Source organism: Salvelinus alpinus, chromosome 30 (assembly GCF_045679555.1).
Source record: "Salvelinus alpinus chromosome 30, SLU_Salpinus.1, whole genome shotgun sequence".
In the NCBI taxonomy this organism is placed as follows: domain Eukaryota; kingdom Metazoa; phylum Chordata; class Actinopteri; order Salmoniformes; family Salmonidae; genus Salvelinus; species Salvelinus alpinus.
The window spans coordinates 38,040,526-38,111,190 of NC_092115.1; the positions used below are offsets into that span (position 1 = coordinate 38,040,526).

Sequence of the window (70,665 nt, forward strand, 5' to 3'; positions counted from 1 at the left end):
AATACATACCATACGAAACTTAACATATCATATTAAATGGAGTAATTTGGATTTAGGTACAGAATAATACAAAATACTCTGAGACCAGGTTGAACATATCAATCTTCTGGTAAAGAACCTGATATGACCCTGTGGATAATGCATCAATAGCCTAATGATCCAGTAAATTGTAGGCTGCCTGGCATACAGCAGAGAACAATAAAAGTCCCGTAGTCCCGTAGCCTATGCATTGTCCATAATGACCAATATCTGTAGCTATACTGTCTGTTACCCGAGTGCTTTGTCCTCTAGCTCAGGGGCACTGCGCATCACAGCGCCCCGCGTGTGTTTGTGCGCCGACTCATTTAACAGACCAACACACATAAATAATCAACGGAAACTAAACATATTAAATCAAGCCTTGCCTTTAGACCACATATCTGTGCCAAGTTTTTCCGCACAGTCCAGGAATCTCTAAGCAGGCTTAGAGGTCTTTTAGAAGTCCCCTTTTCGTTTTCAACGCGCGGATTGGTTACAGTGCAGCTCATTTGCATGCACCGCGGTATAAACCCTCCCGCCACTGCAGCCCTCTCGCGCTGGGAGAGCACACCTCGGAGCGAGCATAGCAGAGAGAGTCAGGGCTTATTACCTCGTCGTCCTAAAACGAACACTGTCGTACCCAACGAGACTTGGAAAGTGCTTTTGTCTTAATAAATAGTTGAGCCAAGGGCAGCCAGTTTAGTGGATTTTTGTTTTGTTATTTAAATAGGCAGGATGGGTATGAGAGGGTGGAATTGGTGGGTGCTGGTGTGCACCTCACTGTCTGTCCTGCCCGCTCTCGCGGAGGGAAAGACAGTGAAGTATGAGACATTTGAGGAGGACGCCCCGGCGACTGTCATCGGAAACTTGGCCAAGGACATTTCAATCAGCCCCTCCTCGGGCTCCAAGACAAATTTCAGGATGATGAAGCAGTTCAACTCGTCTTTTATCCGTTTGAGGGAGAGCGACGGACAGCTGACTATCGGAGAGAGAATTGACAGAGAGAGAATTTGCAAACACACCCTTCACTGCCTCATCGCATTTGATGTGGTCAGCTTCTCCAAAGAGCAGTTCAAACTCATCCACGTCGAGGTGGAGGTCAAGGACATCAACGACAATTCCCCCGAGTTCCCCCGGAAAGAGTCGAGTCTGGAGATCTCCGAAAACACAGCTGTGGGCACGCGGATCCCGTTAGACTTCGCTGTGGATGAGGACGTGGGTTTGAATTACATCCAGAGCTACCAGATATCCGTTAACAGTCACTTCACCATAGATGTGCTCAGCAGAGCCGACGGGGTTAAATATGCGGAGCTTGTGCTCATGAAGGAGCTGGACCGTGAGACACAGGCTTCCTATGCGCTCGAGCTGGTTGCTATGGATGGTGGCAACCCGTCCCGCACGGGAACGACTCGCATCAACGTCAAGGTGAAAGACTACAATGACAACAGCCCGGTGTTTGACAGGAACAATTTCTCAGTCGACCTCCCTGAGGACGCACCGGTAGGGTTTCTCTTACTGGACCTGAACGCAGAAGACCCGGATGAGGGGCTGAATGGGGAGGTGGTGTATGGGTTCGGTAACCAGGTGCCATCAGAGATTCGACAACTTTTCAGAGTGGACCGCAAAACGGGACGCCTCACTCTCGAGAGCCCCATTGACTTTGAAAGCAAAAAAACGTATGAATTCGACGTCCAGGCGACTGACCTGGGTCCAAACCCGAGCCCGGCTATCTGTAAGATAGTGGTGCAGGTGCAGGACGTTAACGACAACGCGCCAGAGATCTCCATCACGCCTATGACCTCCATCACGGCGGGAATCGCCTATATCACGGAGTCTGCGGCACGCGAGAGTTTTGTTGCTCTGGTCAGCACCTCGGACAGGGACTCTGGTGCTAACGGACAGGTGCACTGCACGCTCTACGGCCACGACCACTTCAGGTTGCAGCAGGCGTACGAGGACAGCTTCATGATCGTGAGCACGAGCCCGTTGGACCGGGAGAAAATCCCTGAGTATAATCTAACAGTGGTGGCAGAGGACTTGGGTTCCCCACCATTCAGAACCATCACCCAGTACACCATCCGGTTAACGGACGAGAATGACAATGCCCCTGTGTTCAGTAAGCCGGTGTATGAAGTGGCTGTGGTGGAGAATAACGCACCGGGTGCTTACATCACCACGGTGGTCGCCAGGGACATGGACTTGGGCCACAACGGTAAGGTGAGCTACAAGCTCGCTGACACCTATGTTATGGGCTCTCCGGTGTCTGCTTTTGTCTCACTGGACCCCGCGAGTGGCTCCTTTTATGCACTCAGGAGCTTCAACTATGAAGTCATGAAACAGCTCGAGCTGCGCATCACAGCCAGCGACGGTGGGTCCCCGCCCCTCACCGGAACCGCGACCGTTAACATTAGGATAGTGGACCAAAACGACAACGCACCTGTCATCAACCAGCCCGTGCTCAATAATGGGTCCGCGGAGGTTCTGCTGCCCCGGGATGCGCCCTCAGGCTACGTCATCACCCAGGTGGAGGCGCGAGATGCTGATGAGGGCGTGAACGCAGAGCTGTCCTACAGACTGGCATCTGGAGAGGCATCCGTGTTCTCCGTTAACAAAGCCACCGGAGAGGTCTACCTCAACCGCATGCTCAGTCACGGCGTGGACGAGACCCTGCGCGTGACCGTCACGGTGAGTGACAACGGGAGACCTGCGCTCACCACCTCCGCCACGCTTCACTTCCTCATCATTGCGGGCGCCCCTCCGAGCGACAGGACCGTGTACCGGGCCGGCAGCAGGGAGGCAGGGGAGCACACACAGTGGGACCTGTCAGTGGTGATTATCATCGTACTCGCGGGGAGCTGCACGCTCCTGCTGTTAGCCATCATCCTCATCGCCACCACCTGCAACCGGCGGAAACGGGACAAGACTGGAGATGACACAGACTCGTACGGGGAGAAGGAGACTCTGGAAAGAGGCAAAAACAACAGCGACAACCCGCTGCTGCCGCTCCACGGAGTCGTGGGAGGGTTTGAAGCCCACACCTTCTCGAGCCAGCCCGGTTTTGCCGGGGAACACACTGGTAGCAGTGACCTGTGCTCCGCCTCAGAAGACGGGAGCGAGGCCCCGTGCGTCTACGAACCGGACAGCAAACCCAAGGTGAGATTCTGTTCCTTCTCCCCCTTCCCCTCACTCTCTTTCTCTGTATGTGCCCTCAGCCTCACACAGTGATCTTGTAATGTGTTACTGTCCATGGTGCTGAACTGTGCTGTTTCTCTCTCTTTTCCGCAGGGCTACTCCACTCTGCCCGGCTACGGAAACGGCTACAATAACGGTAAAGAAGTGGTCAGACCAATCACCATCTGGAAGGGCAACTCCTACACCACCATCTCCGCGAGAGACCCCGCGTTCAGCGGGAAGGACAGCGGGAAAGGCGACAGTGACTTTAACGACAGCGATAGTGACATCAGTGGCACCGACCTGAAGAAGGAGGGAGTACCGGTACCCCCCATGGGCGGCCAGAGTGGTAAGAGATACTTCTATTTCTTTATCATAACCATTACAGTCATTCGAAAGAAGTCAATGTGTACGCGGTTTTTCTTTTCTGTTTGGTCGCACAAGAAGACTAACCTCTAACCCCTCCCTCCTCTATCTTTCTCTCAGGTCTATGGGCGTGTACCAGTGAGTGTAAGATTCTGGGTCACTCTGACCGCTGCTGGAGCCCTTCCACTGTACACGCTAACACCGGTCCCTCGCCCGTCCCCACCCCTACCGGCCAGACCCTCTCCTCCTTCAACAGTCTTTCCAAGACGGCCTCGCTGCCCCGAGACTCGCTCCGGCGGGACAATTATTACCAGGCGCACATCCCCAAAACAACCGGCCTGCAGAGTGTGTATGAGAAGGTTCTGCATAGAGAATATGACTATGTCCTGGTCACTCCTCCCATACCCATGAGAGTTCAGGAGATTAGTGAAATCACTATCCCAGTCTACGGTCCGACCACGACACGGTGTCCCAGCAATGAAGTCTAAAGAATAACCTAAATAACAGCATTCAAAAATGTGTTTCATTTAATTTATAAAACCATGACAATGAGAATAACATGTTGCTTACAAATGTATGAGATTATTTGTCATGTAAATTAGTTTGTATATCCTAAAGAATATTTGTGTATTTTGAATTTTTAAGTGTTTCAATGTAAAAGTCACATTTGGACTCTATATCCAATCACTGTTAAGACTTTGTTGAGCATATACTGTGTAACTTATGCAAGGATTTGTACATAAAGAGAGTTTATTTTTTATAAAAATCATAAATAAACACCGACGATGTGTACATATGAATTGTAATTATACTGATTCTAAGGCATGCCTACTATTCAAATGGCCCAGAAACCACGGTTTGATGCCGGAGACTCAATGTATCAAGTTGATAACTATGTATGAATTTATTTAAATGCAATGATGTAATAATTGTTTAGATTTTCTATCACCATATTCGAAAGAAAATAAATGTTGAAATACCGTTTTGAAACATGAATCTTGTCTCTGACTTATTTCTGTTCACTCACTCCTACATCAACCTATTTAAAACATGCTACTCTTAGTCCTGGAGGAATATGGGAGTTCAATAAAAAGTGCTTCTATGTTATTAAACAGAGGCATAATCCTTAATCAAGGCACTTTGCCCCCTTTGACAGTTAAATAATAGCCCTAATCTGTTGTACAATTGGAGCCGAGAGGTGTCGCTATTGAAAAAACTGTGCGCTCTGACAGGACAGTGGAGGAGTGAAGGATGACATTTCACCTACAACCGAATATAAACGATGAACCTCGTCTCGTCTACATTTGAATGATAATTTAGTTTGACTATTGGCAATGAAACGATCTTGCGGTCTAGTCATTCTCGCTAGAGGCAGCAGTCGGAGCCAATCAAACTCATCAATAAGATTAACATACTCATCCGTGTATATTATAATCTCCAGGGGTTTCTGCATGTCTAAAGAGTCTAATACAGTCTGTAGACCGACCTCCTCAAGGCACAGAATAATAAACAGTTGCGCACACCACTTAATTAAAACGCATATGCCCAATGGGCGCCTATGCGTAAAAGCACGTTCGGATAGAAAACTGTTTACGCATCGATTGACTATTGCCTTTAACCACAGGATGTAATTAATGTGTTTGGTAATAAAACATGTAATGATAACTCAATCAGCGCACATACAGCTGGGAACTAGATATCCCACGTCTCCATTGAGATAATCATTTTGGATGGATATTTGTTCCCATGGGGTCTTCACGGAGTGGCCCATACTGTATCGTTAGCTCGAGATAGGATGCCACACATTCCACAGGATCCACCTCGGACCTTGGGCCCGTTGGAACTGAGGGAGGAAGAGAGAGAGAGAGAGAGAGAGAGGAAGAGAGAGAGAGAGAGAGAGGGAGAGAGAGAGAGAGAGAGAGAGAGAGAGAGAGAGAGAGAGAGAGAGAGAGAGAGAGAGAGAGAGAGAGAGAGACTACTGCAAGAGCAGCTCAGATCCCCTCTGACTGAGCGTATTGTATGTATTGTATGTTCCAGGGTGATTTAAGGAAAGGCTTCCTTACAGCCTCTGCATCAGCTGTGCACGTTCACATCATTTGTGTTCCACCTACGGAACAATCCGCGTTCCCGTTTGAATAGGACTCCCAAAGAAATGTTGGAGATATACATGAATATAAACCAGACTTTCCCATTGCGCATCATATATGCCTGTCAAATGTAAATACACACATTTTGACAAAGGCTTTCTTAGGTTGTGTAGGCCCACGCTGTCTGGACGTGTTTTGCACAGAAGGTAGCGCACTTGCCCTGTTGTTGGTTCAAGATCCGAACAGTCTGTTCTCTCTCAGTCTTCCAAAGCCATAACATCGTTCTACTCTGCATTCCTTGATGGGCCCCTGTCCTGAGGCAGGGCGCCAAGCCAACATAGTGACAATTTAAAAAGATTCCCGGTGTGGCACGCCGCACGCGCATACTTTCCACCGGGTTTTGGGGGGATTTATTTCTCCAGGCAGGTAATATAACAATCATCGCGCATGAATAGGCAGTTTGGTTAGCCCTGCCCTGTCCCAGAAAGAGAGCGAGAGAGAGAGAGAGCGAGAGAGCGAGAGCGAGAGAGAGAGGATTAGTGGACACCTTTGCTCAGGCTTTCAGACCAACTCGCAGCCATGGCCGAGAGTTCAGATAAAGTGCCCATCGCTTTAGCGGGACCCGAGGACCTGCAACAGTTTATGCCACCTGTAAGTAGACTATCATATATCGTTGCTTGAGTTTCTAAATGATATACCTGTGCCAGATAGCCTAGGCTAGGGTCAGGAACTTTGTGTGGTCATTCCACGAAGACACCTGCTAATTTTTATGGAGGTGTTGATGTTGAGTTGGACTTTACGAAGGCAACGCATTATAAATGCTTTGTAAACTATTTTTACAAACAATTATAAATTTTCGAACCCAGTATAGGCGGCATTCATGTAAATTGTTGATGTGTTCATCACAGGCATACACTGCCGTGGCAGTTAAACCGGTGGCCACCGGCCGCCTGCTGAAGTCCGGGATTGTGGTTTTGATCGCCGGGGCAATACTGCTGCTGTTCGGGGCTATCGGAGCTTTTTACTTCTGGAATAATAACGACAAACATGTAAGAGCTTTAACATTAGTCCTTCTGTAATAATGGACTACAGCGAATTCAAGAGGCATTGGGCTTTGAACCAGCGACTCTTGTCTCTCCATGGTAGGCCTAATGTTAAAAGCTGATAAATCATATCATTGTGTTGAGCTATGCCATTTAGGTGTTGGAGCGCTTGGGAAAAGTCAAGAGCGTATAATGAATGGAAGCCTTGTGTTTCTGAGACTTGGGAAGGGGGGAATGGGGGGGGGGGGGGGGCTCATAGGGTCCTGTTGATGTCCCGGGGACGAGAGGTGTAATCGAGGTAAGCCTAGGCTACTGCCGAATAATAAAACAATGATGTGTATGATTTGAATACATTTGGTAGCTATAGGCCTGCATGAGTTTAAATGCATTGCCTGAACGAGAATAGGATAATAATTTGGTTGTTTTTCTCGCTGCTTCAAGGATGGAGATGGGAGAGGGGGGTGTTAACAAAGCCCACCTATTATGAAGAAGAAGAAGACCCCCCCCCCCTCCCCCCCACACACACACCACACTCCTTATAGGTGTGACAGCATTCCCTGTGTGTGTGTGTATGTGTGCGTGTGTGGCAGGTCTACAACGTCCACTACAGCATGAGTATAAATGGTAAGGTGGAGGAGGGCTCTATGGAGATTGATGCTACCAACAACATGGAGCGGTTCCGTACTGGGAGTGGAAACGAGGAGGCAGTGGAGGTCCACGACTTCCAGATTGTACGTTTGAAACGACAACAAAAATCATTCCAATTCCAATTGGTACATTGACGGCTAAATCAATTTTGTAACGTGTTAGATGCACATTGTTATTTTCTTACAAGCAATTTCCTCTCCTCCCTCTCTCCCCAGGGTATAACTGGTATCCGTTTTGCTGGAGGAGAGAAGTGTTACATTAAGACCCAGGTCAAAGCTCATCTGCCTGACGTGGAAACACTCAACAAAGACTATCTTCTGTTCGACCTGGTAGGAATGACCCCCCCCCCCCCCCCTCTGTGTGTATTTCTGGGTTACCTATGACCACGACACACCTATCTACTGTCAGACACAGTTAACATTGGTTGTGTGTTGTGGGGGGTTGAGGTAGATATAGGGACTGAGCTAATTTAAGCGATTACAGGAGAGCTGTATGATGAACTGAGTGGTTTACTGGCTGGGTTGGCTGTGTGTTTGTGTCTGTCTGTGGTTAGTTGGCTTGGATGTGTTTAGCCCAAGGGTAAGGGCTTGTACAAGTAAAGGAAGAGATTGTTGCAGATTGGTATCCAGCCCCAAACATGAGCTCTCTCTTGCTCTGATCTGGAGGATCTCTTCTGCCACAAACTATCCCCAAACAAGACCTGTGATCTGGGCTCACCTGACATACATAACTCCCCCACCCCCCATACCGCAAGTCATGTGTGATAACCCTAACTGTCATGTTGTCCATTTCTCACAAAGTGAAGTCAGTTTAGAAGTATTTGATGGGACGGTGAGCCGAGAGGACACCCACACACACACACGCACTCGCGCGTGCCGCTCAGAGAGAGGGATTGCTTTCACTCGTGAGTCATGTTTTCACACTCTCTCTCTGGCCAAACTGAAATGAGGCGGGTTGGATCAACACACTGATCTTAGCAACATCTGAACAAGCCTGTCCAGCTGTCACAGTGCTGCAAGATGTCTGTGTTTCTGTGTGCGTGTTTGTGAGTGTGCGTGTATACACAGTTAGCGCTGTGTATGCTCCATGCACACATCGTTAAACATCACGCAGGCCATCGCAGGCCATCGCACGCACACACGCACACGCCTCTCTGCCTCGTCAACAGCCATTTATTTATTCCACGGTGTGTGCTAGACAGTGTATGTTTGTGTGTATGTTGGGCTCAGATAGTGAGATGTGGTTATAATAGTAGCTGCAGGCTGGTCATCCAACAATATCTCAGTATTCAAATTTTGTCCAGGAGGTGGCATAAATGTCTGTGGGTGAAGTGAAAGTACAATACATGACCAAAAGTACTTGCACACCTGTGTGTCGAACATCTCATTACAAAATCAAGGGCATTAATATGGAGTTTTCCCCCCTTTGCTGCTATTACAGCCCCCACTCTTTTGGGAAGGCTTTCATTTCATGACGCTCCCGACGAACAGTTCTTGTGCGGTGAGCTGAGAGGACACACCTGCTTCCAGAGGCAGTTTGGAACTCGGTCAGTTTGGAACTCGGTAGTGAGTGTTGCAACTGAGGACAGACAATTTTTACGTGCTATGCGCTTCAGCACTCGGTGGTCCCGTTCTGTGAGCTTGTGCGAACTTTGCGGCTGCACCGTTGTTTCTCCTAGACGTTTTCACTTCACAATAACAGCACTTACAGTTAACCGGGGCAGCTCTAGCAGGGCAGAAATTTGACCAGATTTGACGAACTGACTTGTTGGAAAGGTGCCAGGTTGAGTGTCACTGAGCTCTTCAGTAAGGCCAATCTACTGCCAATGTTTGTCTAAGGAGATTGCATGGCTGTGTGATCGATTTTATACACCTGTCAGCAATGGGTGTGGCTGAAATAGCAGAATCCACAAATTTGAAGGGGTGTCCACATACTTTTGTATTTATAGTGTAAGTAAGGGTTAAGGTTGGTAACAGAAAACACTTGACAGTTAAGCATAAAAACTTGACGGTTAAGTTTGGGCAATAAGGTAAGGGTTAAGGTTTGTGACAGGGTGAAAACAGAAACAATTAAAACGATTGCCTAGTACTGGGATTGAACCCGCGATCCTCGCCTAGCAAGCCGCTAGAGAGTAATATGTGCTCACGTTGCTCCTATTGGACGGTAATTGAAGGCATCTCCCAAAGTCCTCGGGACGTGGACAAACGTTGAATACGGAAGTCTATCCGGTGTGATCTTGCTGGGTTATCTGTTGTGATTTAGTGATGGGAAATATGGGTACGATAACCTCTTATCAGTGGCAACACACACACAAACACAGACAAACACACACACACACACAAACACAGACAAACACAGACAGAGAGAATGGGTTAGATAAACTCATCAGTTCTGCACTGGAGAACGCTTGCTGTTGTTTGTCCCCCAAGCGAATCATTTAAAATGAAAAATAAAAGTGTGCCCATGTAGGTTAGATGATAGCATTCCCCTAAATATCTATTACCTGTTTAGTAACCAGTAACACAGGTATATTACTCTAGTAATACAATGTTATTATTCGTGTTAGCAGTGTGTGTGTGCGTGTTTGATCTACACATCAGCAGGGAGACTTTATAAAATGTAGGCCATCCTGCTTTTCTGTCAGCTTGTTGACTTGATGTGAATGATTCTTGACGTTGTTTAAGCGTCTAAACGCTGGAGAGAATCTGAGGGCTTCTCATAGACAGGAGAGCTACTGTGTCTTCGACTGAATCTCCCCCTGGGGATTAATAAAGTCTGTTTCTAACCCAGATCCAATCTGTCTGTCTAATGAACACTAGCTCAGGGACTATATATTTACAGAAGGCTCGAGGGATATCCCTTTTGTGTTATGTACTTTGCTCGGTTTCATTTAGAAAACATGCAAAGGATTAAAACAGAAAACGAGGAACGAGATAGGAAACCACATCAAAACAAACCAGGGGTCAAAAGAGTCGTAAGAATATTGCAATTATACAGGAAAATAATTACAATATCAGTCAGACAGTGTAAGCCCAGGGACATTCCTTAAAAGCTTGTCTGTCTGTCTGTCAACACTGTATAGTCGAGAGCTACTTTTTTAGTTTCTTTTTGTTTTTATTGTCAGAACCACTGGTGCAGTGAAATGGGTTGTTTTAATTGGGCTAGATTCAATCTGTAGTGCTGAAGATCTGCACGGTTGAAATTTAAACGCAATGTTCCCGCGTTCGCTGAGACTGCATTCACGCCACGGTGAACTTTATATGTCGGCTCAAATGGAAATGACCTTTAAACTTCAATCGCGCCTCGCCGCAGATTTTCAACGCTATAGCTTGAATATAGGCCTTATAGGATACACATTTGAATCTTCATCCTGTAATTACATAACCCACCCCTCTCCCTATCTCTCTCTCCAGGAGGATGAGGTGATGCCTGCTAAGTTTGAGGAGGACTCTCTGATCTGGGTGGCGGCTGACATGCCCCTCTCTGACCCCACCTTCCTCAGCTCCAAGATCCGCGATTTGTGTGGAGACCTGCCAATCTTCTGGCTCCGCCCTACCTACTCCAACGGTACCCAATTAGCACCTGTATATTCTCACACACAAGTCCTTATATGGGAGTAGTAAAGTGTGCATTTGAAGGACAACAATAAGTTGTGAAAGTGACTGGTCATCTTCAAACAACGCACATAGCAACATGATGCACTGGAGATAAGCAAAACAGTACAATTAGTATTTTCTTTTCACAATTAGTGTATAAAACATTAAAAACACCTTCCTAATATTGAGTTGCACCCCCTCCCTTTTACCTCAGAACAACCTCAATTTGTCGGGGAATGAACTCTACAAGGTGCTGAAAGCGTTTCACAGGGATGCTGGCCCATGTTGACTCCAATACTTCCCACAGTTGTGTCAAGTTGGCTGGATGTCCTTTGGGTGCTGGACCATTCTTGATACACACAGGAATCTGTTGAGCATGAAAACAGCAGCGTTGCAGTTCTTGACACAAACCGGTACTACCAAACCCACATACTACCAAACCCTGTTCAAAGGCACATCAATCTTTTGTCTTGCCCATTCACCCTCTCAATGGCACACATACACAATCCATGTCTAAATTGTTTCAAGGCTTAAAAATCCTTCTTTAACCCGTCTCCTCCCCTTCATCTACACTGATTTGAAGTGGATTGAACAAGTGACATCAATAAGGGATCGTACTGTAGCTTTCACCTGGATTCACCTGGTCAGTCTGTCATGGAAAGAGCCGGTGTTCTTAATGTTTTGTACACTCAGTGTAGGTGTGGTGGTTCCAAAGGTGGCTCCAATAATGCCCGGATGTCAACGTATGATGTGTTGGCCTAGATAGCATATTAACGGTTTCTGTGCTCTCCCCAGGTGGACAGAGGAAGAGGAGGGCAGCCCCTCGGCAGCGCCGCCAGGCACCTGGGGCAGAGGAGGAAGTGGATCCGGAAGCAGAATTTAACCCTGAGAACCCCTATCATGTGAGTGCCTTCGCCCACTCAATCAGTGTGCTGTGTAACTTCAAATTCCAGCAGCACAGCTCTAATGTTTGGCCTTCTCAGACAGTGTTTGTTGTGTCACCACAGGCCTGTTCTAACAACCAGACTACATATCCTCTTAGAGGTACAGTATAATGTTACGCTCTCACGCCCATGTCAACAGCTGAGCGTCTGACAACGGGTCAAATGGTTCCTGTCCCGTCTCTCTCCCAGCATGCACAGCTGTGTGAGCAGGAACAGATGCTGGGTTCACGGTATCACCCTGAGCGACCACGCTTTTCACCCCAACTGTGTGTGGGTGTGTGTGTGTGTGCACGCCTGTCCCTCAGAGCATGTGTGTGTGTGTGTGTGAGAGATCGCTGTCACCCTGAGTCTGTCTGTGCCTCAGAGACTCCTTTAGAATACCAAACTAAAGTTCCATTGAGGCTCTGTGTGAATAGCTCCACTATGAATCTCCCCACGCCCTGTTCCCCCACCATGTATAGGCCTCTAAACTCCCCCTAATCCCAACTGCTCCTCCTCCAGACATCCCCAGACCACCACAGACATAGAACCAGACTCAGTGTTTGCATTTCAGATAACCCATTGAATAAGAAATACATTTCTTAGTTCTTCAGAGATAAATTTCTACACAGACAATTCTACAAATGCTGTTAATACCAGTATTTAACACGACTTCTCCCCTCTCACTCAACATGTAGCGTGGTCTGGAGGGCGAGGAGGGCACAATGACCTTTGATCCCATGCTGGACCACCAGGGCGTGTGCTGTACGGAGTGCCGGAGGAGCCACACCCAGTGCCAGAGGATCTGTGAGCCCCTGGGCGGGTTCCAACCCTGGCCCTACCACTACCGCGGGTGCAGGGTGGCCTGCAGAGTCATCATGCCCTGCCGCTGGTGGGTGGGACGCATCCTGGGCATCCTCTAAACACTCCCTGCCTAGACCTGGAGTGGTAGAATCCAGAGAAAGACAGGTGGTGGAGAGAGAGAGAGGGGGAGAGAGAGAGAGAGAGGGGAAAGAAAAACAGAGAAAGGGGGGGAAGGGGGTAGAGAGGGGAGCGAGGGAGAAAGAGAGATAGGTCAACACCAAATTGAGTAATTAGCTTGGCTAGGTATAGTGCAGTTCACTTAGGATTTGGGCAAGGGAGAGAGACAAAGATTATTTTTTAAAGGGGAGCGAGCAAACAATCAATCAAGGATATTCAGTTTTCAACCATAACAGAGAAATATGTATGCTGTGACACATACGGTACGTAGGCTACAATACCATACGTTGTATATCATTATTCATACCATACTCTTAAGAGTACTTGCATACTACATACCCTGTGATGACAACCTGTCTGATCTTGTCACCTTTTTGTATATTGTATATCAATAGTTGTATCTTATTAGTGACTGACATGACGGATAGTGATGTGTAAACTTACCTTTCAGTTTTTCCCTTTGCCTTTTGATGGAAATAAATGTAAGCCATAACAAGTATTCTGTAGGCAGAAGTTAAAGTAAATGAGTTGGACTAGACTGTCAGCTGTGCGTGTCTGTAGCTATTCATCACGCCAGTGAGAAATGTTTCTGTCATCCAGACCTTTGTTACTCATTTCCCAACAGTTTCTCCAGAAGTAGAGCCTACTAACATCTACTGTACACCGTCTGGTATTCTCCTTAAAACACTGCGTATTCTCCATCAGCGTTAAATAACTATTTCAAAGTGCAAATACAATGAATAAATGGTATTTTAAGTAATCATATAAACGCATCATTTTTGCATCACTAGATCATAGTAGCGCATTAGTTCAGTAATGTACTGACCTCAAAAGAGAAGACAATTCATACTGTGCAAAGCAAATGAGTCTACTGCATGTTATGGTTCAACAGCCGAGATCAATGATACTATACATACAGTACGCGTGCAGGCACACTTACACAAGCAGCCGTATGTACATGCAAACACACACTGGAGTTTATACAAAATACAGTAGTTGATCAATAAGGTCAAAAACTGGAGCGCAGCAGAGTTTGAGAGGTCTGGGTGGCTATAATGAGACTAAAAGACTATGCAGCCGTCACGCTCTGATCTTACCCACGATGCAAAGTGCTTAGCTCCTTTTGATGTCAGGAGAGCAGCTCCAGGCAGGGGTATGGGAGGGGGCAGCGTGTGTGTGTGCGATGCAGTTATATCCGAAGCCACAAACAGTTTTTGATTGTCACGAGAGATGAAACGACGTGCAATGCATCTAACACAACTCAGCGAGGAAGGGGTGTGTGAGTGAGTATGAATTTAAAACTTAACTAGGTGTGAGAGCTGATGATGCGGATAGCAGGCAGGCAAATGCATATTAATGCTCCCGTGCTTCTTTTACGCAACGCCCACTCGTAGCAGAGAGAAGCGGAGCGTGTGAGGATGAGGTCTATGCCTTCTCTAATACAGTAGATCAAAACAGTACGATAAGCGTGTTTGGGATTGGTGATGCTAGCTTTCTTCAGGTCTCAACACTAAACACAGCAAAACTCAAAATTGTGATCCAGAAAATAAATCATTTATTTACATTGAAGTTTGAATCACATTGAGGAAAAGGAAATTAAGACTCCAGACTTCCATTTCATGACTGTATTGCTGCTGATGTGGAAAAAGAAATTATTCTACGAGTGTACAGAAGAGAAAAAAAAGGGGTTTCATTTTTCTTAAAAGCAGTGAATGAGGCGATAGAAACATTTCCAACCTCCAACCCACCCCAGAAAAACAACAGGCTTTGAAAACAAGAACCGGCCATTGCTGAGACAAGAAGAGGTGAAAAGGGTTTCCGTTTCAACTCATCACCACCTTTAACCAGGTTAACCATCAAACAGCCAGAACTGACCATGAGGATGATTCCTACTGTTTCTAGGAAAAACAGTTTGATATATCTATGACAGTCTTCATAGAGTGTGAGAATGGTCTAATGGAGGGTAAATAGTGGTTTCTGGATTGCTGCTGAGAATCACCAAAGCTCTAAAAACCAATATTGACAGACAGACTGGAAGGGGGAGGTGTTGGAAAAGGTGGGTTTTGGCGAATAAGGTGGATGTCCATCGGAGGCAGAGAGAACGAGAGAGTTGGCCGGGAGAAAGCAATATTGACAGACTGCCTGGGATGAGGAGTGTGTGTGGGGTGGGTGGGGTAGAGGAGATATGGGGCGGTCCATTTGAGCCAGAGAGGGGGAGCGTAGGACTGTGTAGTACAGAGAGAGCGAGAGAGACACCCCTCTGGTTCTTCAGTATTTCTTAAACTCCACGTCGTCTGGAGGGCTCATCTCCACCGTTCTCTTCCCCACGTCCGTCCAGTTGGTGCTCAGGACTGTACCACCTGACTCCATCTACAGGGGGAGGAGTGGAAGTCAGTGATACTGCAAAAAAATAAAACTACATCTCTCAGTTTCTCTCCGTGTGCAAGTGTGTGTGTATATATATATAAAGACACTCACAAAGGACTTGTTCATGGCCCGTTTGACCTCGTCGGTGCCGTCCCCGTAGATCTGTTGGAAGAGTTTGTTGAGCGCTGCGTCTCCCTCCAGTTTCTCCTTCTTCTCCTCCTCACTGATGTCCACCACTACCTTGTCCCAGTTACGGCTGGAGTGGGACGAAGACGGGTACTGGTCTGAACAGGAACACATGTTTAGAGGGAGAGAGGGTTACCATGGGTACTGGTCAACACAGGAGAGGGGGCTTTCAGTAGTACAAACCAAATGCTGTAAAAAAAGAAAAGAAAACATAGTTAAATGTATTTGTTTAGCGGTATGGCTGGTATATGTGTAAAGGAGAGAGAGCAGAGGAAACTGTGTGAGATACAGAGGTACTCACTGGGGGTGAAGTGTTTGACGCTGGGCTCCTGTCCTTCACCCTCCAGTTTCTCCCACCTGATCCCCTCCGTCTTCTTCATTTTGATCTCCACCTGAGAAAAAGAGAAGGGGGTTAGAGAGGGAGAAAGAGAGAGGAGGAAGAGGGCGTGGAGAGCAAGGAGAGAGAGAGAGCGAAGCCAATGTCTTTAGTTATCGTTACGTCGATATAGGGCTCAACACATGAGATCAGAAGAAGGTAGCTCAGCGCTCACCAGTCTCTTCTAATGGTGGGATCAGCTCACGGCAGAGAGAGACAGTGATATGCGGGGGCACAGCTCACTCCCAAATCTTCCTGACAGGGAGTGCTAACGAGACATCTGTCAGCTCAAGGGGCCGGAGAGTGTGTGATCAGATCAGCTCAACGTACGTTTGTTTGTGTGTGGGGGTGGGTGAGAGCTATCTGTCTGTCGACCAGTGGCAGGAACACACATTTCTGGACAGATCATTACGTCGGAGGAGAGGAGACGAGAGGACAGCCGCCACCACATGCGAGCTGCAGTGACAGGCCTCATACCAGTGGGACACTTAAGCTGCCGAGTTCTCCAGTACCCCCCCACCCCGTCATCTTTTGTGTGTGTGTGTGTGTGCGCAGAGAGAGAGAGAGAGCATGTGTGTTTAGAGACAAAGTTTGACAGAGTTACAGCGTGGGGGGGGATGCGCTGGCATGTCGACGCAATTAAAATAAAATTTCTGCTCTGTTGAGTTAAGGGATGTTTCATTCATGAACGTGTCAGGAGCAGACGCCAGAGCATCAAGAGGCTTTCACACACACACACGACTAATAGATGAGCTCAATACTAACCCAAGACTAAACACATCAAATCTTAGGACTGAATGCTCAACAATGACCCATGCTTAACTGATGTTCACATGGAGCCCTTCTTCATTGAATATTTACAACCAACATCTGTCTGCAGACACCGACCTAGTCAACCTTCGTGTACAGTGTAGGGGAAATGGGCTGGGAGACGAGGCAGAGACACACAGACCCCTTGCAGTGGCAGGGAGGTTTTTATACTCTTATGTGCACACAGAGAGTGAGTGAGTGTGGTGATAACTGATGCAGTCTGTGCCCATGCAGAGTGTGTGCTGGGGGGCTATACAACATTAATCTGCTGCCACATCTGTGTCTCTGCGTGTTAAAGGGACGTGGCAGGCGAGGGGCTGGGTCTTAAAGGGATGTGACAGCACCGTCACATACAGGACCACCACCCACAGCTCCCAGGGGCCATACTGAGCCACACACACACACACACACACACACACACACACACACACACACACACACACACACACACACACACACACACACACACACACACACACACACACACACACCTGTCAGTCTCTCAGAGGGGGAGTTGTGTCCCATGTCACCAGTCCCACGTGCTCTTACCCCCACCGAAGTCCCCCCTGTCCTACACTCACCCGCCCCGGTCTTATACAACATATGCACACACACACACACGCCCCCTCCCCTCCCCTCTGCCCTCCACATACAAATCCACATACAAAGAGTCTCCCATCTCAGCCCTTCACAAAGTAGCCCCTACTTTAGCTTACAGCAGAGAAGATTTTAAAAAGCAACTTAACAAATAAATAAATAAAAATAGGAACAGTCTGGCGAGGGAGGCTGACAGGCATGGAAATTACAGAGGGAGGCTGTATGTTATCTATTCACAGAGACGAGAGGAGTTTGGAGCAGAGCGAGTGTGCGCGCGCGTGTGTTTACCCTTCCGTTCTGATCAAACATTCTGGTGTGTAATTGGCTCCCTGTTGTCATGGCGACCCCGCGGGTTAGAATGCCTCATAGCCGACGACGGGAGGTCAGAGAGGGTAGCACTGACGAGTGCGTGTGTGCACGACACACACACAGGACCAAGCATTACCAATATCACGTGAAGACGGCACAAGAGTGTTAGGTGTGTTTCCTGTACGCGCAACTGTGCATAGTACAGCCTAGTATCCCTTCCTAAGTGTCCTCTGAAGAAAGCAGTGAAAGTAAACCACCATTGGGAAAGGGAAAAAACACAGTGAGTACTGCAGTTGGTGTCGTTAGTCTGACTAGTGCAAAGCCCTTGGACTCACACAGAGAGTAGTTAGTTAGGGACAGGTTTGGCCCGGGTCTCTTCTGGTGGGTCTCTGTGACGCTTGCTCATACCAGGATGCTGCACGGCTAAAAAGAAGTCAGAGAAGCGTCAAATAATCTCAGCACACTCCCTCGCGTGCGTGCTCTCTCTCACAATAACTGAACACAGTTCACCTGTTCAGAGATCTCTGTGTGCCTAGTGGAAAGGAATGCAACCATCGACTGATGTGTTTAGTGTGCGCATTTGTCCTTGTGTCATGTTTGAGTGTGAATACTGTGTATACATATACAGTAAGTGGTAGTGTGTTTTACATGTGTACATTCTCTATATTTCTCTGTGTGTGTGTGTGTAGGACCATGAGAGCCTGTGGAGCCCTGTGGACCAGGGAACAGACAGGGCTTTGTGGAGGGGGCCTAAACTCACTTCTCTCCCTCCCCAAACTCCATCCCCTTCTCTTCCTTTAAGACTGACTCCGTGTGTGTGTGTGTGTGTGTGTGTGTGTCGCACAAGATTAAGTTTGTGTGCATGTACGCAGTGCGTGTACGACGACAATAATAAAATTTAAAAAAGACAAGTAGTTGAATTTTGGAATGTAGTTGGAAAGAATTTGAAAATGCTCAAATCCATGGATATAACCCAGGAATTTGAAAAAAGTATTTTAAAATACTTTCAAACAGTAGGCTATTTATAGGAAATTATTTTTTAAATACTTCCAACAGAAGTAGTTGAGTCGGGCCACATTATCGGAATATACTCAAATACACATAAGTATTTAAATAACAAAATAGACATGTATTTGAACCCAGGTCCGATGACAACCTGTGTGTGTGTGTGTCTTAGGCAGTCATCTGCCCCTCTTTTCCCCTCCTTCTTCCTATTCTAAGACTGGGTCTTTGTTTGAGCTTCAACACACGTGCACCTCTGGTATGCAGTGCCTGATGTTGCCATGGCGAACTGTGAGTGAGTGTATGTATGGGAGTATGGAGAGGGGCTACGTCCTCTCGAGGGTGGAAACTAGTTTTAGCATTGGCTGGCAGGAACTCTCAGCAATAACCTCTTCTCTACCTCACTATATTCTATTCCTCCTCTCCCTCTGTGTCCCGCCATCTCCTTTACTCTCTGCTTAGCTAGAGGCTGCACATCTGTCGGACGAACAAATCATCTCTTCACTCGGGTCTCTGTCAACCCTCCCCCTGTTGTGCCGTGTGTGTGGCATGTCCCGCCGTCTCGTTAGACTGAGCACCATCTCATGCCCCAAACGAGTCCCAACAGGCTGCACCCATCCCTAGAGTCCCAACGCACACTAGATGGATGAGCTGAGTGGCTCTCTCACATGTACACACGCACAGGATGAGTCTCTCGCACACACACACACTTCGTTTCAAAACAGTCACACTCATTGCATGTGTGACACAAGCTTGAAATGGATACAGAGACCTTTTCAAGTTTGTCATTAATACACAATAACAATAGTACATTTTCACATTCTGTTTTCACATAATAAAGTGGGAGTGAGTAAGAATAAGCACGGAGAGATGCCTACGCACTAATTACTATACACTACATTCTCACTCATTTGTGTACAATAAGAAGTGCCCTTCCCATTCATTATCGGCCATAATTAGTTACAACTGCAGAGCTTGTTAATTCTCACAGGGCAGAGTTCTAGTGTGTGTGTTGACCCAGTCAGGGCTGTATTTAAGAGGTTTCTCCTCCTCCCAGTCTTTCTGCTCCACTAATGGTTAATTATCACATTCCAGTCTGGTCATTCTCTGGTTAACCTGCTGTGTTTAATCACATGTCTAAGGGTTCCTGGGGACTGCATATAACCTTGAGGACTGTGGTTTTACACACATTTCAACAGTGGGTACAATTTCTCAGTTCCTGAGGCAAATGATATGACATTTCTGATAGGCCGAGGAGTGTGGAGTATTACCTTAGTGGAGAGGACCTTGAAGGTGCTGTGTTGGGGGACGATGGGATGCAGCAGGTTCATGTTCAGGCTGAAGTCCCCCCCCGACGGAAGTTTCACCACCGCCGACAACTACAGATAGAATCACACATTACACACACACATCCTCCACTGCAGACCATTATAGAGGATTGGGGATAGGATGTTTGTTCAAATTCACCCCGAGGGTGTTTTAGTGCTGGTCTTAGATCAGTTGGGCTTTCTTTCTTCGATTGAGGATTTAGACTCGGGGAGAGTAAACTGTTCCTAGATCTGAGCTTACAGGCACCCCTGGGGGCATAGCTGGGCCCAAAGGGAGTGAGTGTGTGATACCCCTTACAGCAGTGGTTCCCAAACTTTTTAATAGTCCCATACACCTACAAACATTCAACCTCCAGCTGCGTACCCCCTCTAGCACCACGGTCAGCGCACTCTCAAATGTTGTTTTTTTGCCATCATTGTAGGCCTGCCACGCACACACACACAATACATTTATTAAACTTAAGAATGAGTGTGTTGTCACAACCCGGCTCGTGGGAAGTGACAAAGAGCTCTTATAGGACCAGGGCACAAATAATAATCAATAATTTTACATATAAAACCTTATTTGTTCATCAAATTGTGAATAACTCACCACAGGTTAATGAGAAGGGTGTGCTTGAAAGGATGCACATAACTCTGCAATGTTGGGTTGTATTGGAGAGAGTCTCAGTCTTAAATAATTTCCCACACACAGTTTGTGCCTGTATTTAGTTTTCATGCTAGTAAAGACTGAGAATCCACTCTCACATAGGTACGTGGTTGCAAAGGGCATCAGTGTCTGAACAGGGCGATTGCCAAGGCAGGATACTCTGAGCGCAGCCCAATCCAGAAATCTGGCAGTGGCTTCTGATTAAAATTACATTTTCACAGAGCTGTTTGTTACAATTTCGATGAGGCTCTCTTGTTCAGATATCGGTAAGTGGACTGGAAGCAGGGCATGAAAGGGATAACGAATCCAGTTGTTTGTGTCATCCGTTTCGGGAAAGTACCTGCGTAAATCCACACCCAACTCACTCAGGTGGTTCGCTATATCACATTTGACATTGTCCGTAAGCTTGAGTTCATTTGCACACAAAAATATCATATCAAGACCTGTGTGTTGTCCTTGTTAATACAGACAGAGAAGAGTTCCAACTTCTGAATCATAGCCTCAATTTTGTCCTGCACATTGAATATAGTTGTGGAGTCTCTGTAATCCTAGATTCAGATCATTCAGCTGAGAAAAAACATCACCCAGATAGGCCAGTCGTGTGAGAAACTCATCATCATGCAAGTGGTCAGACAAGTGAAAATTATGGTCAGTAAAGAAAACCAAGCTCGTCTCTCAATTTAAAAAAACGTATCAATATTTTGACCCTTGATAACCAGCGCACTTCGGTATGTTGTAAAATGGTCGCTGCCCATATCATTGCATAGTGCAGAAAATACACAAGTTCAGGGGCCTTGCTTTAACAAAGACAACCATTTTCACTGTAGTGAGCCATCAGTACAGATACCAACATGAGCAGCAGCTACGTTTGGCTACATACGGACCGTTAGTGGAATTCCCGTGAGAGAGTAACGGTTAATGCAATTGGATGTTAATTATTTGACTAGGCTACCTGGATTTGACATTGTGTTATTTCGCTGAACACTAGATGGTTTAATTGTATTCTTTTGCCAGTGAAACGAGGCTACTCCGATGAGAAGATAAAAAAATCTCACCCAAATGTGGGAAAATATCAAATTGACTGTTTGAAAATGTGAAGAATAATACAATTTTAAAAAGTGACATTTTTATTTGGCGTACCCCTGATGGCATCCCTGCTATAGATCCTCTGGAGGGCAAGCCCCCTAGCTATCTCATTAGCCCTAATAAACACCTCCCCTACTATTCTCAGAACAACAGAAAGAGTGGGTGAGGGCAAAGGAAGGGAACGAGATGTGGAACTGGAAATCGGGCATCTCTGTGTGTATCAGAGAGAGCTGCTCTCCTGTAGGGGGACCTCAGCAGAGAGAACAACTAGGCTTGGGCGGTACACTGGGGTATTGGAAAGCGCCACAGGATGGCTTTTCAATACTGTCAAAACTATTTTCCCAATACATTTTAATATGTAGCTACTGTTTAAGTTAATACCTGCAGTCAACTTCTGCAATACGTTAAGAGATAAAGCAGATTGCGTTCTTCATTTCACAGGTCACATTATGGAGCTTACCATAGTTCCCCTAGAACAGTTGAACCAGTCACATGTTTGTTTGTAAATAGCACAATGGGAGAAAGCGGAAGCAGGTGGGTCCATAGCGCATATATCAGCGAGTCTGTTGTGTGGCGCACAGTTGCCATTTTTTCCCCCTGTGCTTCCTACTAGTGGTTTTCCCCCTTCTGTTCTTCTCCCCTATGTTCACATGCTGCACTTCCTTCAGAAAAGCATGCATCACAACTTTGTTCATTTGCACAATTTCTCTCGATCACTTTCACTTGTAAAATGTCCACACTCACCGAAAATGACATTCACTAGCTATTCTTGTATAACTTTGAGCTGATTTGCTTGTCTTTGCAATTAGTTTACATTTTTCCCCGATTATTAGCATTTAGCATCTATGTGATTTGGCTAATATTGATAGCATTCTGGTAATAAACTTTTCTTGCCTTTTTAGCAAGAAAAGTGCTATGCCGGTAATACTGTAAATCATGGGATGAGAGAAACTCTGGATACCGCCCAAGCCTAACAACCTCCCATCGTTACTAATCTACCCCCACACCCCACCTCTGGGAAGACGACTCCCCCGCCTTTCCTCTCTGTCATTCCATAATCCTCATCAGCCTTTTTATATGCCACACCTGTCAGTTGGATGGATTATTTTAGCAATGGAGAAATGCTCACTAATTGGGATGTACTCATTAATGCACAACATTTGAGAGAAATAAGCTTTTATGTGCTTATGGAACATTTCTGGGATCTATTATTTCAGCTCATGAAACATGGAACCAAGACATTACATGTTGAGTTTATATATTTTTTTTTAAAGTCAGTGTAAATAAGATGAGAAATAGACATGTCTAGAGTTGGCTTCCCCAGTGACTACAGTACTGGGCAGCTGATACTCTGGCAGCACTTCTGACAGTTTAGAACTGTCATGCTCTCTCCTCAAGAGCTTCTTACACTGACTTCTCTGTGTGTGTGTGTGTGTGTGTGAGAGAGAGAGGGTGTGTACCTGTCTCTCGTCAAAGTTGATGTTGACCCCATCCGTAGGCACATTTTTCACCATGATGGTGACGATGACCTGAGACTCTGTCTGGTACCAGTCATGCCTGAGGACATAAACACTTAGTACAGGTTGCCCCTGAAGAGTAGGAACAAGTTATCCACCTTCCTGCACACATAGTGTGCATCCCAAATGGCACCCTACTCCCAATATAGTACACTACTTTTGACCAGGGCCATAAGTATTCCAAATGTAGTGCACTAAGTAGAGAAAATGGTGCCATTTGCGACTCAGCATTAACTGTACTTACTTAATGTGTGGCGTCGGTGTCTGCTGGGGCATCCAGTCATCCCAGGAAGAGAGAGAGAAAGTTTAAACAAACACACAAAACAAGCGAGAAAAAGAGAAAGAGTTTATGATGAGCTTAGGCCTTTAGACCAGACAGAATACGGTCTGAAATACTGAGTGTAACATTGCCCCCATGAGGCGGAGAGTGGAACTGAAAGCCAGAAGGCATGGGTGTCAACCTCTTTCCATGGAGGGCCGAGTGTCCGCGGGTTTTTGTTTTTACCTTTCAATTAAGACAGACAACCAGGTGAGGGGAGATCCTTACTAATTATCGACCTTATTTAGTCGAATTAAGTACAAGGGAGGAGCGAAAACCCTCAGACACTCAGCCCTCCCATGGAATGAGGTTGGCACATGTGGTCTAAAGGTATGTGGACATCATAAAGAATGATAGAGGCCTCTAGTGGCCAAAAAGCTGTTTTGGCATTGGGCAGCGCAATTGAGGGCTTCCACCATTTGAATGTCGTGAACTGGGTGGGACTTCCAACTTCATTGGCTGATCCCTCCTGGTGACCCTGTTGGGAGTCATGTCCAACAGGTCATCAGGAGGGATCAGCCAATCGTGAGGAAGAAAACGTACTACCTCAAAATGGAGATCGCTTGGGCCGTGCCATTGAGGCTGTCACAGATGGCATAATGGAACAGATAAAGACGAGGCCTCTTTCCATCTCTACTGTTGACATAGAATAATGGTAGGAACGTCCAAAGTGGTCATTAGCACTTACCTTGTTCTCCTTTCCATTCTGATTGGCCACTGCAAAGGAGAGGAAAAGGAATAGTATAGTCAGCCAGTTTCCACTTACTCATAGATTAACAGGCCAGAAAAAACACACACACACACACCTCCCTGTGAGATCTCAGAGGCAGTTTGTTTACCCTCTGAGGCTAAACAGGCCTGATCTGTATTTACCAGTTATGTCTGTTACATTATTCACTGCTTTCATTAGAGAGGGAGGTGGCAGAGGGAGGCCAGTAGAGGGGGAGGGAGAAAAATAAATAGCGAGAGAGGGAGAAGGAGAGAAAAGGAAAGAGGAGAGAAAAGGGAAAGAGGGCAGGGATGAGACGGAGTATTAATGTTGTCTAAATGAGGTTGCGTTTGAAAAGGGAAACGGGGAGGGGGAGCGGGGTGTGTGTGTGATATCACCATATGCACACCCCGTTTTGATGTGTGGGGGCGTCAAGCTGAAGCGCCTAGCGGTAAACACTGTCACTTCACACATGAAAGAGACGGGAGGGAACTCACAGGGTAAGGCCAGGGTATGGCAACGGAGGACTGAGGTGTGTGTTGGTGCACTTGTGCAACAATGTACGTGAATTGAATGTGCTTTTGAATCTGTTTGAATATGTATTATACATCTGTGTGCGTGCGTCTGTATTTTGGTATGCATGGGTGGTTTAGAATGCGAGCCCAACACGCAATGGATGCGTGTGTGTTTGGATGTTTACCGGGTTTGATCTGAGGCAGAGAAACCTAAATTATTAATGCGATTCAAACAGGTTCAATTTAAACCCTCAGACGATGACAACCACACACATATTCTCTAACAAAGAGTTTAGCTAGTACAGGGGTAGAGTTTAGCTAGTACAGGGGTAGAGTTTAGCTAGTACAGGGGTAGAGTTTAGCTAGTACAGGGGTAGAGTTTAGCTAGTACAGGGGTAGAGTTTAGATAGGGAGGGGAATGCATCTCCAACCTCTATTTCAACAGTGAAGCTGAAATCACCAGCATTTTGGATTTGAGATCAAATGTTTCACGAGGTGACAGTACATAACCCCCCACCCCATTATTTTTTTATACCAATACCAGGGGAGGTCAGCATTTTTGGAGGGGTATGACCTCTAACTTTCTCATTATTCACAACTCATTCATAATTATCCATAATCGAGGTAGCACCCACATTAATGAAGTGTTCAGAAACATCTATTCTCATTTACAATAAAAGTGACAATACATTTCAGTTTGTATTAGGCTAAACATAACCTTACAACGAAAACAACCTGCAAATGCATCCGACAAGGCTATAGAGTCACAGGTGTGATGTAGTCATTGCGTACTAGGAAATTGGGACCAAATACTAAATGCTTGACTACTTTAAAGCTGCAATATGTAACTTTTTGGGCGACTCAACCAAATTCATATAGAATTTTTATAGATCTGTCACTCATTGAAAGCAAGTCTAAGCAGTAGATCTATTCTATGTGCACTATTTCTATGCATCCCGTTCTTAGGTTTTGTTTTTCTTTCAGTACATTAACTTCAAACAATATTTCACAGAACTGTAGATGGTACAATGATTCTCTACACTATACTTGCTTGTTTTGTCAAACTGAAATTAGGCATAGTATGAGAATTTTAGCATCTGGGAAATGGCAGAGCAATTTCTGATGAATTTGAACTGAATTTGTCCCCCCAATTTTTTATTTTAAGTATTTAAATAGGGGCACAAGATGCATAAATAATTCTAATTTCAAAACAGTACAACATCAAAGTTTGACAATACCCTCAAATAAAAGGTGACATTCTGTAGTGTCGCCTCATGAAACATCTGATCTCAAATCCAAAATTCTGGAGTATAGAGCCAAATTCACAAATGTTTGCTTCGCTGTCTAATTGATTGATTATAATTGTCAGCTCAGAAGTTTACATACACTTAGGTTGGAGTCATTCAGTCATTTTTCAACCACTCCTCAAAATGTCGTTAACAAATTATAGTTTTGGCAAGTCGGATAGGACATCTACTTTGTGCATGACAAGTAATTTTTCCAACAATTGTTTACAGACAGATTATTTCACTGTATCACAATTCCAGTAGGTCAGAAGTGTACATACACTAAGTTGACTGTGCCTTTAAACAGCTTGGAAAATTCCAGAGAATGTCATGGCTCTAGAAGCTTCTGACAGGCTAATTGACATCATTTGAGTCAATTGGAGGTGTACCTGCGGATGGATTTCAAGGCCTACCTTCAAACTCGGTGCCTCTTTGCTTAACATCATGGGAAAATCAAAAGTAATCAGCCAAAACCTCAGAAAAATAATTGTAGACCTCCACAAGTCTGGTTCATCCTTGGGAGCAATTTCCAAAAGCCTGAAGGTACCACGTTCATCTGTACAAACAATAGTACGCAAGTATAAACACCATGGGACCACCCAGCCGTCATACCGCTCAGGAAGGAGACGCATTCTGTCTCCTAGAGACGAACGTACTTTGGTGCGAAAAGTGCAAATCAATCCCAGAACAGCAGCAAAGGACTATGTGAAGATGCTGGAGGAAACAGTTAAAAAAGTATCTATATCCACAGTAAAACGAGTCCTATATCGACATAACCTGAAAGGCCGCTCAACAAAGAAGAAGCCATTGCTCCAAAACCGCCATAAAAAAGCCAGACTACGGTTTGTAACTGCACATGGGGACAAATATCGTACTTTTTGGAGAAATGTCCTCTAGTCTGATGAAACTAAAATAGAACCTTTTGGCCATAATGACCATCGTTATGTTTGGAGGAAAAAGGGGGAGGCTTGCAAGCCGAAGAACACCATCCCAACTGTGTAGCAAGGGGGTGGCAGCATCATGTTGTGGGGGTGCTTTGCTGCAGGTGGGACTGGTGCACTTCACAAAATAGATGGCATCATGAGGCAGGAAAATGATGTGGATATATTGAAGCAACATCTCAAGACATCAGTCAGGAAGTTAAAGCCTGGTCGCAAATGGGTCTTCCAAATGGACATTGACCCCAAGCACACTTCCAAAGTTGTGACAAAATGGCTTAAGGACAACAAAGTCAAGGTATTGGAGTGGCCATCACAAATCCCTGACCTCAATCTCATAGAAAATGTGGGCAGAACTAAAAAAGTGTCGAGCAAGGAGGCCTACAAACCTGACTCAGTTACACCAGCTCTGTCAGGAGGAATGAGCCAAAATTCACCCAACTTACTGTGGGAAGATTGTGGAAGGCTACCTGAAACATTTGACCCAAGTTAAAAAAAATGTAAAGGCAATGCTACCAAATACTTACTGAGTGTATGTAAACTTCTGACCCACTGGGAATATGATGAAAGAAATAAAAGCTGAAATAAATAATTCTACCATTATACTAACATTTCACATTCTTAAAATAAAGTGGTGATCCTTTTCTGACCTAAGACAGGGAATTTTTACTAGGATTAAATGTCAGGAATTGTGTAAAACTGAGCTTAAATGTGTTTGGCTAAGGTGTATGTAAACTTCCGACTTCAACTGCATACACAGTAACGTAAACTTACGTAAACTCGTACATCGCCTTGGTCCGTACAATTGCCCTTATTTTAGCGCCACAAAAACGTAATACTTCCAGATCAACTGTAATGTCAATACCATTGTAAAGCACAATTTCTCCCCTTTCCAACATGATCAATTACATGACCTAAACGCTGCCCGTTTCTGCATAATTCAAGCAGGCAATGAGCCCCGCCAGGTCTTTTTAAAAATGGCGGGTGGGTGAAGCGAAACTAATGCGTGATAGTGGAAGGAGAGATGTTGTGTGGGAAAATTGCTTTTTTTCACTCGATCTGTCTAACTTATCACCTCTAAAATGTAAATAAAACACTATAAAGAGTTTATATAATGTGTCATTACATACCTATTTGAAGGTTTGTGTCGAATTTGAATCGGGTTTTTAGGGCGGTGCTAAAGTGATCTTAGAAGTAAACAGCGGCTTTGAGAATGATGATCGCATGCAATGATGACGCAAAAAACGACTAGGTATCCCCCCCTTACCCCCGTCACTGTCCATTTCTTGTTTTTAAACAATGAGAGAAGTGCTACACCTGGTGGAGAGAGATTGTAAGACAGAAACAGTTGCTTTATGCGTGCTGTACGTTACGACATGACACGTCACGATGTAACGGAGGGTCCGTTTTTTCTTTTCTCCAATACTATAGAGCCATTACCATGTCGATCAACGCTTGAATAGAAACCTAGTTCACACCCCCGATTTTGAAGTCAACACAGTCCCATTAGTTTTCTTTGTAACCTCGTTTGAATGTTGCGGTTGCGCACATTTATACGGAATGGGGTGAGTTTACGTTATTTAGATTATTATTTATGTTTTTATAAAACGTGACCCGGATTGCACAAAGTCAGGGACTTATTTTCATTATGGAGTTTGAGGTACGAAAGCAGACCCTACTTACTCTCCATCATCTCCTCACAGCGTTTGATCCACATTTGGAAAGTGTTATCGGAGCCTGTGGAGCATAGGGAGAACAAACTTAGGGTTCAGACAATCTCAACCAGTTTGAACACAACTCCACTGAGGAATCACAAATATACCCGTAGCCACAGACTTCTGTAGATTCAAACAGACAAGATAAGCAATATGGCTAATATTTCACCTAACCCAGAAGTATTAAAAAAAGTATACTTTTGGTGACCGCAATCGAATAAATATTTAATAGTACAAATTATTGTATGGGACAATATACAGTGGGGAGAACAAGTATTTGATACACTGACAATTTTGCAGGTTTTCCTACTTACAAAGCATGTAGAGGTCTGTAATTTTTATCATAGGTACACTTCAACTGTGAGAGAAGGAATCTAAAACAAAAATCCAGAAAATCACATTGTATGATTTTTAAGTAATTCATTTGCATTTTATTGCATGACATAAGTATTTGATACATCAGAGAAGCAGAACTTAATATTTGGTACAGAAACCTTTGTTTGCAATTACAGAGATCATACGTTTCCTGTAGTTCTTGACCAGGTTTGCACACACTGCAGCAGGGATTTTGGCCCACTCCTCCATACAGACCTTCTCCAGATCCTTCAGGTTTCGGGGCTGTCGCTGGGCAATACGGACTTTCAGCTCCCTCCAAAGATTTTCTATTGGGTTCAGGTCTGGAGACTGGCTAGGCCACTCCAGGACCTTGAGATGCTTCTTACGGAGCCACTCCTTAGTTGCCCTGGCTGTGTGTTTCGGGTCGTTGTCATGCTGGAAGACCCAGCCACGACCCATCTTCAATGCTCTTACTGAGGGAAGGAGGTTGTTGGTCAAGATCTCGCGATACATGGCCCCATCCATCCTCCCCTCAATACGGTGCAGTCGTCCTGTCCCCTTTGCAGAAAAGCATCCCCAAAGAATGATGTTTCCACCTCCATGCTTCACGGTTGGGATGGTGTTCTTGGGGTTGTACTCATCCTTCTTCTTCCTCCAAACACGGCGAGTGGAGTTTAGACCAAAAAGCTCTATTTTTGTCTCATCAGACCACATGACCTTCTCCCATTCCTCCTCTGGATCATCCAGATGGTCATTGGCAAACTTCAGACGGGCCTGGACATGCGCTGGCTTGAGCAGGGGGACCTTGCGTGCGCTGCAGGATTTTAATCCATGACGGCGTAGTGTGTTACTAATGGTTTTCTTTGAGACTGTGGTCCCAGCTCTCTTCAGGTCATTGACCAGGTCCTGCCGTGTAGTTCTGGGCTGATCCCTCACATTCCTCATGATCATTGATGCCCCACGAGGTGAGATCTTGCATGGAGCCCCAGACCGAGGGTGATTGACCGTCATCTTGAACTTCTTCCATTTTCTAATAATTGTGCCAACAGTTGTTGCCTTCTCACCTAGCTGCTTGGCTATTGTCCTGTAGCCCATCCCAGCCTTGTACAGGTCTACAATTTATCCCTGATGTCCTTACACAGCTCTCTGGTCTTGGCCATTGTGGAGAGGTTGGAGTCTGTTTGATTGAGTGTGTGGACAGGTGTCTTTTATACAGGTAACGAGTTCAAACAGGTGCAGTTAATACAGGTAATGAGTGGAGAACAGGAGGGCTTCTTAAAGAAAAACTAACAGGTCTGTGAGAGCCGGAATTCTTACTGGTTGGTAGGTGATCAAATACTTATGTCATGCAATAAAATGCAAATTAATTACTTAAAAATCATACAATGTGATTTTCTGGATTTTTGTTTTAGATTCCGTCTCTCACAGTTGAAGTGTACCTATGATAAAAATGACAGACCTCTACATGCTTTGTAAGTAGGAAAACCTGCAAAATCGGCAGTGTATCAAATACTTGTTCTCCCCACTGTACATGTTTTTTTTTATATATAAAAAATAATTAGAATTAGAAATTAAATATTGAGTAATGCCTCGATCACACCGACAGTGTCATGGTACACCAGAAGTACATTCATTTCCAATGGAACGCTGCGTTTGCCTTGCAGTGTGGTGCATACGTTGGATAAATCGAACGTATGCATCGAACTGTATGCGTAGGCTGCTTGACAGAAATGGTAACAGAAGGTGAACGTTGAACTTTTGTTGCACACAAATCCAGATGATGCTGCGTACCATTTTACAACAAAAAAAAACACTGTTGGTGTGTTCAAGGTATGAATGTATGTTTCTTTTCATCTTGATAAGATATGAAAATGTATCGATTTGAAGGTTGTCATTCGATTCGGGCTGGGGTCACAAGAAATTCTTGCAAAAAAAAAAAATGGTGTCCCCAAAACTTTTGGCTGAAAGAAAATGGGGTCCCCACTGAAAAAAAACTGAATACCACTGACCTAACATATCAGAGGCCAAGGGCTGTTACTATATTTCTATTACCAATAATATATTTAGCTTATAGATATACATCAAATGTCTAAGGATATGGGCTAGCAGTCCATTTTGGGATTAAGTGGGTAAGGTTAAAGGAGGTGTCTAGGTGGTAGGTGCTTCACAGGCCCCCTCAGCAGATCTCACCGTCCAGGCTGTGTCCCTGAGTGAAGGCAGCATGTGCCGACTCGAAGTGGTTCAGGTGGAACTCTGCCATTCTGCAGGGAGGGAGACAGGGATGTTATCAGAAGCAGAACAAAAAAACCTGGGGAAAACTGACAACCAATTTAAGTTTGACAGGCAGTGGTTTTCAAATCGGTGGTCCGCGGCCAGGTACTGCACGGGGTCAGCGAAAAAATGTAAATATATACAGTGCATTCGGAAAGTATTCAGACTGACATTTTCTACATTGTTACGTTACAGCCTTATTCTAAAATTGATGACATCGTTTCCCCCCCCCCCCCCTCATCTATCTACACACAATAGCCCATAATGACAAAAGCAAAAACAAGCTTAGAATATTTTTCAAATGTATATATAAAAAAAAACGGAAATATCACATTTACATAAGTATTCAGATCCTTTACTCAGTTGAAGTACCTTTGGCAACAATTACAGCCTTGTGTCTTCTTGGGTATGACGCTACAAGCTTGGCACACCTGTATTTGGGGAGTTTCTCCTATTCTTCTCTGCAGATCCTCTCAAGCTCTGTCAGGTTGGATGGGGAGCGTCACTGTACAGCTATTTTCAGGTCTCTCCCAAAGCCACTCCTGTGTTGCCTTGGCAGTGTGCTTAGGGTTGTTGTACTGTTGGAAGGTGAACCTTCGCCCCAGTCTGAGGTCCTGAGCGCTCTGGAGCAGGTTTTCATCAAGGATCTCTCTGTACTTTGCTCTGTTCATCTTTCCCTTGATCCTGACTAGTCTCCCAGTTCCTGCCGCTGAAAAACATGCCCACAGCATGATGCTGCTACCACCATGCTTCACCATAGGGATGGTACCAGGTTTCCTCCAGGCGTGATGCTTGGCATTCAGGCCAAAGAGTTCAATCTTGGTTTCATCAGACCAGAGAATCTTGTTTCTTGTGGCAAACTACAAGCGGGCTGTCATGTGCCTTTTACTGAAGAGTGACTTCCGTCTGGCCCCTCTACCATAAAGGCCTGATTGGTGGAGTGCTGCAGAGATGGTAGTCCTTCTGGAAGGTTCTCCCATCTCCACAGAGGAACTCTGAAGCTCTGTCAAAGTGACCATCGGGTTCTTGGTCACCTCCCTCAACAAGGCCCTTCTTCCCCGATTGATCAGTTTGGACGTGCGGCCAGCTCTAGGAACAGTCTTGGTGGTCCTAAACTTCTTCCATTTAAGAATGATAAGGCCACTGTGTTCGTAGGGACTTTCAATGCTACATACATTTTTTGTTACCCTTCCCCAGATCTGTGCCTCGACACAATCCTGTCTCGAAGCTCTACGAACAATTCCTTCGACCTCGTGGCTTGGTTTTTGCTCTGACATGCACTGTCAACTGTGGGACCTTATAAAGACAGGTGTGTGCCTTTCCAAATCATGTTCAATAAATTCAATTTACTACAGGTGGACTCCAATCAAGAAACATCAAGGACAATCAATGGAAACAGGATGCACCTGAGCTCAATTGAGTAAAGGGTCTGAATACTTACGTAAATAAATAGTTTTTTAAATATACATTTGCAAAAATTTCTAAAAAACAACATGCTTTTGCTTTGCCATTACGGGGTATTTTGTGTAGATTGATGAGAATGTGTATTTATTTAAAACATGTTAGAATAAGGCTGTAACAACAAAATGTGGAAAAAGTCAAGGGGTTTGAATACTTTCCAAATGCACAAGTAATTTTTACTTTAATGTTTTTATGAATAACCCTAGCAATAGAACAAAATATTACATTATTTCTCAAAGATTAATATTGAGCCAACTACACACTGGAGTATCTGGCACAGGCCTTGAAAAAGCACCCGCGAATAGGCTACCACTGCGGCCGCTGGCTGCCGGTAAGCTTTCTTGACTTTGACATACATTTTTGCCAACACACGGCTAAACTTTAACCACCTAAACAGCTGCGCTTGGGGAAAATGTGTTTGGAGTTACCTTTCTAGCTAATAGGCTATATTAGAGTTTACACATTCTCATTCAATTATAATGTGGGGAGGTCAAAACAACGAAAAACTATGTAGCAAATCTATTCATTCTAGAATGTTGATCATCATTCACCTGATAAGACAAGACTTGAAAAAAATATGTTTTTGCTAAACTATGATGGGGTCCCTGATCAAGAAAAGTCTGAAGACCCCTGATATAAGGGAGACGTAGAGTTGAGTTTAACCAAATGGATTTTCTGATTTATTAGGAAAAACGCATCACATTTCTGTAAAAGGTTCAACAACAGTGCTTAGTGTTCTGAAAACATCTTTAACTTCTTATGGCTGGGGGCAGTATTGAGTAGCTTGGATGAATAAGGTGCCCAGAGTAAACTGCCTGCTACTCAGGCCCAGGCCCAGAAGCGAAGATATGCATATTATTAGTAGATTTGGATAGAAAACATTATGAAGTTTCTAAAACTGTTTGAATGATGTCTGTGAGTATAACAGAACTCATATGGCAGGCAAAAACCTGAGAATAAATCCAACAAGGAAGTGGGAAATCTGAGGTTTGTAGGTTTTCAAGTCTTTGCCTATCCAACATACAGTGTCTATGGGGTCATATTGCACTTCCTAAGGCTTCCACTAGATTTCAACAGTCTTTAGAACCTTGTTTCAGGCTTTTACTGTGAAGGAAGAGAGAATAAGAGCTGATTGACTAAGAGGTCTGGCAGAATGCCATGAGCTCAGTCAGGCTCACGCCCGTGAGAGTTAGCTGCGTTCCTTTTCCTTTCTAAAAACAAAGGAATTCTCTGGTTGAAACATTATTGAAGATTTATGTTAAAAACATCCTAAAGATTGATTCTATACATCGTTTGACATGTTTCTACGGACTGTAATGGAATTTTTTGACTTTTCGTCTGGCCTGCGCGTCGTGAATTTGGATGTGAACTAAACGTGCGAACAAAAATGAGGTATTTGGACATAAATGATGGACTTTATCGAACAAAACAAACATTTATTGTGGAACACTGGTATTCCTGGGAGTGCATTCTGATGAAGATCAAAGGTAAGTTAATATTTATAATGCTATTTCTGACTTCTGTTGACTCCACATGGTGGGTATCTGTATGGCTTGTTTTGGTCGCTGAGCACTGTACTCAGATTGTAGCATGGTGTGCTTTTTCAGTAAAGTTTTTTTGAAATCTGACACAGCGGTTGCATTAAGGAGAAGTGGATCTAAAGTTCCATGCATTACACTTGTATCTTTAATCAATGTTTATTATGAGGATTTCTGTAAATTGATGTGACTCTCTGCAAAATCAACAGATGTTTTGGAAGCAAAACATTACTGAAAATAACACGCCAATGTAAACTGAGATTTTTCTATATAAATATGAACTTTATCGAACAAAACATACATGTATTGTGTAACATGAAGTCCTATGAGTGTCATCTGATGAAGATCAAAGGTTAGTGATTAATTTGATCTATATTTCTGCTTTTTGTGACTCCTCTTTGGCTGGAAAAATGGCTGTGTTTTTCTGTGACTAGGTACTGACCTAACATCATCAGATGGTGTGCTTTCGTCGTAAAGCCTTTTTGAAAATCGGACACTGTGGTGGGATTAACAAGTTTCTTTAAAATGGTGTAAAATACTTGTATGTTTGAGGAATTTTAATTATGAGATTTCTGTTTGAATTTGGCGCCCTGCACTTTCACTGGCTGTTGTCATATCGATCCCGTTAACGGGATCTCAGCCGTATGAAGATAACTAGTTGGGAAACTGTTGTCAGAGAGGAAGAAGGTGATCTTTCTTTTGTTGTGAGTGATGGGGGAGGGGCTTGTCTGTGTGCGAGGGGCAAGGTTCACAGAAGGAGCAAAGTAGACGAGACCAAAAAGACACGCTCATAGAAACAAACAAAAAATATTAAAACCTTGATTCTTGCAGAATTTTGGAATATCGTGCTAAAACATGAATTCAAATCAAATTAATATCACCCAACACCAAAGTCTAGCCCATGACACCTGTCAAACAATGTTAATCGATCTGAATTGACATGCATTTATTTTGGCAGCTTGTGTTTTCTGGGGGGAATGTCTGACTATTTCTGTCACTGTTGATTTAAATGACTACGAGGATGACTGCTTTATTTGCATTTGAGGTTTGGTCCAACATACATTTAAAATTTAATTTTAATTTTTTATTCTTATATATATATTTTTTTTAAATCGGTCATATGGACACAAAAACACATTGAGACATTTTACTGTAAAAGAGGATAACTTAACCTTTGTAACGATACCCTTTGTCTCAACTCCCAATTTTAGAACAGAGCAGACCCTACTAAGACGGGAGTATCAATGAACATGATTGTGGAAAATGAATCCTTTGTTTGATGCGCACAGAATTGCAGTACCGCTACCAGCATTTTAGCCAGAGTGTTATGTACTGTCTAGTCTGTGTTTTATAAATGTGCATTGAGCATAAGAAGACACATTTATATAAGGAATTAGTCATTCATTCTCATTGAGAAATAAGCATATATTTATCTTGGTAATCCACTTGATTTCAACATCTAAACAAAGTGTTCAAACAGTTTGAGACGGACAGGAGGCTGAAGCAAATAGATTCATGTTGGAGACTTTAAATATCAAAATTGCTGGCTACTCACTGGCAGGTGGTCTTGTGCGTGAGACATTGCTGTCATTATTAGTGGATGTGCATTATGCATGGTTCTGGTTAAATTTGTTACAAAAAGGGAACTTTCATAGACTTGAAAGCCAGGCCAGTTATTATTGCAAAAAAGCTGGTTAAACCATTTTGATAACATAAATGATATATACAGTACCAGTCGAAAGTTTGGACACACCTACTCATTCAAGGGTTTTTCTATATTTTTACTATTTTCTACAGAACTATGAAATAACACATATGGAACCATGTAGTAACCCCCCCCAAAAAAAAGTGTTAAACAAATCAAACACATTAAGAAAATAAATTCCACAAATTAACAAGGCACACCTGTTAATTGAAATGCATTCCAGGTGACTACCTCATGAAGCTGGTTGAAAGAATGCCAAGCGTGTGCAAAGCTGTCAAGGCAAAGGGTGGCTACTTAGATTCTAAAATATATTTTGATTTGTTTAACACTTTTTTGGTTACTACATGATTCCATGTGTTAATTCATAGTTTTGATGTCTTCACTATTATACTACAATGTAGAAAATAGTACAAATAAAAACTCTCGAATGAGTAGGTGTGTCCAAACTTTTGACTGGTATAGTATATACGCTTTATTGTCACATACACTGAATATGCTCAGCCACAGTAGTACGGAGTCCCTGGAGCAAATTAGGGTTAAATGCCTTGCACGAGGACACAGAATTTTCACCTTGATGACTCTGGTATTCGAACCAGCGACCTTTCGGTTACGGCCCAACGCTCCGTTAGGCTACCTGCCGCCCTGGTAGTGGGTCTTACAGTTAGCCTAGGCATAATTTTACAAGCCCTGAATTCATTTGATTATTTCTGACTGTTTGAAATGCAGTGTATTGACCTTTAAGTTTCGCAACAAAGCATATTTAGAGAAAAAATTCATAAATGGAAATATATATACACACACGTTTGACATTTTATTTTATATTATATGATTTTTAAGCCATATCGCCCAGCCCTAGCTACGCTCCTTCTGCACACATACCCTGTTCTCATGAAGGCAAGAGCAAGACTGGGGTTGAGCTGCTGGGCTTTCTTGGCATCATCGACAGCACCTGTAGAAACAGATATACTCAGATGAGAAACATAGCTCAAGTTTCTGTAGCAAAGACAAAATGAGGGAACTAACATATGCCAGTCACTTGAATTAAAATCATTCTACAAATCACCAATTTCAGAAAATCAGTAAAGCTAGGTAGGTTAGTCAAGGGTTAGAGCTGTAGTTTGTCAATGGAGGATTAAGGTTTGTCTGACTGATATCAGTTTTTCAGTACTTGGGGGGGGGGGAGATAAGAGACTTACAGCTGTAGTTTTTCAGTTGGAGGTGGGCATAGGCTCGTTGGCAGAACCATTCTGAATTGTCCGAGTTTACTTCCAATGCTTCATTGAGTTCCTGGGGGGAAATGACGGGGGACATCAAATGGGCAAACTTGGGGTCAATTGAATTGACAAGACATTGAAAAAAACATGTTTATGACCACTAGCTAAGGTTGACTATTGTTTAGATACATTTTTATGTTCCCAACTATTTAACTTGGCTTTCTGCACACAATCTTCTTTGTCTTACATTAGTAAGGTGGTTAGCAACAATCAAGACATGTTGATGCACACAGTATGGCAGGTGGTTAGCCAGTTAGCTAGCTATGCTAACATTAGCTTAACTGGCTAGCTAGTGCAACAAGATACAACCAAGAAGCTAACTAGCTCCTGTGACGGTACACATATACTAGTAGCTAGCTATATCACTACTGCTGGAGTTGAGCAACTAATGAGAGTACGTCGTTTCAGACCAAAAGAGTTCGATAGTGTGGCTAACTTAACTGGCTCTCTCGTTAGATTAGTTTCTAAAGTTAGCACAAGATTAGCTAGTTAGCTAGCTATACACTTTTCGGGGCTGGCTATCTAGTTAACTATCTAGTTAGAGTTATTGAAAACATTTCCAAACCCATGGCAACTTTAGCTAGCAAGAATAATGCAATTTACTTTCAATAAAACGTGTTCATATTTTCTTTCTAGTTTGACAGCCAGCTAGCCGTTGTTTACCTCGATAGCTTTCTGTGGGTTCTCGTCTATGAAGCTATCGGGGAAACTGCTAAAACGAGAAAACAAAGCTAACGTTAGCCTCTTGAATAAGTAAACATTTATGACAAAATACTCGAAAATGTAGCTCATATACTTGCCGTTCGGATGCCATGTGGCTAGAAGTGTTGTCAGTGGGAGAAAGAGCAGAGACTAGCTAGCTGGAAAGTTCTAGATGGGAATCAGAAAACGAAACTATGCTGGAGAATGGAGCCTAAACTCTTGCGCTATAGTTCAGTCAAAGATGTGTGTAAGTAAACCAAGATAGACCACTGCCTGTCATTTCCAATGGTAACAAATGAGCCCAAGTGGGCAGAACAAGCAGAGCCAAGCACGAACGAGCGAGATCCTATTGGTGCGTTCTAGCATCATCTGCATATTTCCGTTAAGGGAACACAAGCTATGTGAAGCGCGCGTGTGCAATAACTATTCCCCATTGCACTCCTAAACAACACGATTTTTAAAAACTTTTGCAACGGGTAAAGTTTGCTAAACTTAATCCACTCTGTTCATAACATATTCTAGTTTTGGGAACATAAACCTGTATTGAGATCAAATGTTTAATCGATGAGAACATTTGCCGAATGTCGACCAAAATCCATCTCGTTCCATCTTCTGGCTTCCTGTCACTACCATATTGGTAGTGAGTGGAAAGGCAAAGCGGATGCTTCACATTTAAACATCCAGTGAAATATCTGTCTCATTGTTCTATCTGTGGTGCAGTGAGTGGATTGGAGCACAGTGTAGTAGGCATGCGCCGTGCGGGCCTGTCAACGGTCAGCTGGGTAGGCGCAGTTGCTGCTGTAGCTGTTGCTGCTTCTTCTTCGGTATTATGGCGTTCGCACATTTTGTTTGTGCATGCCGCCACCTATTGTGCGGTAGTGTGTGGTCAATCACCTTACATTTTGTGATACAAACTTAAAAAAGGAAAGGGAAAAAGGACCAAAAAAACTAACCCTACACCCAATACACCACTATTTCATAAAGATACAAATCACCACCCCATTCCACCTATATTATTTTTTATTATTTATTATTTTACAATGACAGCCTACCCTGGCCAAACCCTAATCCGGACGACCCTGGGACAATTGTGCGCCGCCCTATGGGACTCCCAATCACGGCCAGTTGTGATACAGTCTGGAATCAAACCAGGGTCCGTAGTGACACATCTAGCACTAAGATGCAGTGCCTTAGACTGCTGCGCCACTCGGGAGCCCTATATACACCACCCCATTCCCCATTCCACGGCGTACACATCACTGACAATCTGAAATGGTCCACCCACACAGACAGTGTGGTGAAGTAGGCGCTTGTCTGTACAGTATGTAGGCGCAAGTAGGAGGCTGAAGAAATGTGGCTTGGCCCCTAAGACCCTCGGAAACCTTTACAGATTCACAATTGAGAGCATCTTGTCGGGATGTATCACCACCTGGTACGGCAACTGCACCGCCCGCAACCACAGGGTTCTCCAGAGGGTGGTACGGTCTGCCCAACGCATCACCAGGGCACACTGCCTGCCCTCCAGGACACCTATAGCACCCGATGTCACAGGAAGGCCAAAAAGATCATCAAGGACATCAACCACCCGAGCCACGGCCTGATCACCCCGCTATCATCCAGAAGGCGAAGTCAGTACAGGTGCATCAAAGCTAGGACAGAGAGACTGAAAAACAGCTTCTATCTCAAGGCCATCAGACTGTTAAATAGCCATCACTAGCCAGGTACAACCCAGCTACTCAACCCTGCACATTAGAGGCTGCTGCCCTATATAAATATAGACATAAAATCACTGGCCACTTTAATAATGGAGCACTATTCACTTTAATAATGCTTACATACTGCTTTACTCATCTCATAATGTTACATACTGATTTACTCATCTCATATGTATATACTGGATTCTATTATACTGTATTTCAGTCAATGCCACTATGACATTGCTCGTCCTAATATTTATATATTTCTAAATTCTATTATTTTACTTTTAGATTTGTGTATTGTTGTGAATGATTAGATACTGCTGCACTGTTGGAGCTAGGAACACAAGCATTTCGCTACACACGCAATAACATCTTCTAAATAAACTCAGCAAAAAAGAAATGTCCTCTCACTGTCAACTTTACTTTTCAGCAAACGTAACATGTGTAAATATTTGTATGAACAAAACAAGATTTAACAACTGAGACATAAATTGAGCAAGTTCCACAGACATGTGACTAACAGAAATTGAATAATGTGTCCCTGAACAAAGGGGGGGTCAAAATCAAAAGTAACAGTCAGTATCTGGTTTGGCCACCAGCTGCATTAAGTACTGCAGTGCATCTCCTCCTCATGGACTGCACCAGATTTGCCAGTTCTTGCTGTGAGATGTTACCTCACTCTTTCACCAAGGCACCTGCAAGTTCCCGGACATTTCTGGGGGGAATGGCCCTAGCCCTCACCCTCCGATCCAACAGGTCCCAGACGTGCTCAATGGGATTGAGATCCGGGCTCTTTGCTGGCCATGGCAGAACACTGACATTCCTGTCTTGCAGGAAATCACGCACAGAACAAGCAGTATGGCTGGTGGCATTGTCATGCTGGCCATGTCAGGATGAGCCTGCAGGAAGGGTACCACATGAGGTAGGAGGATGTCTTCCCTGTAATGCACAGAGTTGAGATTGCCTGCAATGACAACAAGCTCAGTCTGATGATGCTGTGACACACCGCCCCAGATCATGACGGACCCTCCACCTCCAAATCTATCCCGCTCCAGAGTACAGGCCTCGGTGTAAAGCTCATTCCTTCGACGATAAACTCGAATCCGACCATCACCGCTGGTGAAACAAAACCACTGCTCATCAGTGAAGAGCCCTTTTTACCAGTCCTGTCTGGTCCAGCGACGGTGGGTTTGTGCCCACAGGTGACGTTGTTGCCGGTGGTGTCTGATGAGGACCTGCCTTACAACAGGCCTACAAGCCCTCAGTCTAGCCTCTCTGAGCCTATTGCGGACAGTCTGAGCACTGATGGAGGGATTGTGCGTTCCTGGTGTAACTCGGGCAGTTGTTGTTGCCATCCTGTACCTGTCCCGCAGGTGTGATGTTCGGATGTACCGATCCTGTGCAGGTGTTGTTACACGTGGTCTGCCACTGCGAGGACGATCAGCTGTCCGTCCTGTCTCCCTGTAGCGCTGTCTTAGGCGTCTCACAGTACGGACATTGCAATTTATTGCCCTGGACACATCTGCAGTCCTCATGCTTCCTTGCAGCATGCCTAAGGCACATTCACGCAGATGAGCAGGGACCCTGGGCATCTTTCTTTGGTGTTTTTCAGAGTCAGTCTTTAGTGTCCTAAGTTTTCATAACTGTGACCTTAATTGCCTACCGTCTGTAAGCTGTTAGTGTCTTAACGACCGTTCCACAGGTGCATGGTCATTAATTGTTTATGGTTCATTGAACAAGCATGGGAAACAGTGTTTAAACCCTTTACAATGAAGATCTGTGAAGTTATTTGGATTTTTCCGAATTATCTTTGAAAGACAGGGTCCTGAAAAAGGGATGTTTCTTTTTTTGCTGAGTTTATGTGCATGTGACCAAAACTATTTGATTTGATTTAGACCCCAACTGATCCTTCACCAGGCTGATGGCCTGTGAGGACTGGACCCTTTTGTTCAACACACCTTGTAACTCTGCAGTAAAACCTCATACAACCAAGTGCTTCCCTGCAGCTGCCACCACATCTATTTTCTGTCCCGGCACCCCAATGGTGGAACCAGCTTCCCCCTGAAGATAGGACAGCATTGTCCCTGCCCAGCTTCCCCCTGAAGATAGGACAGCATTGTCCCTGCCCAGCTTCCCCCAGAAGATAGGACAGCATTGTCCCTGCCCAGCTTCCCCCTGAAGATAGGACAGCATTGTCCCTGCCCAGCTTCCCCCAGAAGATAGGACAGCATTGTCCCTGCCCAGCTTCCCCCTGAAGATAGGACAGCATTGTCCCTGCCCAGCTTCCCCCTGAAGATAGGACAGCATTGTCCCTGCCCAGCTTCCCCCTGAAGATAGGACAGCATTGTCCCTGCCCAGCTTCCCCCTGAAGATAGGACAGCATTGTCCCTGCCCAGCTTCCCCCTGAAGATAGGACAGCATTGTCCCTGCACAGCTTCCCCCTGAAGATAGGACAGCATTGTCCCTGCCCAGCTTCCCCCTGAAGATAGGACAGCATTGTCCCTGCACAGCTTCCCCCAGAAGATAGGACAGCATTGTCCCTGCCCAGCTTCCCCCTGAAGATAGGACAGCATTGTCCCTGCCCAGCTTCCCCCAGAAGATAGGACAGCATTGTCCCTGCCCAGCTTCCCCCTGAAGATAGGACAGCATTGTCCCTGCCCAGCTTCCCCCTGAAGATAGGACAGCATTGTCCCTGCCCAGCTTCCCCCAGAAGATAGGACAGCATTGTCCCTGCCCAGCTTCCCCCTGAAGATAGGACAGCATTGTCCCTGCCCAGCTTCCCCCTGAAGATAGGACAGCATTGTCCCTGCCCAGCTTCCCCCAGAAGATAGGACAGCAGAGTCCCACTAACTGTAAGTCGCTCGGGATAAGAGTGTCTGCTAAATGACTAAAATATAAATTGACATTCCATTTCTACGGTACAGTTTATAACCATGGCAATGAATGCTAACAAGTCAACCTTACTGAAGCACAAATTCATAATATTGGCATAGGCCTATTACTCACACCTGACTCATCAGCCTCTACTCTCTTCACTGCCTCAGCATACGACACCTTCTGTTCTACTCCGACCCTGGCAACCTCAAGCGGTCTCTCTTGCACTGGGCACTTCTGATCCCCAGCAACATGGGCACCCCCACAATTGACACACACTGTTTTTTCCACCCATACTACACAGTCCTTTGTCCCATGCCATCCTGCACACTTCTCCCATCTCGGAACTTCCCTCCAACAAACTGCAGCAACATGACCATAAGCTTGGCATCTGAAACGCCTTAGTGGGTTCAGCACAAACACTTTCACTGGGTAACATGACTAACAGGTAAAGACTCTGCTTCAAAACTCAGAACGGACAATGTCTTCCCAGTTTCACCATGCTCGCGCCGCACCAAACGGTAGGCGTCACAGACACAGGGAATTTTGTGCGGGTGAGGAACATTTAAGGTTTGCCAAAAAACTACCAGGATTCATTTAAAATTAAAACTTTATTTCATGAAAACAATAATTCCTCTTTTATCAACTACTTCTGTATAATAAATTGCATGAAAACGTCAGAATGAACATCAATAAATTGATTGATAGTATAAAAGCCTGGTACAGCATTTCCACAATTACATTTTAACCAAGTTTCTTCACACAATATAACAATAACAAATATATCAAAGCCTTCCAGATAAATCAGAGAAGCATGAGGCAATATTATCAAAGGAAAAGATTGCATATGAACAATCTGCTTTTTATTAGGAGCCAAGGTCTTACGGCTTTGCAAGGCATTAGATAGAGGATCCTCGTAGGAACAGCAAAACTAACCATAGATCTAGGCCAAAAGAGTCTAGGCCAAAAGAGCAACATCATCTTACCTCTTTACAGATGAGTTAGAACGTTTGGGAACTGGGACCATATATACTGTGTGCAGAAATAAAAACACATACAAACCTGAGACAACTGACGGAAAAACAAAATATATACACACACAACAAAAAAATCAAGGCATATGGTCCAAGAAAGCACAGTCATAGCTACTACAGCATATCAGGAATTAATATCTGGAATGCTAACAGGACTGTCTGTCAGAAGGGCACTGGGTAGAAGTTGCCCATAGGGGCAAATCTAGGATCAGTTTACAATCACCAAATAATAACCAGGGAACACCACAAAACGGACTTTAGATCAGTGTCAATAGAACATTACTGACTCTGGCAGAAGTACTTTCACACTCTCCAAAAAAGCCAGAGAGAAGTTATCAGGCACCCTGTCAACATTAATGCTTCTTAATCTCAAAGCCAACAGTACTGCTGCAAAGATTACACAGAAAATCCTTTTTGATTTGGATTTGTATTCTTTTCTGAAAACATGAACGTAAAGCCTGTAGCCGTCATTGGAAAGTTAACAGTCATAATAATCTCTATGGAATGTATCCCCTGAACAGATCAGCTACGACACGTTTACCACAAGCACTGATGGTGTGTCTTCTACTATTGTGGGTGACAGCGTGAGTGTGTGTTTGCGTTGAAGATCATCAAGTGCCACAGACATAAAACAATGTTTAGGCGCAATATGCAGTAGCTAGCGTGCTACAGATCAAGGCTGTCTTTCGTGAAAGCTGGAACAGAATTGTTTGAAGATTTTAGGCACTTTTGGTGGGCGAGAGTAAGAGTGGGGGACAAATAAATGGCACATGAAGAGTTAACATTCGTGCAAAGCTTTGATCATGGCAGAGGAAAGAAAATAGAGAGAAAAAAAGCACAGTGTGCAAGCTCCCATGCATACAGTGGAGCTGAAGTGCAAACAGAGAGTAGCGCAGGATGTTCTGCAGAGTGGCTGTAGATTCCAGTGCACGTCTATCGTCTTTGGTGGAGAATTCGAATGGCCACCATGTTGGTACCAAGAGTTCTAAGACAATGACATTCTACTTAGAATGCCTATTAGAATGTTATCGTCATGGAGTGTTTGGTGCCAACATGGAAGTCCGTTTGGTTAACTCTCTGTAAAAATGGCTCTGGTGCATAAGGGAATGTAAGAGTGCGAGACAAAGACTATTCAGATCTGTCACATCTGTAAAATATATCAAATTTACATCACATCTGTCCATCATCGTTCTCAGAGGTCTCCCTTTTCAATCACTGTCCTCTGTAGTTGTCTTGACTAGGAGGAGATGACAGCGACCGACACTGACCAGATGTCTCGAGGCATCCTACTCCCTGGTCAGTCCTGAGTCTAGGTCCTCCTCTGTCTCAACCTCCAGCTTCCCCTGCTTGACAGGGCAGGTCACGGGTTGTAACTGCAGAGTCACTATCTGACTGGTGGTCTGTTCTGCAGTAGCAGCCTGTCTCTCACACATACTCCCCAGCAGCTGAGCGGTTCTGAAGACCGACCCGTGCTGACCGGGCTGCAGAGACTGCACGTTCTGCAGGGTGCGCAGCATCTCAGCTGAGACTATAGGCAGGTGCTGCTGCTGGATCAGACTGCCTCCCAGTGGTCGAAGAACTGTTCTGCGCTGGGCTGGGGATCGGGACTCGGATTGTGGGCCGGGTTGGTGCCGCTGGGCTGTTGCCGGACTACTGCTGGTCTGTCTGGACCATTGGTAACCTGGTCTAGAGGAGGGGGGAGGAGGAGGGAAAGAATGCTCGTAGGACGCTAAATCGTCCAGGGATTGGTCGCTGGAGGGCGGGCTTTCCTCTGGAACGTCTTCATCATCCTCATGATTACCTTGGTCCTCCTGGTCTTCATCACCACTGATGAAGACCATGTCCTTGGGCAGGGAAGCAAACTGGTACACCAGCCTCTGGCCCTCCACCTTGTTCAGGATCCCACGCTGGTAGTAGTACCTGTTAGGGGCAGAGATAGGTCAGCTTTGATACACACCTGCAGGGCCACAGATAGAAAGTTGAGTTTTGTTCAAATGAATAATAATATGTAAGTTAACTACAGCGTACCTGAGAGCTCGGCCCATGGTCTCATAGTTCATGTCTGGTTTGTTTTTGTGTTTTCCCCAGAGTCGGGCCACAGCCTTAGAGTTGACCAGCTTAAAGATCCCTGCATGCCGATTGGTCCATTTGATATAGCGGGGACAGGCCTGACGGTCTTGAAGAAGCTCAATCAGGAACTGCCACAGATACAGAGTGTTACCTGAAACATGAGAGGTGAGATTGAGTGTTCTGTTCTCTCTCTGTGTGTGTGTCTGTGTGTGTGTGTGTGTGTGTGTGTGTGTGTGTGTGTGTACCTTTGCTGTATTTTCCCCTCTTGAATGTGATGTCCGGTGTGGGAGATTCAGGCCTTTTGGATTTCTTACCTGAAACACATAACAGAGTTTTTATTTTACTGTGACAATGACATAATTGACATTGTAAATTACAGCAGTCCATAAATGGAAATGTGAGAAAGCACAAAATAAATAATAATGTCAGAACTGATGATCAGACATATGAGCTAAGGTTATGATTACAATTTATAGTTTGAAAACATGGCCAGATAATGACATAAGTAAAATTACAGTCTGACCTCTCTTCTTCTTTGGTTGCTCGGCAACCGTCTCCCTCTGCAGCGTGACCCACTGGGGCTGGCTCAGAGCTCCCACAATGTCCTCTACTGACACCATCAACTGGTGGGTAACGGGCGAGGTGATGACATCACCCAGGGAGGGAACGTACAGCTGGGCTAGAGGGGAGGAGACAAACACACACTGTTAGGGCTTACAGCGTAATGAATGGGTCTACAAGGAGACCATTAGATTAGGTCAATTTGATTACAGGATGTATACATCTGCTCCAAATCAGTGCAGAAATATGGATGTTTGTTTGCCCTAGACAAGAAACATGGTGATGGTAGACAACAAGCTAAACGTTCAGCGACATCTGAGAAGTTCACGCAAAGACCGAGTCAAGACAAGTTACTCACTGAGCTACTAGCTAAGACTAGCTGTGTGTGTGTGTGTCTCACTGTAGTGCTGTTGGTCCAGAGAGAGGGAGTCGGGGGAGTCCATGTTGAGGAGATTCTCAGCCGCCACCAGTGTTTCCATGGTTTCCTCATCTCCACTCTCACTGCCCTCCACTGGATAGAGAGAAAGAGAGAGAAAGAGAAAGAGAGAGGGAGAGAGAGAGAGAAACGGTGTGATGCGTCAGCATGACCTAATGGCTCTGTCTGTAGGCCAACCCCTAGTGATGGGACAGCGGGAATAAACAAGGCGGCTAGCTAACTAATGGCCCTGCGTTTCCCAAACTCGGTCCACGGGACGTTTTTGCCCCAACACTGCACATCTGATAAAAATGATCCAAGCTTGATGATTAGTTGATTATTTGAATCAGCTGTGTAGTGCTAGGGCAAAACTGTGCAGAGTTTGGGGAACCCTGTACTACACTGTTAGTAAGCCCATCTTTCTTCCACAACGACAGTCTAACTGTATATTCGCAAGCTTGCAAATCCTAGCTTAAACAGAGATGATGCTAATGTTGTAACATGCCACGGTAAACGATTGACAGTGAGCTATCTAAAAGTAGAAAATAAAAAAGAAGCTAACGTTGTTAGTTGCTAAATTAGGTAGTTCAAAGTTAGGTTAGCTAACTAGCTAGACAGTTACAGGAGTAGACAAGTGAAGCTACAAAACCAATTTGCCACAAACTTACTTGCATTGACTATCCTCGCTATTCAATAATTACTTCCACGAACTGTTTCACTGCAGAGAGCTACATGATAATCAACTTTAACAAAACTGCAGCAGCCACAAGAAGACGTGTTTTGTTTCACTTCCTGGATTTGAGAACTTCTCTGATTGGGCCAAATGCGATGGCCACAGTACGCATGTGCACAGACAGTTTACAGTCCCCTCATCAACATGAGTAGAGATAGCTAGCTAGGGTATTTATTTGTGCTTTGTTAGAAACAAGGATCGGACCCCCCCCCCCCCCCCCAATTTTCACATAAAATGACATACCCAAATATAACTGCCTGTAGCTCAGGACCTGAAGAAAGGATATGCATATTCTTGATACTATTTGAAAAGAAACACTTTGAAGTTTGTGGAAATGTGAAATGTATACAGGAGAATATAACACATTAGATCCGGTAAAAGATAATACAATGAAAAAAACATGCATTTTTTTTACCATCATCTTTGAAATGCAAGAGAAAGGCCATAATTTATTATTCCAGCCCAGGTGCAATTTAGATTTTGGCCACTAGATGGAAGCAGTGTATGTGCAAAGTTTTAGACTGATCCAATGAACCATTGCATATCTGTTAAAAATGTTGTATCAAGACTGCCCAAATGTGCCTAATTGGTTAATTAATACATTTTCAAGTTCATAATTGTGCACTCTCCTCAAACAATAGCATGGTATAATGTAATAAATCAAATCAAATAGGTATCAAAAATTGGACAGTGCAGTTAGATTAACAAGAATTTAAGCTTTCTGCCCATACCAGATATGTCTATGTCCTGGGAAATGTTCTTGTTACTTACAACCTCATGCTAATCACACATTAGCCTACGTTAGCTCAACCATCCTGTGGGGGGGGGACACAGATCCCGTAGAGGTTAAGTTAGGTTAAACTATTTTGATTTGAAACTGCTCTGTTGTTAAATTCCAGTAGTGATACAGGTGCTATAAACACAGCAACTAGCTTCATAGCAATCTGTTTGTAGTGTGGTAGCTAAACTATCTACCATAGCTAGCTAGTTAGCTAACTGGCTAACCACCTGCCATACATCACACTGAATGTACTGACTGTACAATGTCTTCATCAGCTATTTATTTTTGCCCAGCACCGGTACTTATGTGCATATTACCCTCCTGTTTTACACTGACAGTTTCTCTCAGGAGCTGAATGAAGCCGTGGAGCCTAAACCCACATCCTAAAATGCCAGACCCCTTACCTGAACATAGACCTCCTAAAGTACTACAAAACGATGTTAAGTCCTCTGTGCCTGTTTCTGTCTCTGCAGGTGCTGTTGATGATGCCAAGAAAGCCCAGCAACTCAATCCCAGCCCTTCCCTTCCCCTTCATGAGAACAGGGTAAGTGTGTGCATGTGTTGTTACCCGTTGTTAGCAGGCGGTCGTCTGTGTGTGTCTGCTCACAGGCCAGGCCTGAGTAGGAGAGCAGGTGGGAGTGTGGGACCTGCTCCACTATCACTGCAGGAGAGGCCAAGTGCTCATCCAGCTGCAACACAGAGGGACAAATGATCTGTCATTCACTTTAATTCCATTCTAATTCATTCTTTGCATATCAATTTGTGGATGCTTCAATAACTATGGCTGATGTCATCACCATGTCATCCTTGGCTACTGTATGTCTTGACTCTACCTCTGCATTCAATACAGCTCGTCTGCACTTTGATATTTGATTCCCCAAGTGGTTCTACATTGACGCGTGATTCCGGAGGAGGCATTGATGCTTTATCTGTTGGCGTGCACACACACACTCTCATGCACGCACACACGGCTGTTCCCACCTGTAGTCCATTATTCACGCGGTCGCTGGCATACTCAAAGATGAGTTCCGTCTGCTGCAGCATGGCAGACATCGCAGAAGTCTCTGATGGCAGCTCTACGATGTCTTCATCCTAGCATTCCACGTTAGATGTCCAACAGTTTCACACCACGCGCTCTAAGTTTTTAGGTCCCAGAGCACCGGATATGAGTTATAAGTGTCAAATCACAGGTTCTGTGTTTCATAAGTTCCAGAGCAGAGTAAGTTGTATCCAAAGCTTCCCCCCGTTCTTTTCTGTGTCCGTGGCCTTTCACAGGTCCTTCTGAGGATGAGTGACCTTCAACCGCATGGCTGAATAACAGCACAGTGACTAAACTGGCTAAATGAAATAGCTGGCTAGCTAACTAGTTGCTCACTCCAGCGCAGTGGCTAGACCTCTCAGAAGAGTGAGTGTTGGCTTGGCTTGGCTACTTGGTGAAATTGTTGAGATAAAATCCTGCAGGCCTCCTCAGTAGACGGTCCGTAGATGAAATGCTGAACAAGAGCATAGTTACTTGTTTTCTCTTCTTCACGGTTTCTACTCTCGATGAGGAAGTGTAGGTCCAACGGTCCTGTGGTCTTACCCTGAGAAAAGGGAACAGAGACAGAGTGGTGGGGGTATGGGGGGGGGACAAAAATAGAAAAATATATAAATTACATTAGAGAAGGTTCTTCAGGGCATGATAACTCTACATGTACTCTACATGTGCCACACTCTTTCTGATCAAACACACACCTTGAGCAAAGTGCAGACAATGAACAGAATCACATGATCAGGGCTCTCTAAACTCTGCTGGTAGAACAACAGTCTGTTAGGAAGACCCAGGGCAAAAACAATGTCTGCCAAGCTGAGCCAAGGCCTCTTACAACCAGCAACTATTTATATTCCTTCCTCTTATCACGTTCTTTATTCTGTTCTGTCTTATTCTCTCTCTCTCTCTCTCTCTCTCTCTCTCTCTCTCTCTCTCTCTCTCTCTCTCTCTCTCTCTCTCTCTCGCTCTCTCTCTCGCTCTCTCTCTCGCTCTCTCATCTCATCTCCCCTTCTAAAGAAGCCAAACCAGCAACAGGAAAGAAGCTTCCGGAGTGAGTCATGAGTGTGTGTTATATGAGTGTACTGTATGTGTGGAAGGGAGGTAGGGGAGGCAAAAACGAGCAGCTGTGTCTGCTCAGAGGTCCTAATGCTCAGGTCACACAATGGGCATCTGCGTTAGGGTCTGTCTGTGTCGTGTGTCTGTGAAAGGAAACTCCTAATTTCAAGATATTGTGTTTTTCCTCTGGTTTGGTATGCCAGGAATGTGTTTGGAATAGCTCCTATGAGAGATAAGCACAGAACTAACAGACAGACACACAGGGTTAGATTGCTACAGAGAGAAGGGTGGGGGAATCACAAAAGGGGCTAGGTAATGATTGACTGTGACTCCTACATCATTAGGTTACATTAGATTAGATATACTTTGTCTGTTGTTCACAGAAATTTGCTTATACAACCATCATCACTGTGTCTGAAAGACACAACCCCCAACCATAACCCAGCCCTGGCCTGTCCTCTCTGCATTCACGCCAGGCATTGTCCATGGTGTCAGTTAGATAGGATCACACACACACATTCCTGTATGCCTCTGGTTTCTTTCTCGCTCTCCTCCACTCATTCACCTCCCTATTTGTTCACTCACTCAGTCACTCACACATTTTCTCCACTCGTTTACTCACCTGTCCTCTTCTCTTCAGGCGGCAGTTACTGACTGCTGTTAGCACCAGAAAATCCTGTTTCTGCCGTTGCTGGTCTACCATGTCCCCTTGCTCCCTCCTCTCTTTCTCCCTCCCTCTGTCCCTCTTTCCCTCTCTTTTCCCCTCTCTCCTTCTCTCTCTCGCTTTCTCTCTCTCGCTTTCTCTCTCTCGCTTTCTATCTATCTATCTATCTATCTATCTATCTATCTATCTCTCTCTCTCTCTCTCTCTCTCTCTCTCTCTCTCTCTCTCTCTCTCTCTCTCTCTCTCTCTCTCTCTCTCTCTCTCTCTCTCTCTCTCTCTCTCTCTCTCTCTCTCAGGTGTCAGGTTGCAGTAGGTAAGCAAGCTCGGTGACAGGCACCATGACGACAGTTGTTATGCTACACACCTGCGTTTACCTGATCTCCTCCCACTCTACCCTTAACCCTTTAGAGAAAGAAAGAGAGAGGAGACTTCCCTAGAGAGACAAAGAGCTGCTCACAGGGCAGACATGCATGCTATAGTCATATGCCTATTCATTTTGAATGCCAATATGTTTTCACAGGAGACTTCTGGGAATGCCAAACGAAAAATGTCTTCATTTGCTGTTCTGTTTTGCTTGTGTTCAGCAGATTTTGTTGCTATATGTGTTGTTGCTTGCATAGCATAGGGTATAATGGGATATTTGACACTTGTGGCAGCACTGGTCACAATGGAGAGGAATTTTGAATTGAATGGGCCAAGGAAAGGACAGGAGGTTGATTAAGACTGTTGGTAGTCAACCTGGTTTCAACTCCCTCCTCCATACTGCCCAATGTGGGTTTCCTGTTCTAAGCTGACAGCGTGTGCGTGCGTGTATGTGCATGACGGCTAAGAGAGCAAGATGCAACTGAGGCTGTTATCGCACAGGAAGCACAACCCTTTCTGTGGGCTCCACTTCCTCCTGAGAGAAAGGGAGGGAGCGGAGGAGGCCTATTATAACGCGGGAAAAGCTGTCACCACGGAGACCAATGTTCCATTGTTCGTCTGCCAGACTGCCGTCTTGTATTATGGTCGTTTAGAATGTTGGGTTACCGGTAACGCTTCTCCATGTTTTCTGTGTCTCTCTGTATGTCCCAATATTGTTAAATGGCTCCTGCACTTGTCTCCTTCCCTACACAATGACAAAAGGAGGTTTTTAAGACGATTTGGGACATGACACAGTCCTATTACACACACATCTGTGTCTGTGGCTTCAGTCATATCTGAGCCTATGATGTCGCTGCCAGGCCCTTAGGGACAGTGATAAGCTTCATAACACACTCAATGCCCTGTGTGTGTGTGCACGTGCATGTGCGTGCGTGCGTGCGTGTGCGTGTGTAAAGAAAGCGCATTGTGAACTAGGCCAGGCAGATAGAGGAACAAGGAAAGGAGCTGATAAGCTTCCTCTTTTGCCCCGGGTGACCAAGCCTAGCCAATCTAACATGGAGAAATTATGGGGAGACTCTGAATAACATTACATGTTTTGGTGAACTACAAATCTTAAAGGGATACTTCGGGATTTTGGCAATGAGGCCCTTCATCTACTTCTGAGTGGAAGGCCTCCTGAGTGGCGCAGCGGTCTAAGGCACTGCATCTCAGTGCAAGAGGTGTCACTACAGTCCCTGGTTCGAATCCAGGCTGTATTATATCTGGCTGTGATTGGGAGTCCCATAGGGCGGTGCACAATTGGCCCAGCATCGTCCGGGGTAGGCTGTCATTGTAAAAAATTATTTGTTCTTAACTGACTTTCCTAGTAAATAAAGGTTAAATTAAATTTTTTATTTTATTTATTTATTTATTTTACCTTTATTTAACCAGGTAGGCTAGTTGAGAACAAGTTTTCATTTGCAACTGCGACCTGGCCAAGATAAAGCAAAGCAGTTCGACACATACAACAACACAGAGTTACACATGGAATAAACAAAACATACAGTCAATAATACAGTAGAAAAATAAGTATATATACAATGTGAGCAAATGAGGTGAGATAAGGGAGGTAAAGGCAAAAAAGGCCATGGTGGCGAGGTAAATACAATATAGCAAGTAAAACATTGGAATGGTAGATTTGCAGTGGAAGTGCAAAGTAGAAATAGAAATAATGGGGTGCAAAGGAGCAAAATAAATAAATACAGTAGGGGAAGTGGTAGTTGATTGGGTTAAATTAAAGATGGGCTATGTACAGGTGCAGTGATCTGTGAGCTGCTCTGACAGCTGGTGCTTATAGCTAGTGAGGGAGATAAGTGTTTCCAGCTTCAGAGATTTTTGCAGTTCGTTCCAGTCGTTGGCAGCAGAGAACTGGAAGGAGAGGCGGCCAAAGGAGGAATTGGCTTTGGGGGTGACCAGTGAGATATACCTGCTGGAGCGTGTGCTACGAGTGGGTGCTGCTATGGTGACCAGTGAGCTGAGATAAGGCGGGGCTTTACCTAGCAGAGACTTGTAGATAACCTGTAGCCAGTGGGTTTGGCGACGAGTATGAAGCGAGGGCCAACCAACGAGAGCGTACAGGTTGCAGTGGTGGGTAGTATATAGGGCTTTGGTGACAAAACGGATGGCACTGTGATAGACTCCATCCAGTTTGTTGAGTAGAGTGTTGGAGGCTATTTTATAGATGACATCACCGAAGTCGAGGATCGGTAGGATGGTTCGTTTTATGAGGGTATGTTTGGCAGCATGAGTGAAGGATGCTTTGTTGCGATATAGGAAGCCGATTCTAGATTTAATTTTGGATTGGAGATGCTTATTGTGAGTCTGGAAGGAGAGTTTACAGTCTAACCAGACACCTAGGTATTTATAGTTGTCCACGTATTCTAAGTCGGAGCCGTCCAGAGTAGTGATGCTGGACGTGCGAGCAGGTGCGGGCAGTGATCGGTTGAATAGCATGCATTTAGTTTTACTTGCATTTAAGAGCAGTTAGAGGCCACGGAAGGACAGTTGTATGGCATTGAAGCTCGTCTGGAGGTTAGTTAACACAGTGTCCAAACAGGAGCCAGAAGTATACAGAATGGTGTCGTCTGCGTAGAGGTGTATCAGAGAATCACCAGCAGCAAGAGCAACATCATTGATGTATACAGAGAAGAGAGTCGGCCCGTGGATTGAACCCTGTGGCACCCCCATAGAGACTGTCAGAGGTCCAGACAACAGGCCCTCCGATTTGACACACTGAACTCTATCAGAGAAGTAGTTGGTAAACCAGGCGAGGCAGTCATTTGAGAAACCAAGGCTGTCGAGTCTGCCAATAAGAATGTGGTGATTGACAGAGTCGAAAGCCTTGGCCAGGTCGATGAATACGGCTGTGCAGTAATGTCTCTTATCGATGGCGGTTATGATGTCGTTTAGGACCTTGAGCGTGGCTGAGGTGCACCCATGACCAGCTCTGAAACCAGATAGCATAGCGGAGAAGGTACGTGGGATTCGAAATGGTCGGTAATCTGTTTGTTAACTTGCCTTTCGAAGACCTTAGAAAGACAGGGTAGGATAGATAGAGGAAAAAATAAATTCCCCAGAGCCAGGTGAACTCATGGATATCATTTTTATGTCTCTGCGTGCAGTTTGATGGAAGTTGCTAACTAGCGCAATGACTGAAAGTCAATGGGTATATGCTAGCAGATACACATAGACTTCCAATCATTGCAGTCTATGGGTACATGCTATAGCAGATACCCATAGACTTCCAGTCATTGCACTAATGCTAGTTAGCATTGGCTCGCGAAACCACCTCTAACTTACAACCACCTCTAACTTTCATCTGACTCTAGGGAAGTTGATAAAAGGCCTCTTTGCCAAAATCCTGAATCATCCCTTTAACCCCCTTGTTTTGTGTGTGTGTGTGTGTGTGTGTGTGTGTGTGTGTGTGTGTGTGTGTGTGTGTGTGTGTGTGTGTGTGTGTGTGTGTGTGTGTGTGTGCGCGCGCGCGCATGTTGGACTATTTATCTTTATCATCTGCAAAGCCACAGGGGCCTGGATACTTTATGTAAATACTCTAAAGCCCTAAACAAACAGACATGCACACAGATACAATACGAAGAGATAAGAACTCTAAAATACAACACACATAGAACCCTAAGCCTCCTTGAATTGGGTTTTCCTCACATGGATGCCAAACTCACAACCCCAGTTCTGGGATTGCTGCGATGTTCAACTGCAGAGCACAAAACACTTTCACTTCAATCTCGAGCTACTACACAGACCCACCCACCTCCTTATCACAATCCCATTGTTTTTGTCAAGTAAATCATTGACAGTCACACTCGTGTTTGGGTTTTTGAATGTAAACCCAATGTAAGTCTTATGATAGTGTTTTTGTCACGGTCGTTTGTAGAATTAACAGACCAAGGCGCAGTGTGCGTAGAGTTCCACATGTTTAATTTAAAAAACTCACCAAAACAAAAACAAACCGTGAAGTCAAATGCCGTGCACACTGGCAACTACACACAAACAAACAAGATCCCACAAAAACCCAGTGGAAAAAGGCTGCCTAAATATGATCCCCAATCAGAGACAACGATAAACAGCTGCCTCTGATTGGGAACCATACCAGGCCAACATAGACAAATAATAACCTAGATAACCCACCCTAGTCACACCCCGACCTAACCAACATAGAGAATAAAAGGCTCTCTATGGTCAGGGCGTGACAGAAGTATAGATGTACTCTGAAACACCCAAAGGGGTTCTTCAATCTGAATATTGGTGTTTTTAAGAGTGTTGTGAAAACACTTTTGTGTGGGTTTCAGTATGTAAAAGGCAATATTAAAACACATACACAAATATTTGTCATACAATCAAATGGTTAAGAAATGCAAATACAATTCATGATCATGATTTTTTTTGTGTGGAATTCCACCTTAATTTTTGGAGGTCATTTTGCAGGGCTCTGGCAGTGCTCCTCCTTGCACAAAGGCGGAGGTAGCGGTCCTGCTGCTGGGTTGTTGCCCTCCTACGGCCTCCTCCACGTCTCCTGATGTACTGGCCTGTCTCCTGGTAGCGCCTCCATGCTCTGGACACTACGCTGACAGACACAGCAAACCTTCTTGCCACAGCTCGCATTGATGTGCCATCCTGGATGAGCTGCACTACCTGAGCCACTTGTGTGGGTTGTAGACTCCGTCTCATGCTACCACTAGAGTGAGAGCACCGCCAGCATTCAAAAGTGACCAAAACATCAGCCAGGAAGCATAGGAACTGAGAAGTGGTCTGTGGTCACCACCTGCAGAATCACTCCTTTATTGGGGGTGTCTTGCTAATTGCCTATAATTTCCACCTTTTGTCTATTCCATTTGCACAACAGCATGTGAAATTTATTGTCAATCAGTGTTGCTTCCTAAGTGGACAGTTTGATTTCACAGAAGTGTGATTGACTTGGAGTTACATTGTGTTGTTTAAGTGTTCCCTTTATTTTTTTGAGCAGTGTATTTTGGTTAGGTCAGGGTGTGACTAGGGTGAGTACACTAGTTTTGTATGTCTAGAGTTTTTGTATGTCTAGGGTTTTGTATGTCTAGGGGTTTTGTATGTCTATGTTGGCCTGATATGGTTCCCAATCAGAGACAGCTGTTTATCGTTGTCTCTGATTGGGGATCATATTTAGGTAGCCATTTTCCTCGTTTGTGTTGTGGGATCTTGTCTACATTGAGTTGCCTGAGTGCACAGCTGTAGCGGTTCGTTTCTTTGTGAGGTTCAGTTGATTAAAATTATGTGGAACTCTACTCACTTGGTCTCCTCTTTACGACGATCGAGACACTAGCTAAGAAATAAAATATGATCTTACCAGTGGAGGCTGCCGAGGGGAGGACGGCTCATAATAATGGCTGGAATGGAGCAAATGAAATGGCATCAAACACCTGGAAAATATGTGTTTGATGTATTTGGTACCATTCCACCTATTCCGCTCCAGCCAATACCACGAGCCCGTCCTCCCCAATTAAGTCGCCACCCACCTCCCGTGGATCTCAGTGTTCGGCTTTCACAAGGCAATTCAGAGAAGCCGAGTGTAATTTTTGGTGCTTATAGAAAGGAGTCATGAGGTGCATTCATGTGCTTATTCTGCAGTGGACTCTCTTCACAATAGATAAACATAAGCTCTGTCCTGTTCAGAACAACGCAGGGTATGAGGCCAAGTCATCTTGTAACTATACACTAAACATAGTGATAAAAAAACATTGACACTGTATATGACATTTATTTTATGATATGGAAATGTGAAGTGCAAATTTGGACTCGGGTGTTTGGCTTGCTTGTATGACATCAAGGCAGTCCCACTGGGCACAGACATCAATTCAGCATCTATTCCACGTTGGTGTAACGTCATTGAAATGATGTGGAAACAACGTTGATTCAACCAGTGTGTGCCCAGTGGGGTGTTTATTATAATCCTCAACGTCTCCTCTTTCAAAATACATTGAGCACTGTTCATTTATAGCATTTCCCTCGCTCAGACAAAACATTTGCAAAAAGTTGCCCAATTAACGGAAGGGATGGGGTCAACTTCTTGTCTCCTGCGGTGCTAAAGTTCAGAGCGGCTGTGAGTCAAAACCCATACTGTGATGTGAAGCGGAGCTCTGACGTCATTTACAGCATGTTTCTATACAGCCCAAACAAATGTTCAACCCGTGTACAGGTACGACTGTAAAGTGAGTTATAATAGTAGATCATTATGAACGGATATCGAAACCGTCAGGCAAAATGACATTCGGTAATGAAAGGACCCATTCCCACATGTTCATCTTAAGACTTTAGAGGCAGATACAGTATCCTGCAATGCCTGGCAAATTATCAGATACATAAATCAATGTTACAGTGCATTTGGAAAGTATTCAGACCCCTTGACTTTGTCCACATTTTGTTACTTTACAGCCTTATTCTAAAACTGATGAAATAAAATTTTCCTCAACAATCTACACACAATACCCCATAATGACAAAGCTTAAACAGTTTATTTTGTGCAAATTTATTACAAATTAAAAACAAAAAAGTATTCAGACCTTTTGCTATTATACTCAAAATTGAGCTCAGTGGGGTATTTATCCTGTTGCCATTGATCATCCTTGAGACATTTCTAAAACTTGATTGGAGTCCACCTGTGGTAAATTCAATTGATTGGACATGATTTGGAAAAGGCATACAACGGTCTATTTAAGGTCCCACAGTTGACAGTGCATGTCAGAGCAAAAACCAAGTCATGAGGTCGAAGGAATTGTCCATAGAGTTCGGCGACAGGATTGTGTCGAGGAACTGATCTGGGGAAGGGAACCAAAAAATGTCAGCAGCATCGAAGTTCCCCAAGAACACAGTGCCCTCCATCATTCTTAAATGGAAGAAGTTTGGAACCACCAAGACTCTTCCTAGAGATGGCCGCCCGGCCAACCTGAGCAATCGGGGGAGAAGGGCCTTGGTCAGGGAAGTGACCAAGAACCCTATGGTCACCCTGACAGAGCTCCACAGTTCCTCTGTTGAGATGGGAGAACCTTCCAGAAGGACAACCGCCTCTGCAGCACTTCACCAATCAGGCCTTTATGGTAGAGCGGCCAGACGGAAGCCACTCTTCAGTAAAAGGCACGTGACAGCACACTTGGACTTTGCCAAAAGGCACCTAAAGAACTCTCAGATCATGAGAAACAAGATTCTCTGGTCCGATGAAACCAAGACTAAACTCTTTGGCCTGAATGCCAAGCTTCATGCCTGGAGGAAACCTGGCACCATCCCTACGGTGAAGCATGTTTTTCAGCGGCAGGGACTGAGAGACAAGACAAGATCGAGGGAAAGATGACAGAGCAAAGTACAGAGAGATCCTTGATGAAAACCTGCTCCAGAGCGCTCAGGACCTCCAGACTGGGGCGAAGGTTCACCTTCCAACAGAACAACAGGACAACAACCCTAAGCACACAGCAACTTAGGAGTGGCTTTGGGACAAGTCTCTGAATGTCCTTGAGAGGCCCAGCCTGAGCCCGGTCTTGAACACATCCGAACATCTCTGGAGAGACCTGAAAATAGCTGCGCAACGACGCTCCCCATCCAACCTGAAAGAGCTAGAGAGGATCTGCACAGAAGAATGGGAGAAACTCCCCAAATACCGGTGTGCCAAGCCTATGCGTCATACCCAAGACTCTAGGCTGTAATTGCTGCAAAAGGTGCTTCAACAAAGTGCTGAGTAAAGAGTCTGAGTACTTATATAAATGTGATCTGTTTTTTAAATGTTCTAATACATTTGCAACAATGTCTAAACCTGTTTTTGCTCTGTCATTATGGGGTATTGTGTGTAGATTGATGATGATTTAAAAAAAAAGTTTTTATCCATTTTAGAATAATGTAACAAAGTGAAAAAAGTTAAAGGGTCTGAATACTTTACGAAGGCACTGTAAATATTAAACTACTCTAGAAGAAGTTATCTAATTCTGCACTAGACAGGATTTGAAACACCAAATAGTGTTTCAACCTTTTCCGGAAGTCTCCGGCAGGGTGTTGCACAAAACTTGAATAAGTGGTGTTCCAACACACCATGTAATCTTTCAAAGCATCTCATGATGATGTGCTTCAATACTCCGGCAAAGCTAAGGCCTCGTCTCCTTCACGTTGGTGGCAGCTCAGTTGCGACTAGTTTTTGTGTTACAAAGCGCTTCATTTTAACAGGGCATGTTAATGGTCTCCTCTGTATAGACTATCATAGTGACAGTGAGCTTACCTTGTTTTTGTTTTGTGCCTTTCGTGCTATGTCTACGTGTAGCAGCTGGCTGGTACGACCAAACCTGAGAACAGGAAACTGTTTTTTTCTCCTGTGACACAAAAACTCCGGGACGAGGCTGCTCTTTGGCACAGATTTAGGATCAGCTTATCGTCACAAACTTCTAACAATAACTAGTCGGAGAAAAACACCAAACTGACCTCCGATCAGTATCCAAGGGGTGACTTCTAACTACTGCTCTGCTTCCTCTTTCCCCTAAGGGCCCGGTCTGTCCCTGGGAGGACCCTACCCCATTGGTTGAAATGTTAAATGTTTAAGGCAAGGGTTAAAGGGACACTTCAGGATTTTGGCAATGAAGCCCTTTATCCACCATTGCGGAATCAGACGAACTCATGGATACCATTTTTATCTCTCTGCGTGCAGTTTGAAGGAAGTTTCTAACTAGTGTTAGCACAATGACTGGCAGTCTATGGTAACTGCTAGCGTGCTAGTAGATACCATAGACTTCCAGTCTATGCGCTAACGCTATTTAACATTGGCTCGCAAAACTACCTCTAACTTCCTTCAAGCTGGATGCAGAGACATAGAAATAATATCCATGAGTTCATCTGACTCTGGGGAAGTAAACTCCCGAAGAATCCCTATAAGGTTAGGGTAAGGGTAGGGGGGTTAGGGTTTAGGGTAGGGATGTCCCAAGGATCCCAAAAAGCACTGACCCTACGGGCCCTTCCCACTGTGAATTCTGATTGGCCACATGTCCTGTGGTAGGTAACCCCTGGCAAAGACCATTGTCAGCAAGAAGCAAAGGTAAACACAGGTATATTTGCAATGCAAAGGTACAGAGGGTAGAGCAAGCATACCGTACATGCACAGTGCACACAAACACCACTCGGGCAAGTGGCGCAGCAGTTTAAGGCACTGCATCTCAGTGCTAGAGGTGTCACTACAGACCCTGGTTTGATCCCGGGCTGTATCACAACCGGCCGTGATCGGGAGTCCCATAGGGCGGTGCACAATTGCCCCAGCGTCGTCCGAGTTAGGGGAGTTTTTTTCCCGGGTTAGGACATCATTGTAAAAATGTTGTTCTTGAATTTGTTCTTAACTGACTTGCCTAGTTAAATAAAGGTTAAATCAAATAAAATAAAAGTATGTGAGATGAACACTGTTTCTCAATTACATAGTCACTAGCACTCCCTATTGGCCAGCGTGCACAGGACACATATCTTTTCCAAGGACTGTAGAACTGTAGGCCCTCTGCTAATACAGTCATGCATAATTCAACATAGGCCTATCCTTCCTTCCTCTTTTTTAAGACACCACTAATCTGACTCGACTGGAACTAGCTTAACTGCAATGTACACAAACTGAGTTTACATTTATCCGATATGCTCATGTCAGGCTTTCAAGCAGGTCCCTAATCTCTGAAAAGGGAACACCACTACATGCTAAAGCATCTATTCCCCCTGGCCGGTATGAGGCATTCTTCTCCGCTGAGTCATGTCTGCTGTTGCGTGTGTATGGTAGGGTAGCATAGGGCCACCATGCCACATAGAAGAGAGAATGTGATGCCGGTTAGCATACAATACTTTGTTTTACATTCAACTCTTATCGAGATATATGAAAATAATACTGTGTGGGGTAGCTTTGATCTCTCTTTTTATCCCCATCTTCCTCTCCCTTTATCTGTTGAGCACAGGAGGTTGATGGCACGTTAACTGGGGAGGACGGGCTCATCTTAATGGCTGGAGAGGTATGAGTGGAACGGTATCAAGAATATCGAACTCATGGTTTCCATGTGTTCGATGCCATTCCATTTACTTCTTTCCAGTCATTATATTGAGCCGTCCTCCCCGCAACAGCCTCCACTGCTGCGGAGTATAAACTGGGAGTCCAAGAATTTGTTGGTTTGGCCCAAAAAGATAGGTACACTCCCCTACTGTTAATATATCGTATATAGTAATATGTCATATATAGTAGTAGTAGGACATATTGTAGTCGCACAATCTGATTGGATGCCTTCTGTAGACATGCCTTCTGTAGACATTCTCCCTTTCCTTGATAACTCCTGGAGCCACTCCTGATCCACCCTCTGAAATTACACACTTCAGGACTTTGTCAGGTCCTTTTTTCTCAGATTTAGGAAACACATACAGGTATAGATATACAAAGATATATATCATCGGAGGAGTTCATTCAAAGAGACAGATCATAATGAAGATATCTTTATTTCAGTCATTACATAGATATAATATCACCTTTGGGGTATTTGCAAATTGTGTTATATTTTATGGCAAAATTTGATATCATATCCTTTGACAATTACATGTTAGTCATTTTATCCAGATCAACAGGAGCAATTAAGGTTAAGTGCCTTGCTCAATGGCACACAGACCGATTTGTCACCTAGTCGGTTCTGGGATTCAATCCGGCAACCTTTCGGTTACTGCCCCACCGCTCCTAACCGCTAGGCTACCTCGCACCTCCAATAAAAGGGTGTAAATGGAGATGACAGGTTTTTGGACATAGAAAGACAGAAGCTGTCAGAGGGGTCTGACCATTACTCTTATAACGGAGAATACAGGGAGAAAACCCAGAAGGTATTTTTCAATAAATCATCAAACCAAACTGATCAATCCCCTCTGTTGGCATGAAGACTCGACTTGACCCTCTACTAGTTCTTTAGAGCTCAGCCAGGGTCGTTTCTCCTGGATTTACCGTATGTATCCACATAAGACTTGGTGTGCCCAGCTTGTTGTTCATATGTCCATGAGCTAGTTATAAAGCATTGGATCAAAGTTGTGGCAAGGTTGCTCTACTCTTCTCTGTTTCTCCTTGCGATGTATTTGAAACTTCATACACACGTGTGCATGACACACACACACACACACACACACACACACACACACACACACACACACACACACACACACACACACACACACACACACACACACACACTCACTCACACTCCGGCCCCACACAACTTCGTTTGGCATTCTCTTGAGTGAGTGAGGATCGTGACTTTGGGTTATTTCAAAACGTTTACCTTGAAGTGATTTTACTGCAGTGCCAGGAGAGTGAGCGTATGTGTTCTCTGTTCTTTCAAAACACACACACACACACACACACACACACACACACACACACACACACACACACACACACACACACACACACACACACACACACACACACACACACACACACACACACACACACACACACACACACACACACACACACACACACACAAGGCTAGTCTGTTGATCTACTAATGCTGCCATCAATGTAGGGTTCATTGCTGGGCACTGATTCGACAAGGAGCTGTGAAAGCACACTGTTTTCCAAACATCAGAACTCATCACTGGCACCGTTGTTAATAATGACAGCAGAGAGGGAGGAATAGAGGGAGAGAAAGATAGGGGTGAAGGGACAGTGGGTATCTTTCATGGGTAATGTGACATGCGTGACACTGCATTAGCCCGAAGGGACATTCCCAGGTCAAAGAAGCGCTCAGTCTCACATGATGCGTGCCTTTGGTCACACTCTGTACTGAGAGAGGGCAGCGAAACAGCTTTGAAGAAAAGGGTTGTGGAGTAAACAATCATTAAAAAAAAATCCCCCGAAGGGTTTGGGGTGGTGAGATCCAAGTTTACGTTACAGTAGTTTGTCTTTAGGGAGATTTGACTCATTGACTTCAATGAAGTACAATCAACTCCTGATGAGCGTACGCTGTGGTCACCAGTCCTAATTCAAGTACTGTACATTATTTGTACTGGCTCAGGATTTGGTTTAATGCAGTTTTGCATCTGGAGTCAACTGTAGTGATAGGTTGATGTCTAGGATGTCTACTTCTCGTGTCTTTCTCTTTCCTAATATTTTTTTGGGGGGTAAATTAAAAAGATAGAGGTAAGCAAAGGGTAGGAAAGAGGCAGGCACATCATCACAACCACAGGACTTCTATGTACACTATATACACTGTGTACAAAACATTAGGAACACCTTCCCAATATTGTGTTGCAAACCTTTTTCCTCTCAGAACAGCCTCAATTTGTCGGGGCATGGACTCTACAAGGTGTCGAAAGTGTTCCACAGGGATGCTGGCCCATGTTGACTCCAATGCTTCCCACAGTGTCAAGTTGTCTGGATGTCTTTTGGGTGGTGGACCATTCTTGATACACACGCAAAACTGTTGTCTTGCCCATTCACCCTCTGAATGGCACACACACACTCCATGTCTCAATTGTCTCAAGGCCTAAAAATCCTTCTTTAACCTGTCTCCTCCCCTTCATCTACACTGATTGAAGTGGATTCAATAAGGGATCATAGCTTTCACCTGGTCAGTCTATGTCATGGAAAGAGCAGGTGTTCCTAATGTTTTGTACGCTCAGTGTACAGCATCATTAATACAGTGCTTCACATTCAGTCACAGCATCAGATTCCTTACTATATAAGACAGAAAAACACAGAACTGCAGGGCATATGAAGAGAAAAACGACTTCAAATGTATCCTCTCCCTCTCATCCAAGTCCCCAATAACCGTCTCTGGCTTGTCACCCTCGCTATTAAATCCTAAGAAATCAATCTATTTTTACAATTGGGTGGCAGTCCAGAAAGCTACAGAATACTAAAATAATCATACATGAGACTCTGAACTGTTTTTTGCAATGAACCTATTGAGAGAATGTTTGGAAAGTGTTGCCATTTATGATCGCCTCACACGAAAGTCAGACCCAATCAGATCAGCAGTTTAATGAGAAACAGATCGACCCTAGTAGCAACACAGAACATGAAGTCAAACATTCAAAGACGCCATAGCAAACTATCCAAGTCAAATCCTAGCAATATCAAATAGCAATATCAAACAGTGTGTAAAAGCAATTTAGCAAAGGCGTGAAGACGAATTCATTCTTAAGTCCTTGAGTTCAGAGTAGTATACGGGATATGTTAAAAAAGCCACACATATATTATACAGTACAATACTTCAACCTTCTTGCAATGTTCATATAACGTTCCCTATGTCTCAACCTCAGGCATTTTCACTATGACGCCTCTGCCACAGCCCCTTTGGGTTTGCCTTATGTCGTGTACCTTATGAACATTCCTATAGAGGTTATAACCAGGGGGAGTCACAACCGGCAGTGTCATTTCTCCACAATAGGACAACTCTATGTTGTGCCATTCGTCATCAATAATACTAATATCTGATTGTATGCATTGAACCTCTCTCCCTCCACTCATCTTTCTCCAAATGATCCTCTTCTCCATCAACACTCTCCCAGCTAAACATTCTAGACCAGGGGTAGACAACGTATCGGATGGTCGGGGGGCTGGAACATAATTTGTACACTGCAAACTGACCACAACTAAGCCCAAAAAGAGAGAGAAAACCCTGTAATTTCATACCTTGAATTACATTTAGAGACGATCACGTCTCTTTAAAAAAAATATTTGTGGGAATTCTTGGGAACAGATTTCCTAAATTAACAGATTTTTATAAATTAAACTAATTTCTAGCTGAATTTCTGGCGATTTGACAGTTTATTCTGAACCAAAACTTTGAGGGAACCCTGTCCGCAACACTTGTGGGTTTAAGTACATTTGATTACTTCTTCCTCCAGTCAGAGGAGACTTCGCTGGATCAGTCCTTTAGGGCACTTATTTTCTCTTAGTGGTTTAAAACTACATCTACTGAGTAAGGGCACTTCTTAGGACACATCTTATGGCCGTCTCATAATGGTTTCAGTCAGGATCAGGTTACATGACTGATCTTCAATTAGTCCTTTAGAGCACATCATACGGTACTTCATTGAGTGCACGGGGCCCCTTTCATGCTGAAGTGTACTTGTTAGTAGCACGTGAGTTGCTCTGGTCGGAGGCCCGGTCTGTGACTTTGAGCTTCATACAGGACTGCTTCTCATCAATCAACATCTCCGCTGGCAGACACCAGCAACACAGGCATGACTAGAGATAGAGATAGAGATAGAGATAGAGATAGAGAGAGAGAGAACATTAGCTCTTTGTACATACATATAAGCCCATCAGGGGTTAACCCTATTTGGCACGCTGTTTAGATGCTGTGTGTGCGTCTGTCTTACCCTGAAGCAGCTCTTGAAACGCTTGCTGACCATGTAGAGAGCGATGGGGTTGATGCAGGAGTTAAGAGACGCCATGTTGATCCCTATGTAGTCTAGAACCAGGAAGAAACTGGAGAAACACACACACACACAACATGCTATTTCATCTCCTATTTACAATATTAAGGTCAGTGTAGCATGAGTGGGGCACAAAGACATTCCTCACCTGAGCAGTTCACAGCGGTTGGGGTCCTTCTCGTCATAGATGGTGAGCTTGAGGATGCGGCTGAGATGGAGGGGCAGCCAGCATAGAGCAAACACCAGCACCAGGCAGAACACGGTCTTAGCCACCTCACGCCTCTACACACACAGAGATCAATCGATCAGCCAACTAATCCAACTATCTGGCTACAGTGCCCTTCATAAGTAAAAGAGACACATCTAAATGATTTAGGCTGAAGATGAAGGGTGAAGAGAGAGGTTACCTGTTTGAGATGGTCACTCAGGGTGATCTGGACTCCGTTCTTCTTCCTCAGCATCTCACAAGTCATCAGGGTGTAGAAGACGGCGGTAATGGCCAGAGGGAGGCAGAAATACACACTGAACAGCCACCAGTCCTTAGCTGTCTTATAGAACTGGACGAACACAAAGAAAACACCAATAAATACAGGGCACACCGGATAAATGGAAACTCTGTTTAAGGCTACTGCAGTTCACAATGCAAAATACCCATTAGAAAGAGCCACGGACTGTGGAGAAAATCGGACTCTGACTGGTTCTATAGGCTTGGGAGTTAGTTGGGAGCCAAATCCTAATGCTGAAGTATGACGGACGTGAAGAAGCGTGAGAAGGAGTAACCTCAAGCAGACCAAAAGGGTCTGTGTAACGTAGTTCACTTCTGGTAACACGTCACTTCATCTAAAACCTCTTTGGGACGACAACCACAAAAGCTCAACCTATCATCTATTGGGCTCTCTGAGACGCGCGCACACACACACATGCACTCGCACTTGTGACAACAGACACACTCAAACCTCCTTATCCAGACAAACAGGGGCCTCAAAAGTCAAATGACTGATTTTTTCAAATCAGGGTGAGCACAAGGGGAGTCGGCAAACAACTGCCCCTTTCCCACACCAGGCCCCAACCAGGGACACTCCCGATAGCCTACTGTTGTTTGTGTGCGTGCGTTCAAGGTGTGTGCGTGCGGTTCTTGCTTGTGTGCTCATGCGTGTGTCTACGCACACTCATAAAGCCTGATTTCTGCATGGGGTGTAGCAGACAGATGCGGAGGTGCTCTCCCTTGTAGTCCATGGCGAGCATGTCGAAGGCTATAGCCTCAGGGACCGCCAGCAGTATGGACAGCAGCCAGATGAGTGCGATCTCTATAGCCGTCCACTTGGGAACACCGATCCCCTTAATACGGTTCCACGACGCTACCGCGCGGTACCTGGGTGTAGGGGCACAGGGGGAGAAACATTAGGGCAACGTTTTCTGTGTAGTCAATAAATACAACTGTGTGTGTGTGTGTGTGTGTGTGTGTGTGTGTGTGTGTGTGTGTGTGTGTGTGTGTGTGTGTGTGTGTGTGTGTGTGTGTGTGTGTGTGTGTGTGTGTGTGTGTGTGTGTGCGCGTGTGCGTGTTAACATACCTGTCAATGCTCAGAGCACACAAGCTCAGCACAGTAATGCCCACTGAAGCTTTCTGGACAAACGGTACTAGTTTACACAGACCTACACCAAACGGCCAATCCTCGGCTAGGAGCTAGGGGTAAAGACAGGGGGATAGAGAAATCAGGGTTATTCCCAATGATCTGTCATGTAATTATATTAACCATATGGTATTTAATGATTACCACGTCGTTTCTATGTAAATATTTTTTAAATAGGCTAGCGGGCCATAACATAAAGCACAACACAAAATTTCGCACTATGCTTTTCACGCTATGAATCTACTTCATGATATTGTATAAACAATGAAAGTTTAGATGCTTTTACCAGTCATGAGTTGAAGACACGAATCTCTATTTGCTAACCTGTATGGGGTTTTTAATGCCTGCTTATGAGGCCTATTGTAATCACATGTGGAGGTTAACACCAAACTGACCCTAGATCAGCATTGAGGGTCAATCTCACCCTACTGTATTGGAATCACATGTGGTGATCATACCTCCACAGCACACAGATAGATTCTTCTGGTATGCATTTCATAATTTAAGGTTTGGCCTCCCATTACCCAAATATCTGTAATACTCTATCCAGGGTCGTTCCACCTCAAAAAGCACAAGAAAGAGGACTTCAACACCCACCATCTCAGATTGTTTTGAAATTGTTTACGTTGTTAGAAAATTAAGATAATCAATTGCACCCAAATTGACCATTTTAATTTATATTCATATATTATTCAATAAATATAGTACCTAACATCCAATTTGAACCATTTGTTTTATATATAATGCGTAAGACATGAGAAATTGCAAAAAGGGGCTTTATTACAGACATCAATTATCCTCAGGACCCCCCCCCCCTTAGACCAGGGCTGCCCAACCCTCTTCCTTGAGATCTACTGTCCTGTAGGTTTTCAGTCCAAACCTAATTTAGCATATCTGTTTCAGCTAGTTAAGTTGTTGTTGAGCAGCTAATTAGTAGAATCAGGTGTGTTAAATTCAGGTTGGACTGAAAACCCACAGGATGATAGATCTCCAGGAAGAGGTTTGGGCAGCCCTGCCTTAGACATCCCAGAGGTGAAGAAGCCGGATGTGGAGGTCCTGGGCTGGCGTGGTTACACGTGGTCTGCGGTTGTGAGGCTGGTTGGACATACTGCCAAATTCTCTAAATGACGTTGGAGGCAGCTTATGGTATATAAATTAACATTCAATTCTCTGAACAGCTCTGGTGGACATTCCTGCAGTCAGCGTCCCAATTGCACTCTCCCTCAAAAATTGAGACATCTGTGGCATTGTGATGTGTGACAAAACTGCACATTTAGAGTGACCTTTTTAATTGTCACCAGCACAAGGTGCACCTTTGAAATGATCATGCTGGTTATTCAGCTTATGGATATGCCACACATGTTAGATGGATGGGTTATCTTGGCATGGGAGAAATGCTCACTAACAGGCATAAACAAATTTGTGCACAACATTTGAGAGAAATAAGCTTATAAGGGTATGAAAATTGTCTGCAATTTTCCAAATGTTATTATTATTTTTTGCTCATGAAACACTTTAGATGCTGCTTTTATATTTTTGTTCAGTGAACTATTCAAGCATAACAGAGACAGAAGGGGATTTCAGCAGTTAAGGAAAATATGTAACAGAGACCTAGCTACTGTGATACAGAGACCTAGCTACTGTGATACAGAGACCTAGCTACTGTGATACAGAGACCTATAGCTACTGTGATACAGAGACCTACAGCTACTGTGATACAGAAACCTATAGCTACTGTGATACAGAGACCTATAGCTACTGTGATACAGAGACCTATAGCTACTGTGATACAGAGACCTATAGCTAGTGTGATACAGAGACCTATAGCTACTGTGATACAGAGACCTATAGCTACTGTGATACAGAGACCTAGCTACTTTGATACAGAGACCTAGCTACTGTGATACAGAGACCTATAGCTACTGTGATACAGAGACCTATAGCTACTGTGATACAGAGACCTATAGCTACTGTGATACAGAGACATATAGCTACTGTGATACAGAGACCTAGCTACTGTGATACAGAGACATATAGCTACTGTGATACAGAGACCTAGCTACTGGGATATAGAGACCTAGCTACTGTGATACAGAGACCTATAGCTACTGTGATACAGAGACCTATAGCTACTGTGATACAGAGACCTATAGCTACTGTGATACAGAGACCTATAGCTACTATGATACAGAGACCTATAGCTACTGTGATACAGAGACCTATAGCTACTGGGATACAGAGACCTATAGCTACTGGGATACAGAGACCTATAGCTACTGTGATACAGAGACCTATAGCTACTGTGATACAGAGACCTATAGCTACCGTGATACAGAGACCTAGCTACTGTGATACAGAGACCTATAGCTACTATGATACAGAGACCTATAGCTACTGTGATACAGAGACATAGCTACTTTGATACAGAGACCTAGCTACTGTGATACAGAGACCTATAGCTACTGTGATACAGAGACCTATAGCTACTATGATACAGAGACCTATAGCTACTGTGATAAAGAGACCTATAGCTACTGTGATACAGAGACCTAGCTACTTTGATACAGAGACCTAGCTACTGTGATACAGAGACCTATAGCTACTGTGATACAGAGACATATAGCTACTGTGATACAGAGACCTAGCTACTGTGATACAGAGACCTATAGCTACTGTGATACAGAGACCTAGCTACTTTGATACAGAGACCTAGCTACTGTGATACAGAGACCTATAGCTACTGTGATACAGAGACATATAGCTACTGTGATACAGAGACCTAGCTACTGTGATACAGAGACACATAGCTAATGTGATACAGAGACCTAGCTACTGGGATAGAGAGACCTAGCTACTGTGATACAGAGACCTAGCTACTGGGATACAGAGACCTAGCTACTGTGATACAGAGACCTATAACTACTGTGATACAGAGACCTATAGCTACTGTGATACAGAGACATATAGCTACTGTGATACAGAGACCTAGCTACTGTGATACAGAGACATATAGCTACTGTGATACAGAGACCTAGCTACTGTGATACAGAGACCTAGCTACTGTGATACAGAGACCTATAGCTACTGTGATACAGAGACCTATAGCTACTGTGATACAGAGACCTAGCTACTGTGATACAGAGACCTATAGCTACTGTGATACAGAGACCTAGCTACTTTGATACAGAGACCTAGCTACTGTGATACAGAGACCTATAGCTACTGTGATACAGAGACATATAGCTACTGTGATACAGAGACCTAGCTACTGTGATACAGAGACACATAGCTAATGTGATACAGAGACCTAGCTACTGGGATAGAGAGACCTAGCTACTGTGATACAGAGACCTAGCTACTGGGATACAGAGACCTAGCTACTGTGATACAGAGACCTATAACTACTGTGATACAGAGACCTATAGCTACTGTGATACAGAGACATATAGCTACTGTGATACAGAGACCTAGCTACTGTGATA

The 70,665-nt window shown here is 44.5% G+C and overlaps 5 protein-coding genes across 13 annotated transcripts in view; 2 read left to right on the forward strand and 3 right to left on the reverse strand.

The window, feature by feature from the left end:
• Positions 1-559: 559 nt before the first annotated feature.
• On the forward strand, positions 560-4,551 carry LOC139559912 (protocadherin-8-like). Its single transcript, XM_071376363.1, has 3 exons — positions 560-3,171; positions 3,304-3,538; positions 3,676-4,551. The coding sequence occupies exons 1-3, from the start codon at positions 754-756 to the stop codon at positions 4,041-4,043; spliced, it is 3,021 nt and encodes a 1,006-aa protein (XP_071232464.1). The 5' UTR covers positions 560-753; the 3' UTR covers positions 4,044-4,551.
• A 1,558-nt stretch (positions 4,552-6,109) lies between these two features.
• LOC139560424 (leukocyte cell-derived chemotaxin 1-like) lies at positions 6,110-13,602 on the forward strand. Its single transcript, XM_071377177.1, has 7 exons — positions 6,110-6,293; positions 6,551-6,691; positions 7,276-7,416; positions 7,549-7,662; positions 10,747-10,900; positions 11,725-11,831; positions 12,551-13,602. Exons 1-7 carry the CDS (start codon positions 6,222-6,224, stop codon positions 12,773-12,775), a joined length of 954 nt encoding a protein of 317 aa, XP_071233278.1. The 5' UTR covers positions 6,110-6,221; the 3' UTR covers positions 12,776-13,602.
• Positions 13,603-14,365: 763 nt separating this feature from the next.
• Positions 14,366-38,119, reverse strand: LOC139560422 (protein SGT1 homolog). 4 transcript variants are annotated; one of them, XM_071377176.1, is made up of 13 exons: positions 37,928-38,119; positions 37,791-37,836; positions 37,050-37,140; positions 36,733-36,802; positions 31,069-31,139; positions 28,511-28,564; positions 24,068-24,096; positions 23,305-23,324; positions 23,004-23,100; positions 19,752-19,859; positions 15,688-15,778; positions 15,312-15,484; positions 14,366-15,203 (listed from the first exon to the last, which is right to left on the reverse strand). In XM_071377176.1, exons 1-13 carry the CDS (start codon positions 37,939-37,941, stop codon positions 15,102-15,104), a joined length of 966 nt encoding a protein of 321 aa, XP_071233277.1. In that variant the 5' UTR covers positions 37,942-38,119; the 3' UTR covers positions 14,366-15,101. The 4 variants fall into 4 exon arrangements, with proteins under 4 accessions (XP_071233277.1, XP_071233276.1, XP_071233275.1 ...); XM_071377175.1 differs by having other exon boundaries at positions 23,305-23,327; XM_071377174.1 differs by having other exon boundaries at positions 37,791-37,839.
• Positions 38,120-42,995: 4,876 nt separating this feature from the next.
• Positions 42,996-50,852, reverse strand: LOC139559658 (ETS-related transcription factor Elf-1-like). 5 transcript variants are annotated; one of them, XM_071375844.1, is made up of 8 exons: positions 50,706-50,852; positions 48,979-49,580; positions 48,566-48,686; positions 46,469-46,579; positions 46,031-46,186; positions 45,753-45,821; positions 45,466-45,658; positions 42,996-45,357 (listed from the first exon to the last, which is right to left on the reverse strand). In XM_071375844.1, exons 2-8 carry the CDS (start codon positions 49,048-49,050, stop codon positions 44,724-44,726), a joined length of 1,356 nt encoding a protein of 451 aa, XP_071231945.1. In that variant the 5' UTR covers positions 49,051-49,580; positions 50,706-50,852; the 3' UTR covers positions 42,996-44,723. The 5 variants fall into 5 exon arrangements, with proteins under 5 accessions (XP_071231945.1, XP_071231944.1, XP_071231947.1 ...); XM_071375843.1 differs by lacking the exon at positions 50,706-50,852 and adding an exon at positions 49,732-49,886; XM_071375846.1 differs by lacking the exons at positions 48,979-49,580; positions 50,706-50,852 and adding an exon at positions 48,831-48,969.
• Positions 50,853-64,134: 13,282 nt separating this feature from the next.
• Positions 64,135-70,665, reverse strand: part of LOC139560104 (endothelin receptor type B-like) — a 17,906-nt gene continuing 11,375 nt past the window's right edge. For both annotated transcript variants that reach the window (XM_071376611.1, XM_071376610.1), the window contains exons 3-8: positions 67,124-67,236; positions 66,720-66,924; positions 65,960-66,109; positions 65,701-65,834; positions 65,496-65,604; positions 64,135-65,361 (exon numbers count right to left, since the gene is read on the reverse strand). In XM_071376611.1, the coding sequence (XP_071232712.1) occupies positions 65,227-65,361; positions 65,496-65,604; positions 65,701-65,834; positions 65,960-66,109; positions 66,720-66,924; positions 67,124-67,236 (846 nt within the window). In that variant the 3' untranslated portion in view covers positions 64,135-65,226. The remainder of the gene's footprint in view (positions 65,362-65,495; positions 65,605-65,700; positions 65,835-65,959; positions 66,110-66,719; positions 66,925-67,123; positions 67,237-70,665) is intronic.

What these genes read in the sequence shown, in the direction of transcription:
- LOC139560422 (XM_071377173.1), bottom strand. An exon ending in ACCCACAGAAAGCTATCGAG is followed by an intron (nt 37,141 to 37,790) that starts GTAAACAACGGC and finishes ATTTCCCCCCAG; the next exon opens with GAACTCAATGAAGCATTGGA. An exon ending in TCAACTTTGACGAGAGACAG is followed by an intron (nt 19,860 to 23,003) that starts GTACACACCCTC and finishes TTCTATCTGTAG; the next exon opens with TTGTCGGCGGTGGTGAAACT.
- LOC139559658 (XM_071375844.1), bottom strand. Translation starts at nt 49,050, where the DNA reads ATGTCTGCCATGCTGCAGCAGACGGAACTCATCTTTGAGTATGCCAGC. An exon ending in GCGTGAATAATGGACTACAG is followed by an intron (nt 48,687 to 48,978) that starts GTGGGAACAGCC and finishes TCTGTGTTGCAG; the next exon opens with CTGGATGAGCACTTGGCCTC. An exon ending in CGACCGCCTGCTAACAACGG is followed by an intron (nt 46,580 to 48,565) that starts GTAACAACACAT and finishes CTCTCTATCCAG; the next exon opens with TGGAGGGCAGTGAGAGTGGA.
- LOC139560424 (XM_071377177.1), top strand. Translation starts at nt 6,222, where the DNA reads ATGGCCGAGAGTTCAGATAAAGTGCCCATCGCTTTAGCGGGACCCGAG. An exon ending in ACTATCTTCTGTTCGACCTG is followed by an intron (nt 7,663 to 10,746) that starts GTAGGAATGACC and finishes CTCTCTCTCCAG; the next exon opens with GAGGATGAGGTGATGCCTGC. An exon ending in ACCCTGAGAACCCCTATCAT is followed by an intron (nt 11,832 to 12,550) that starts GTGAGTGCCTTC and finishes CTCAACATGTAG; the next exon opens with CGTGGTCTGGAGGGCGAGGA.
- LOC139559912 (XM_071376363.1), top strand. Translation starts at nt 754, where the DNA reads ATGGGTATGAGAGGGTGGAATTGGTGGGTGCTGGTGTGCACCTCACTG. An exon ending in AACCGGACAGCAAACCCAAG is followed by an intron (nt 3,172 to 3,303) that starts GTGAGATTCTGT and finishes TCTTTTCCGCAG; the next exon opens with GGCTACTCCACTCTGCCCGG. An exon ending in CCCCATGGGCGGCCAGAGTG is followed by an intron (nt 3,539 to 3,675) that starts GTAAGAGATACT and finishes TCTTTCTCTCAG; the next exon opens with GTCTATGGGCGTGTACCAGT.